This window comes from Dipteris shenzhenensis, chromosome 32 (assembly GCF_047967505.1).
Source record: "Dipteris shenzhenensis isolate YYH24624 ecotype China chromosome 32, Dip_SZ_1.0, whole genome shotgun sequence".
Lineage (NCBI taxonomy): Eukaryota > Viridiplantae > Streptophyta > Polypodiopsida > Gleicheniales > Dipteridaceae > Dipteris > Dipteris shenzhenensis.
Genome location: NC_141627.1, coordinates 11,733,104 through 11,805,192, shown reverse-complemented (window position 1 = coordinate 11,805,192; position 72,089 = coordinate 11,733,104). Strand labels below are relative to the sequence as shown.

The following is a 72,089-nucleotide window of genomic DNA, read 5'->3' as shown; positions in this document are numbered from 1 at the left end:
AGATGGAGCTTGGGGGAGGGTTTTAGGTCGGAAACCATTGTTGAAGCTGGTTCCATCAACCGACCGGACTGCAGCAGCGCGTCTCGAAAATCCCAACCACCAGCAGGGGGATCTCCACGCCTGCAAGCCCAGTTTTTTGTGACTAGATTGGTTTCGGTCATACGCCAAGAACTTGTGCGATTAAGAGGGCGAATGTCCACCCGTGTGGTCGGCGCGAGGCAATGAAGATATGCACAAGTTATGGATACATCATGGATGCACAAATGGATTCATAATGTATGGAGGTGATGTAAGATTAGAATGGCGAGGAATGCATTAAATTCCCAAAAAGGGGAAGGGGGAAAAAAAAGGCAATACTTTGAGAAAATTGGGGGGGGCAAATGGGAAGAGGACACTTGTCACGCAGTTCACGCGCAAAATGGTACGAGTATAAAAGCTGAAGGAGCACACTTAAAGCTGACGATCCTTGTTTGATTTGGCTTCTGTTCAATCAAGCATTTCTCTCCCCTCTCTTCGATACATCTCCAACATGGACATCCTTGCTGTTCGCTCTTCCCCTGTCGCCAAACGAGACGAGCATACCTACAAACAATGGTTCGATTACGCAGATTCAGGTTTGCCTCGTATATGCGCTTCACCAATTCTCTTGTATTTAAATGCATGCAGCAGCTGCCTCTCTTTGCCTCTCTTCTTTCTTTGCATCAATCCCACCGATTTAGCCCCGGATCTGGACTGTTGGCAATGTAGGCTCGACGGGATTTCTGTTTCCCGTCAGAGTTTATCTGCCCGTCTTAGGTGCTCTTGTACTCGAGCTTTGGCTATATTTTATAATGATTGAATCACGGTTTCCGGAGCCGGACACCTCTTTTTTAGCGAAAATATCATCCCTGATCTAGGATTGCACGTGAAGCGGCAGGCACAGTCTAAAGGTGAAAATCATGTGGTCCTTTATTAAAGCCTGAATGGATTTCCACAAATCCGTCATGGAATTGTCAAAAATTAGATTCCCCTCCTTTGATGGTAACGAGATGGCAAATATAGCCCGAAGTAAAGATGACGGGAGACTGGAACCTCAAGGTCGTCTTATTATCCTTTTAGTGAAGAAAAATATATGAGGAAAGTTGTTCCACTTTTGAGGATCTGCTGTCAGTGGATGCGATCCTTGTACAACCGACTCTCTAGTGCCGTGTAGCACCTCAGGACTTGCTCGGGCCGCCTCTGCCTGTAGGTCTGAACTCTTGAGCGTCACACGTCTCCCGAGTTCTTTGGTAACCATCAATCATTATTTCTCCCTGGTCAGCTTCGTATGTCCACCTGGTAACCATCAATCTTTTTCCCTGGTCAGCTTCATATCTATGTGGCTGCTTTTAGCGAATGCCCTAGGATTGCTAACCATATGCAACAATTGAGCATATTCCCTTGCAACCCCTCCCCTACAATGCCACTAACTCTTAAACCGATTGTCTTTTCATAGCATCAATATATAGCTACTGTCTCATCATCGTTGCCCCTGGGCTAGGAGCTGAAAGAAAAGCGTGCCTCTATCGTGAAGCACATTTATAATATTTTAATGTTCAATGAAAAGTGCATAAGGGAGACCACTTGCTGCTTTAGTATCTGCTGCCTAAATGTATCCTGTAAACTGCAAAGGCATTTTGTCTCTCTTGGTTCCTAGATGCAACAGCCTCCATCACATACCATGACTCTCAACTAGGTTAGAATAAATCCCCAGTTAGATTAAAGGGATTTAATTATTGGCTCACGGATTTTCAAACCTTTTGTAATGGTGGAAAGGAAGATGTATTGTTTGTCTTGGCAAGTCGCATTTAAAAAAAAATAAACAGAAAAAAGACTTCTATTAAGTATAAACAAATCCCGCGAGAGCAAAAGCTCAAGCTGGAAATACATCATGCGGTGCATGAGAAAACACTCCTCAGAAGGAGGTAGAAATGGTCGTAGATTGATCTCTGATTTTCCTTAGTGTATAACACTCGCCCCGTGTTATACACTAAGAATAGTCTCACTAGTAAGGGGATTCCAAAGTCTGTTACTCTCACTACTCTCACTAGTTTAGTTTGATCTCTGATTTTCCTTAGTGTATAACACTTACTCTGTCTAGCCTACACAACTCGAGGTAGATAGGATATGATTCGAATGACTCCTGTAGGAAGGATTTTTGTAATTACTGCTCATGGCTTCTCTAAAGCCAAGAGTTTGTCATGGTGCTTCAGTTTATGTTTTCCTCCTTGGCAGTCGAGCTTATTTTGGTATTCAGCCCTTGTTTTGCTTGGATCTAGTCTACTTTCACAGCCTGTTGTTATTGACTTCTTTCTGAAGGTGGTTTTAGCCATGAGTGGTTTATAGAACATGGTCTAACTGACCTTGAGAGTTCGAATTCTTTGCCCCCCCCCGGCACCCCGAGAAAAGAACTTTCTATAAATGCTTGAAACAAGATGAATGCTCATAAAGCATTCAAAAGGCCTGCCTCAAATGCGTAGCTTGGAAAAGAGAGAGAGAGAGAGAGACGACTTCAATGTGCATGAAGGAGAAGAGGGGGAGGGGGGGTGGGCTTGCCTTCAAATAGAAAGAGAGAGAAAGAGGGAGGAATAGGTGGAGATAATCAATCATAAAAAACAAAAAAACACACAAGTGGACCAATCAACAATTCACAATAAAAACTTTAAAAATTCTGTAACTTTGCCCATCTCCAAACTGAAGCCTTCACTAAGGCTACCTACGGCAGGCCAAAAACCAACTATGCAAACGAGTCATCCATGAGGTGCTGATTGTGGAAGAAGCGCTAGAAAAAAGGGCTGCTTGTCAACCAACGTGTTTTTAGAGAACCCATTTCACAGCGTAGGGAATTTCTAAAACAGGGGCTAGCAACCAGGGTGGAGGACTATGCATCCAGCGAATGCCTCACTCATAGATACATCAAGGACACTTGCAGGCCAAGCCTTACAGAAACGTGCCCACCTCTTTGTGGTTGTCAGAGATCTTGACGACCCACTCTGCTATATGGCCTGTAGGATGTAGATAATGTCTTGCTTGATGGCAACTAGGGTGGCTGCCAGGAGGTTATGATGGCCTCCCATCGCAGAAATGCAGCGGGCAACCTAGATGTTCCAAGCGGTGATGATGGACACCATCTCCCATAACCTGTCCTCTGGCAATGGCACAGGGCGCTGTTGGGAGCAGATTCTGCAGGGCAGCATAGTTCGAATTCTTATTTTGTGCATGATATTGGTTCTAATACCAAGTCTGATTTTGATTGTGAAGGTTGGGGAACTGGCCATCTATGCATGGGATGTTATTGTAGGATGCATACTGTTAATCTGGATGGATACCCACGGTGATTTCTTTCCTGAAAACTTTTCTTCGTAGGGCGAGAGGACTTTTTTCAATGCATGACATAGTGATCTTGAGTATTTAGCCTTGAGAGGGCCATTGCCCAAATTTTGTACGGGCACTTTCATTGGTTGCCTGATGTTTAATGTAGGATGCATACTGTTCAGCTGGACCCATGCCCACGTTAAATCTTGGTACTTGAAATGAAAGGTGATTTTTTTTGTTAAAATTTCTTCATAGGGTGAGAAGACTTTGATGGATTGATACCTCATTCAATTATGCATGCAATCAAACAATTGTAAACTCAAAGCTAAAGCTCATGAAGAAACTGTCAACCGAGAAATAAATTTGACGTATCAGTTAAATCAAGCAATTCAATTACTCTATCAAACTGATCGGGCTTGTTGCTCTTACAAGACTTGTCAATGGCCACTAAGGCTCTACCATCTACACACTCACTGCAAAAGGCTCTACCACAACCATCTACACACTCACTGCAAAAGACGGCAAGCTTCCATAGCTAAAAGAATCTTGTAATCGCTAAGAGAAACCACCTCATCACGTGCTTGCGAGCAGCTCACAAACCTTCAACCTCCAGCTCTGTGGAGATGCCAAAGGTCGTATGTCCTCCCTGAAAACGTGGAGATTGACTCTCATTGAACAGTCTAGAGAACAAGAATGAGGGCGGCTCATCCTCTTCTACAACTACATAGCCAGCTGCATGCAATGAAGTCACATGGACACTCACCACGTCTAATTTCACCATACAAAACACCATAACTATGTAAACGACCCCATGAGGATGAGCACTAACTCCAACAATCCCCCCCTCAGCCGAAATGAGGGAGAAAGTTGACTGTGTAAACAAGACAACTACTCCTGAAAACTTTTCAACTAGTGCTCACAAAGAGCATGACTCATCTTGAAAGCAAAATCCTGATCACGGAGATGATCGACCTCAGCCAACATAGTATCTTGTTCTTGTTCTGGTCTTCACTGCTAATGCCTTGTCTTTGGTCTGCTCAACTGTTCGTAGCATTGCTTAGTGTAGCCGTACTTCTCTATCTGCCCCTCCTTCCCACAGTACTTGCATTTTCGAGTATCACGTCCTATCTTCTTCTTTTTATCAGTGGCAGCATACACTCTGTTGTCATACAAGGAAATATTATTGCGCTTCTCTTCACTTAGCAGCATCCCTACACAGTCGAGAAAATCTATGTCATCATTAAGGCGCAATATACGAACTCTCTCTCCATCTTGCTCCGGGGTAATCTTCTTAACAATATTGCCTTCTTGTCTTCATCCTCGACTCGTGCTCCAAGATCACTTAGCTGCCTCAGTAAAGCTTGCCTCCGATTCAAGAATACTCCCAATGTCTCAGACTCCTTCATCTGAAGGTCAAATAGATCTTGCTTTAGGTTCGACTTCAAGTGCTTCATACAAACTTCGAATAGTGTTTCCAGTGTTTGCCATTCACTGCTGTTGTGACTTTCATGTCGAGATGGTTCAAGTACTTTGGTCCTAGAGCTCTCCCCATATAGCCAATCGCCTTCTCATCTTTTTGCTCCCACAAAGGTATCTTGTCTAGATGCCATGACGCAAAGTTTTTGCCAATATTGCACTGTGCTTGTCCTTCTTTGATTTGTCCATTGTTACAACCTTGTAGGATTTAGGAGAACTTGAAAACACGCCTCAGTAAGGACGTCGAGAGAGGGTCTCCTCTTGTGACCTCGATTGCCTCTCTGTCTTCTTACAACCGGGATGGTCGACCACGCCTTCTTTGATGTGTCCATTGTTACAACCTTGTAGGATTTAGGAGAACTTGAAAACATGCCTCAGCTAGGACATCAAGAGAGGATCTCCTCCTGTGACCTCGATTGTTCTCCGTCTTCTTATATCCGGGATGGTCGACCACCTTGGATAGGTTTCCTAGACATGCATGAACCACAGTGTTACTATCACGAGGGACCTCTGACAACAACTCACAAAACTTCCGACCTTGTGGCTTTGATACCACTGATGGCTAGATATCTCGTTCAATTATTCATGCTAGATATCTCGTTCAATTATTCATGCAATTAAACAATTGTAAATTCAAAGCTAAAGCTCATGAAGAAACTATGAACTGAGAAAGAAATTCGATGCATCAAACAAATTAAAACACTTCAATTACTCTATCAAACTGAGACCGGGGTTGTTACTATTACAAGACTCATCAATTGGCCACAAAGTCTCTACCACAACCATCTACACACCCACATTGCAAAAGACAACAAGCTTCCATACCTAAAAGCATCTCTTAACTGCCAAGAGAAACCACCTCATCATATGCTTGCCAGCGGCTCACAAACCTTCAACCTCCAGCTCTGTGGAGATGCCAAAGGTTGCATCTCCTCCTTGAAAACGTGGAGATCGACTCTCATGGAACTGCTTGGTCAACTACGTAGCCAACTGCATGCAATGAAGCTGTAAGAAAATAATACAACGTTTGTGCTCAACAGATAACAGGATCTCTTACGCAAGAGAGAAAACAAGATAGTATGGAGAATAAAAAATTTGATTACTGTAGAATTGATACAATAGATGGCGTTGCCTCCCAACCGTGCGCTCCTGTGAAAGAAGCTTTGATGGCGTGCTGGAAACAGTAGCAGACGGAGGCTGAATGCTAAGGAATCAAGGTTGTTGTAGCCAGTGATGAAATGGGCTTCACGGGCTTGCTCTTATATAGCCACCAGTCGTAGTCGGTTAGGCTCAATTGGGTGGTGGACCCAGTCCACCCAAAACGGTCGATTGGGGTCGGTCCCGAAATAGGCCACTGACCATACGATAGAACCGGTGCGCATAACATAGCCATTTGGGATCATCTGAGGTCCAAATGGACCTCGCAAGAGTGGGCTGCCTGTTAGAAAATACCCAACAGAGGGTACACGCAGCGGAAATAATGCCCAGGAGCTCACACAGTGTGCGGTGTGGGTGTGGAATCACAAACTTCTTTACTTATGTGCATTCAATAGGTGTGCAGACTCATCAATAGACAATGAACCAAACCAGATAGAGAAACCACCAAATAATATATTTCCGTCCACAACTATGGACACAATACAAAAGAGATAGATCCAGAGTCCCACCAATGGTGTGGTCCTCTGATCTTACCACAAAAGTCTTTCTCCTATCTGCTGGCTATCTCTAGACTAGAGTCCGCATGCTCCACCTCGAGCGTGAGTAGACTTTCCGTCTAGAATGATCTTCTCCACCTTGCTGTCTGGAAACCAGTTAGCTAAGTCTGCAGCACAAGATACTACTTTCTCCTCCTGACTGTAGGCCCAAAGATAGCCCTGCTGCTGCTCCTGCTGCTGGTGGAATTGCTGCTCCAGATGATGTGGAAATGAGGCCTGAATGGCCTCCTTATATAGGCCCCAAGGCCTGCACCAAAAAACCGACCAGTCTGTAAAAACCGACCTGCTGCTGCTCCTGCTGCTGGTGGAATTGCTGCTCCAGATGATGTGGAAATGAGGCCTGAATGGCCTCCTTATATAGGCCCCAAGGCCTGCACCAAAAAACCGACCAGTCTGTAAAAACCGACCCAGTCTGTAAAAAACCGCCCTTAAAGGGCTCACAAGTCAGGCCTTTTATGGCCCAAACTTCCAGGGCTTTTGGCCCTCCATTCAAGGCAAATATGCAGCCTATAAAAGGCCTGCCACCTGCCCACTGACAGTCACATTCCTTGCTGCAGATCTGAGCCTGCACTCCCTGCCATGTCTGCGCCTGTGCAAACAGTGCGCCTCGTCCGCAATCTGTCCCAGACTGTCTTGCTTCTGCTCCGTACTTTCCTGGCCCTCTGTCCTGCCCTTAACAGTTCTAGATGTGCTGCCCTCATGCCAGCCATGATGCTGTCTATGTGGCAGCCCCTTTCTCTCTTTTCCTGTTGGGCACTGCCCTAGGTCTCCCTCCCCCATGCTCTCCTCATATGGGGGCTTACAGATGGGGAGGTGACCTTTCCAACACCCCCTCTCACCGACACATCTCAGCCCAATGCCAATACGTCGATGAAGATGCTCCAGTAACGGTCGTAGTCCTCTGGAACCTTTCGGTGTCGAAATCTTTTCCTGGCTTTTCATCCAGTGGCTCCTGCTCCACTAGGTCCGGTTCCGCTTCCGCACACCATCCTGGTACATAGGTCCGTCTCTGGTAGCACCTCCTGGTACCACCTCCTTCAGTCACATTCCCGCCTCTGAACTTGAGCAACCCAGCCGTCACGATCTTCCAGTCATCCCTCTCATAATGAGTGAACAACCTGGAGTCTTCCAGGCACCATGCTCTGAGGGTCTGTTTCAACCCGTCCTTCCTTTGGCAAGGTCTGCAACCAATGAATTTATCCAGATAACCTGGACCATGAACTCTCGCTGAGTTCTCAAGCAGGTACTCTTTTGGCTTTAGTACTCTTTGTCCACAACCTTCTAGCAATCTGCGTCCGAGATTTGAAGAAGCACCCATACTTCCCCTTCTGCCTTCGAAGAAGGCCAATTCCTTCCAATCTCTTATCACCTGAGACAAATGAAGAGCAGAATCTTTCCACAGCATGCTTTAAAGGCTCAAATGCAGAATATCAAATACATACCAGACTATTGTACTGCCTGAATGTTCGCTCTGAAAGCAAACCCTCTACCTCAATGAGGCACCCGCCAAGATCCTGTGTAATCCTATACTGTCCCCTTCTGAAGTCCAGCATCCATCTGACCATGAGACCCCAGGGCTTTCTATGGAATCCATCCTCGTGTCAGTGTCAACAGCCACACACCTGGAAGGTACCAAGCGCTCCATAATGTCCTTCACCTTCACAAAGGTATCTGACTCCTCGTCGACCCAACTCTCTATGTCAGACATCCTTATTGTGATTTCGGGATCAACATACCTGACCTCGGTAACACTCGGTGATGTCACCAGGAACAATTCTTCGATTACCACATTAGCTTTGGCCTTTCCCTCTGAATCTGGGTCAGACTCCTGTTTGTTTTTCAGATCCGCCTTTTTCTTTCTGCAGTCCTTTGCAAAATGTCCGAGCGTATCACAATAGAAACACTTCTTCTTGTGCTTCCTCTTCGAAGTCCCCTCGTCATCAGAGTCATCTTTATTGGACTTGCCACTGTTAGGCTTGCCCTTTCCCTTACCTGCGGAATCCTTCACCAGCATCGCCTTGTCATCTTTGTCCTCGTTGTAGAGCTTCTCCCGAGCTTCCTCCTGTAGCAGTAATGGACACAACTCCTCAAATGTCAGAGGTTTGGTCCGTTGTCCTGCTGTCACAGCCGTAACAAAGCTCTTGAAACTCCGAGGCAATCTCCTCAGTACCATCAAGGCCAGATGGCATGAATCTGTCTTCTGACCAATCGCTGCTAACTGATCCCGCACCACCTTGACCTTCGTCAAATGGCTATGTACCGTATCGCCTTCTTCCATATCAAGATTGTAGAGTTGATGCTGAAGAAGCACGATCCGGGAGGTATTATCTGTCTCGTACAGATCCTTCAGGGTGGCCCACGCCTCTACTTACGTCTCGGCCAGCTGGATATGCGGAAGAACAGAGTCGGCCGTAGTCCCTATGATTATTGCCAGGGCATGGGCATCTCTTTCTTCCCAAGCTTCAAGCTCCTCTCTGTCTACTGCCATGAGTACCTTCCCTTTACTGTCCACCATGTCTGCCGGCTTTGACTCCTCTCCTGTGGTTAGCTTCCACAACTTCCGAGCCACTAAATGACTCCGGATCTTCACTTTCCAGATCGGGTAATTAGTCCCGTCTAGGTTCCCAGACTCTCCAAAGTTAGGGATAGTGAAAGAGAGAAAACTGGAGGAGGAGGAAGGGATAGCAGGGGCTGAAGAGGCTGTCGACATCTCTGCTGTATATACCACTCAGCAAAGTCAACCAAACTCAAATTCAGTAAACCAGAACTCTGAACGCACCTGACTGAACCTGAGTCACCCTCCTTCTCGCAAGGGCACAATCCTCCAGTCGTGGAAGTCGATTCCCTAGAGCTTCTGAATCAGGGTCGTCCTTCAGCAAGGTCCCTGCCTTCAGGCTCCCACACCTGTGAGCCTCCTACTTGGGCTCTGATACCATGTTAGAAAATACCCAACAGAGGGTACACGCAGCGGAAATAATGCCCAGGAGCTCACACAGTGTGCGGTGTGGGTGTGGAATCACAAACTTCTTTACTTATGTGCATTCAATAGGTGTGCAGACTCATCAATAGACAATGAACCAAACCAGATAGAGAAACCACCAAATAATATATTTCCGTCCACAACTATGGACACAATACAAAAGAGATAGATCCAGAGTCCCACCAATGGTGTGGTCCTCTGATCTTACCACAAAAGTCCTTCTCCTATCTGCTGGCTATCTCTAGACTAGAGTCCGCGTGCTCCACCTCGAGCGTGAGTAGACTTTCCGTCTAGAATGATCTTCTCCACCTTGCTGTCTGGAAACCAGTCTAGGTGGGCAGCTTCCTGTTAGCTAAGTCTGCAGCACAAGGTACTACTTTCTCCTCCTGACTGTAGGCCCAAAGATAGCCCTGCTGCTGCTCCTTCTGCTGGTGGAATTGCTGCTCCAGATGATGTGGAAATGAGGCCTGAATGGCCTCCTTATATAGGCCCCAAGGCCTGCACCAAAAAACCGACCAGTCTGTAAAAACCGACTCAGTCTGTAAAAACCGACTCAGTCTGTAAAAAACCGCCCTTAAAGGGCTCACAAGTCAGGCCTTTTATGGCCCAAAATTCCAGGGCTTTTGGCCCTCCATTCAAGGCAAATATGCAGCCTATAAAAGGCCTGCCACCTGCCCACTGACAGTCACATTCCTTGCTGCAGATCTGAGCCTGCACTCCCTGCCATGTCTGCGCCTGTGCAAACAGTGCGCCTCCTCTGCAATTTGTCCCAGACTGTCTTGCTTCTACTCCGTACTTTCCTGGCCCTCTGTCCTGCCCTTAACAGTTCTAGATGTGCTGCCCTCATGCCAGCCATGATGCTGTCTATGTGGCAGCCCCTTTCTCTCTTTTCCTGTTGGGCACTGCCCTAGGTCTCCCTCCCCCATGCTCTCCTCATATGGGGGCTTACAGATGGGGAGGTGACCTTTCCAACACTGCCCCGGGAAATGCTCCGTCTACCCTCAATGCGGTTAGTCAAGGGATGCCTTCCCGCACTTGCATGTAGCCTAGTTGGCGGTGTGCCAACTCTATCTGAAGCCGTCCAGCCATCAGGCCACACATGGCCCCCATCTGGTGTCCAAACCAGGACCCAGCGGATAACCAAGCTACTCAAATGCCTTCTTCTCATATGGGGGGCTTACAAGTAGAGTTAGCTGGTTCCCGCGTAGTTACATGAGAGTGGAGCATTGATATCTAACAGAAGCCACGTGGACACTCACCACATCTAATTTCACTGTAGAAAACACCCTAACTATGTAAACGACCCCATGAGGATGAGCAGTAACTCCAATAGACTTTTATCACTTGCATGATGGAGTGATCACCATGAGTATTTAGACTTGGAAGGTTATTGTCCCATTTTTGTAAGGCAATTTCATAGTTTTCCTTGGAAGTACATATGCCTTTATGAGCTTCACTTGGGAAAAATATTTATAAAGAGAGGCACAAGTTAAATAGTCATCATTTGTAGGAAGCTTGTTGTATGGCAGAGGAGCCCTGGTTTCAGTATGTGTTGTTATTTGTGAGAGCCAACATAAGGTGATTATTTAGTACATTTTGAATCTTGACTTTTGTGTTTCTTTAGTGCTTTGGATGGAAATGCTTCTTAAGAATTTGTAGCTTGGTATTTGTTCACTTCTTTACTCTGTTCCTCTAAGCAGTTTTTCAGCAAATTTATCTACAAGCATTGCAATGAACTGTGGGAATGCATTGGGATGTTGGACTACAAAAGTATGTGTATTGTTTTGGTTGCTCTTTTAGTGGACGTGTTGTGTATTGCAAATCTTGAAATAAAAGAAATGTGCTACCATGCTAGTGTTCTCGGTTTTCTGCGAGCCAAGAATCTAATGGATTACTTGTATCTAAGATGTCTTGCTTTTGTTGTTATCAATGTTTTGGCACTTTGTCGGCCTTTAGTATTGTGTCTGTGGATCATAATAGATTCTCTAGAAGGGTTCTTTTCTATGTGACTAATGATGAATTGATCCTATCTCGGTATAGATGGCGATGGAAGGATTACAGGTGTTGATGCTGTTAATTTTTTCTCTCTTTCAAAACTTTCAAGGCCAGAGCTTAAGCAGGTATCACGTGATGCAGTTTTTTTGGTGGGGGATATCTTTTTGATAAATTTGTTGAGTGTGGTGATTAAAATATGTATGATGCTCCTTAACTAGGCATGAAGGTCACTTTGGAAAAAGTTTCAAGCGTCGTTATGTTTGAAACTTTAGCTTCTTGGTGTCAATTTTTTATGTGCTACCACCAACTCTACAACACTTGACTTTTGCTGTAAAATAAACCTCTTTTTTTTGAAATTACAGCAAGACATTTTCTCTCTTGTATTAAGAATGGAAGGGGAAGGGACATATAACAATGAACTTATTCCTTTTCCTCCATTACCCCAAGGAGAGAGAGAAGAGTACCTTCACCCCCTCTTGAAGAGGATGGATTAGGTGAGAGTTATACACATCTTGAGTATGATAACCCACAAATAGATTTACAGCAGTCTCTCCTTCAAGAACCTCTTGATAGGGAGTTCTCCTTTCGTAATGAAAGAATAAATGAGACCAGCCAAGAATAAGGTGATGAGTTCACGCCTTCAACTCAAAACCCAGTACACATGGATTATAATCCAAGTGCAAGAATATGATAGCAGCATGCATATATGCAGCACGGCACTGATAAATTTGGGTGACAATTTATACAAGGGAATACCCACAATCACTTCTACATACTTGTATATGCATGCAGAACCTGTTGTCATAAGATCTTGAAAAATGCCATAACCCTCCCTACGCTGGTTTTCATAAAGTTACTGGCTATTGGCAACATACCAGCTCTTTACAAGCTTTTCCATTGACGAATCGTGAGGAAGGTATATATAGCTTGCATACTTTGTGAAAAGGCCAAATATGAAGATGCAAATCAACAATGCTTCAAGAGAGGTGGTGGAAGCCTATCACAACCGACTTTGTTACAGTGATTCCCAGCATTGGCAATGCCATGACATGGTTTGGCAATGCATGTGTTGCAAGACGATCAGGAGCAAGCCAAGCAAACTGAGGAAGGAGGCAGTGCCATCTTGAAAGGGAAGTGCAGGGATGTAAGTGCAAAAGCTACAACAGCGAGCTAGTCACATAAGGAATGCGACTTTTGTGACATTCATCACTGAGAAGGAGATCCATTGATGACATGATAAGGACTACAAGCTGAAAGGACAATGGGACCTTTCTTATTCAAAAATAGATCTGGAAATGTGCTTAATTCGTCAAAACTTATTATAGTCACCGCAATTGTAGACAGTCGAATCCAAAGGGCAAGTACTATGGCATGAAAAATCAGTATAAGCCTTGTAGGAGCCTTGCAAGAAAGCAAGGTTTGCATCATATAAGATGAAACATGAGATTTGCATGTCATGAGGGTGGACCGCAAGAAGAGAAAGCACAAAAGTTGATTAACGTCTAGGAAAGAATGAAGGGTCTATGTGTTGGAAATGTCACCTCCCTATCTGTAAGCTTCAAAGGAAGGTCAGCCAACAGTAAGGCTGGTTGGGGCTCGTTGAGCCAGCCAACCAGGCCTTGGTTAGGGCTGGTCAAGAGGGCTGGGTCCCTGCATGGAGGAGGGGCTGCAAATGGGGCAGCACCCTGCCCTTATATAGAGTCTAACAAAGCTGGTTGGCTGGCCAATTGAGTCGGCCAGCACACAGCCCAAAAAGGGCAGCCCACAGCCCCATTTATGGGGAGCTGTGGGCTCGGTTGGGGCCAGCCTGAGTCGGTCAGGAGCCCTATCATACTAGTTGTCTGGGCTGTAAGCTGTCATTATTTGTCATTTTACAAGCCTTTAGGGAGCTGGTTTTGGTCCTCTCTATGTATAAAGAGCAAAATGTTTTCACTGCAGGTGTGGGCAGTGTCGGATTCCAAACGTCAAGGATATCTTGGGTTTCAAGAGTTTGTCACTGCAATGCAGGTTATCTTTGCTTAATTTTTCGCTTTACTGGAAAGATAAAACCATATTTTTGTGGTCAATCTAGTTCATAGAACAAGGATTGTGGTTGGATTTAAAATGGGGACTTGCATAAACTACAGATCATCTCTCTTGCACAAACCGGTAATCCAGTATCAGCGGACATGCTGAAGGATTCAGGTAACTGCAGATGTATTGGATTTATTATGTCAGGGTATTGCATTCAGAATACAGTACTCTTTGTAAGGCGATGATCAAAAATCTTGCAAGTCACCTAACTTAGTGTGTGCTGTATTTATCAATTGATTTTAATGGAGAGATCTTCTGTGTTTATTTATTTTCTTTTACAGAGTTGGAAGACATTAGTCCTCCGGTGATGGAAGGCTTGGAGGAGTTATTGGCTGTATGTACTGGTTGTATATCTATGATCATAATCAACAATATTGAACATCTTTGTAACACATTTATTAGATGCTAGACTGTAATGTCAATGCTCCAAATATACTTATTTCTTCTTAATTTGTTCAGAAAAGCCGGCTACCACCGACAGAGGTTTTTGTAAACGGTCTGCAAACTTCTCTGTTGACATTTAAACTTTCTTATGTTTCCCAGAATTTCATTGCATGTCTACTTGATTTCAACACTTCATACGTATACAAATAATTTCCTCATGTACATTGTGTTGTACATATTGATTTGTTTTGGCTGATCTTTTTTATGTAGAGATAACCTTGTTTGGAACATTTTTAGGAACTTCACCACAACTACAAGCAACGACAGCTCAGTGGTTTTCTCAGAAGTCTAATAAGAAGGTAAAGACTGATATGACTACGCATCATCCTTTCAAAATGTCTAGATGTGAGAAGCAGATGGAAAACATTGCAGTGGACAGCAGTAGTCAGTTACTACGTTCATCTTTCGTTGTGAGCTGCTTTATTCATTTATTGGGATGACTATATCATAACAGTGTATGTCCTTGGTCCAGATTCCGATGTCAAATGTGACATCTGTTATTGATGGTCTTAAGAAGCTTTATGTGGAAAAGCTTAAGCCTTTGGAGGCCACCTACCTGTTCCACGATTTCGTTTCATCTTCGTTGGTAAGTTCTGTTTCATTCACGAAACTGCTTGTTGAGCTTTTATGGGTTCAAGATGACTATACACAATTAGCTGGCTTGGACATTTGAGGATACATGGTGACTTCTTATACTAACTGCTACATGTGTGCTATGAAGGTTCTTGGAATTTGGAGTTTGTGTTGGTTTTGGTGAAGATCGTAATCATAAGTTTGCTGGAGGAGGTTTCAATGCCTTGGAATAATAATTCTTGCTGGTTGCACTAAATATATTTTGTACAATGACACGAAATGTACATCAAGGTTACCTCACCAAAAAAGTGATTTCCACTTTCAAATAATCCAATTCATCAGATGCATATGAGGCCTCCGGTTGAGGGTTTAGGTAGTAGAATTTGCAGTTTGATTTATAACCATTGAGAAGTGCCTATTTTAGATTTCTTTTTAGATTCTTTCTTACCCACTACACTTGCCACTCACCTAGAATTGTTTAATGGAATAGACGATGCCAATAAGAATTGGAGCTTCACACCTGTTCTCTCTTTGGGTAGCTATTCTTGAATGCTTAATGGTAGAATAAGGAAATAAGAATTAAAGTTTCAGGCTTGTTCTTCAGCTGCCAGGACCCTGGGGTAAGAATCGAGATGCTAAAGACAAGCTTTTATACTGTTTGCTGTGCGTGTACTGCTTCATTAATTTGACTGCACCTCTCAAGATATTAGATTTACTGGTGATTTCGAGATAGGATATTGAGGTCAAATTGCACCCGAAGTAAAAGATCCAGTATGGAAGGAAGACTGCCAGTATTAATGATGAAACTGAATTGAGAAAGAGATTCTTGCTTTTTTGGCCATTTCTTGCTGCTTGCCATCTCTCACCCACACACTCTCATCTCTTTCACTCTCTCACATTCTCACACTCAATTACTCACCTATATTCACAGTCTCCTTACACTCACGTTTACACTCACACTCTCACACTCACGCTCAACCACTCAACACACACATCCACGCTCTCCTTACACTCACTTTCACAACCTCATGCTCAATCACTCACTTTTTCACACACAGGCACATACCCACATGCACGCATGCACACACTCATGCACACATGCACGTGCATGGACACTTGCTGCCCTTCCTCGGACCTCTTTCCACACCTCTCAGATATTCGTCTTCTAGGGAGAGGTTTCTTCCATGTGGGTTTTGAATCGTCTGGTGTCGTAGTTGTGGTGCTTTAGCTAGTCCTTTAGCCAGCTCCAAATTGCTCGCCCCCTCACCTTTTTCAATAGGTTTCGACTCAGTGGAGGAGGACAAGAGGGATACCGCTTTTTCATCAAGTCTTGATCTTCCTGAGGTTTATTGCCGGTTCTTGGCCACAATTGGAGCCTCCCTCAGCTTGGTCACAAGGTTCCCCCTCTCCTTGGTTTACTTTCTTCCGTAGCAGAGGCAGTTAGGGCTGATGGGGTCCTGAGGTTTATGATCGTTGTTACTGACCCTAACATCTCCAATGGCCGTCTTATGTTGAGAGACTAGATGCCTCTCTTTTTTGTGAGATTTCGGGATGTTGGGATCTGTCACAAGGATGTAAATTTTGAATTGAGAAATTGCGAAATTCCGTTTGAATACCTTTAGCCTGCATGTGGCAAGGCCTTGGATTGTTAGGTGGGCAAAGGACGCCTAGGAATTAAATGTGCCTCGGGGTGAATTAAATGTACCTGCAAGCTCATAGAGTGGTAAAAAGGAGGGCATGGCAAATATGCCACGTGGCAGGATTCCAATCAAGGAATTCACTACGTGCATTACTGGATTGGGAATGAGCATGGCAATTGGAAGCTTCACGTCGCATGGGTGGCGTTGCCTTGTTTGTGACGGAACATAGAGTCTTCATGTAGGTGGCTCTTAGCGTAGCTCTTGCGGTGGCTTTTGACGAAGTAGGGAGCAGGGGCTGGATTGCGCGGGTGTTGTCATTGGAACACACAATTGGAGGAGCACTCAGCGAGGCTCTAGAGTAGGAGCTCTATGGGGCATCGCACATGCGGTGGCTGAGGGTTGAGACTCCTTTCGTCGCTAGTCTTGGCTAACAGGTGAATAGTACGGACTATTCAACTCCTTTAGTTGCTAGCCTTGGTTGACGGGTGAATAGTACGGAGAATCCACGTCATGTGGGATTCCTTGGTCGTGTGCCTTGGCAGAGCAGAGAACATCTCCTTTTCCCTTCATGTAGTCGGCGGACCTGGTCTTAGAGTCTCTCTCTCTCTCTCTCTCTCTCTCTCTCTCTCTCTCTCTCTCGTATGACGCGATGGAAGAAGCGGGCTTTTCTCACATGCAGGATAGATGAGGTGAGCAGATCCTTTCGAGGAGGCGATCCCACTATCGGCTGTGGGCTTCTCGTAGAAGCAAAGGCGCCTATTCCTATCACAAACCCGGGTGTCTGGTACACATATGCATGCTCTCTTTATGATGTCCCAAGCCAGGCACTCCGAGATATGTTAAACATACCCAGGCCCACCAATTGCTGTTTGCTACATCTCTCGCTTTCCCATCACCTCTCCATTGCATTCTGTCTTTGTATCCAATACATCAATCACCCAAAATGCATTTTTTATCTGGGATTTCAGTGCATTTATTTGGCATTTAATTTGTATTTCTACCACCTTCTTTTGTTGCACATGGCCTTGCTTCAGGCCCTTCCCATCTCTTTCCAGCTCAGCCTTGTCGTCCACTTTTTTTTCTCCCTCAGAGAAAAGAAAGTCATATTTATAAACTCCTTAGTAACACGGACACCAAGGCAAATACAACTCCCCAAAAAACACAAGGATACCACTCTGGCTGATCACTCAACGGGGAATTACCTCGTACAAAGGGCTGAGCAAATAGCCACTCCAGTGGTAATGCCATATTATACCACCATTTTTGAGATGAACAAAAGGTCTTGGCTCCCATATACTGATAAAAGCTAGAGTCCATCTCATCTACCTCCAAGAGTGATATCTAGCCAAATCCTGGCCAGTGTCTCTGAGGCTCATGTGGTTCGCTGCTCTAAATACAAGAGACACAGATTGGCCCCAAACCTTGGTGCCCCTTTTGGTATTTCTTTATAGATTGGAAAATCCCTGAAACGAGGTCACACAAAGGTTACAATTCCTCCTGCATCATGGGCATTCCACCACCCAATAGGCATTCCGCGGCCCAAAGCATAACCTTTGCAGTCCTTTGCTCTGGCCAATCATGGTAGAAGGCATTCAATTCCAATGCATATAACCACCTTCAAGTGGTCCCAGCATCAACAAAGGAGCTCAAGGCACATCCCAAGCTGTCATAGCATCAATTCATTGGCATTTAAGGCTTGCACAGAGCCCGGAGCTGTTACTAGCAGCCACACTTGACCACACAGCTCTCCAAAGCTGTCCCTAGTGCTTTCCCTAGCTCCCTCTTGTGTATTTCAATGCTATGGATCCAAAACAGGTCCGCCTTCATGAACGGCAGCCCACAAAGAGAGAGAAAGAAAGAAAGAAAGAAAGAAAGGTGTATTAACGTCTTCGGGAGACCTCACGGGTCTATGAGACAAAGTACAAAATATATATGTAACCCATACAAGCCACTGTGGGCTGAAAGCAAAGGGCACACTAAGGCCCTTGCTGAGTACTAAGTGCTAAGAATGCAAAAAGCTAGTACAAAATAGTAGGAAAAAGAGCAAGCAAGTACTGCTCAGAGCCAGAGCTCCAAGTACATGTGCAGGCTCAATATAACCCAGCTCCCTGATGGCCCTCTGATGTGATGCAAAGAGCTCACGCATATGTGTCTGTTGGACTGTCTCCCGCGGTGGCAGGGGGTGCTCTCTCTTGGATTTCTGTATCCCATGGGCTACATCGAGAGTAATGCCTCATTTTGGCAGTCCCCTCTGAGGAGGGCTGAGATAGGTCGGACCTCAATTGTGCGTGCTCTGGTCGCCCCATGTGTCGTGTGTGATCTCCGCGTCTCGTCCAGTCGTATCCTAGTGACGGATCTCACTGCTGATCCATAGTGCTCTCGTCTCCTCAAGCTCCTCCCCCTCGATCTCATCTGGCGCTGGCTTGGATGCGTAAAAATCAATGACGTGTGTCTGTGCACAGTCTAGCTCGGTGTCCTGAGGCATCAACTGTAGCTGATCTGTGGCCTGCCGCACAAGGGAATCCCTATGTCTCCGCATCTCAATCAGGTAGAGCCCAACGCAAACCTGGTCGGGGAAATGTATCAGTCGTGTGAGTGGTTCAAAGCTGAGCCCCTCCTGAAAGAGACAATGGTATCATCCTCGGATCTCATAATAGGCCGGACAGACACAGAGAAAATGTTCCTCTATCTCGACCTCCCCCATCGTGCATAGTCTACAGACCCGCTGCTCTCTAGGTATGCCAACCGCTCTCCCAGCCTCAATCTGCAACTGGTGGGAGGAGACTCGTATCTGTCCGCCGATAGCAATCCCCAAGGCATGTGAGACTCTCCTATCCTCGAGGTACTAGGGCCCGATGATGAAGCCTTGCTCCGATATCCTCAGAAAAGGTCATGGTAGAACTGGGTCTTGGTGGGGAACTCCTGATCCCCCCCTCCCCCCCCAAGCCTGAGATGTGTGGAGCTGGAGAAGGTCATGTGGAAGGAGCTCCGGTGGTGCATCTACTGAAAGGGGGGGAGCCTATCCATCTGGATACCGTGGCTATCAAACCATGTGGACACCCGCGCATACCATGTTGTATCAAAGCCTCTCTCTGCCAGTCGTCGGGATGACTCCAGTGCCAATCTCGGTAATCTCCACTGAGGTAGGGCCCAAACTCTGTGGAGAAAGGTCATGGTCTGGAAGAGGGCGTCCACCTGAAGAGGTGTCATGGCGAACTCTACCTATATGATATAATGGGGAACTGAAGGCTTACTCCGAATCATCCTAGATCCCATGATCACCTGTAGCCTCTCAAATCCCTTCCAGTCAGTAACTGAAAGGTCACTCCCCCAGCATACATGGCAGTCGGTCTTACGAGAGTGTCAAAGAGCCATCCCTTGTCGGTGGATCTTGGAAATACACCTGGAAGCACTGTCTCTCTAATCAGGCCAAGGCACCCTTCCCACGTGTGAGTCGTGCTCTGGCGGCATGGGTCATCGTGAAGCCTGGTCCCGTGAATACTGCCCCTATGTATGTGTAGGACTGCACTATCTCCACTGGCTGCCCTCAATAAGTGAAACTAGGTCGACGTTGATGTTGATGAAGCACTGCTTGGGATGTGTTGAAGATCATAACCTTGGTTTTCCCAAGATTGACTGTCAGGTCCCTCTTTCTGCAAAACATCTCCAAGGCCTCCAAGTGTTTCTGCAATCCCTCGACTGAGGACGAAATGAGGACTATGTCATCTGCGTATAGTAGTATCTGTACCATCAGATCAGCTAAGAGGGAGCCCTCTCCTCCTAGGCGATCAACAAAGGATGTGATCTCATCAATGTATAGCCCGAAGAGAGTCGGTGAGAGGGGGTAACCCTGCTTCACCCCTATGGTGCTCTCAACCCAATCTGACAGCCCCCCAGGAGCGCAGACTCGCCCTCTAACGAACTCATATAGACTCATCACTCCCCAGATCATCACCTCTGGGAGATGCAACTCCTGTAGTCCCCTGATCAAGCGAGAGCGAGGGACTATGTCGAAAGCCTTCCGAAAGTCCACAAATTCATACTCTGGAGTGGTGAGAGTTCAAAACCCTCCTACCACATCTTGATTCTGCCCAAAGCAAGGAAGCCAAAAGCATCCCTACCTATTTGATACCTCCCACCTGCGCATCTCGGTTTCTCCCTATCTCCTATCTACTGCAGGTTGTGCACGCCCTCGTATCTCTCAGCTGTCTTGGGAGCATGTTTTCAAATTCCCTCGTTCACAACCTCCCTGCTCGACTGCTGCTCCTCCCTGCAGCCCACCCTGCTACTCCCTGCTGCCACTTGTTGCCTCCTAGCCTTGGTCCCTCTGCACGTCTCTTCCCCTCTAGACTCCCCCTGCCTATTCTTCTTCTTAGATGCTTCCCTCTCTTGCTTCCCCCTGCCCCCTCACTGGCATCGCTGCTCTTTCGCTCCTCCCCCTGTGGCCTGCTCTTTGCAGCCCCAGCAGCCCAATGGCTCCCTCTCCACAGATCTATCTCTCCCCCTATTTTTCCTTCCTACTCTCCACTTCTTGGCTCCTAGTGTGCAGAAGATCACCCAAAGTATTGAAGAGACATGATGGTAGGGAGAGCACTAATCTAGCACTAGAAACTAGGAACGGAATGGAAAGATGGAAAGCATGATGGAAAAGGCAAGAAAGTACAAGTGCAAGGCAATAACCAAAATACTCACATGTAGATGAAGCTTGATGTTGACTGATATTTAAAGACTCAAGACAAGTACAACAATTTATAGTGTGCCACTAGACTCTAGAAAGTCTACAACTTCGCTTCCTCGATGATGGCTCTCAAGGTAAAAATATGATCCAATGTGGAGTGTTGTCTCCAAAAGCTTGCCTACCCAAGGGCCCGCTATCCATGATCCTCTGTATGGCTACTGATCGCCCTGTCCAATACTGATCCATAAATCTTAGCTAGAGTGTGGCCAATCATGAGAGTGCAGTATTTCCCAGTATCCATGGGGTCCCCTGCCTTATGTATCGGTACAATGGTGGTGGTGTTCCAAGTAGATGGGAATCCATGGCATACGGCATGGTTGAACATCTGCGCTAGGACTGGGGCTAGGACCTCGTACCCATGTGCAAAAGTGCTCAGTGCGTAGTCCCTCATGATCTGGTGATCTCCGGTTATGGAGTCGCCTAGTACAGCCCATGGCACCGGGACCTGCGGCATGTATCAGGTTCAATGTGAAAGTTCTAACAGCACACGTCCTATCCTTCTTTATCCGAATGAACACATCATGCTTTACAAAGAGGTTTCTGCTGCAGATTCCTTATTCAGTTGTCCACTTTTAGGTGATTGCCTCTGTATCAGCCTGCCTAAGCCTGGACCGTCAATCGCTAGAACCTTGAATACAAATAAATGTATCTCTTGATATCAAACAAGGAAATCTGAGTTAGTGAGGACACGTGATTCACCTACAATTTTCTTCCAAAGCTGACACATTTCAAAAGACACTGGTATTTGAAGAATTTAAACTGCTGAACTATTTATAAAGCATACTTCTTTTAACATACTATCAATGATTCTGTGACAATTAAATAACTAAGCTGTGTAGCTATGCAGTATCTGCATGGTATTGGAAGCTTACAGTTCTGTCTTCAAACTTATCCATGGGTTAGGATGGAATAGTATGATTTTATATTGTCTATATGATTGCCTTGCAGACTGAAAGTGAATTTGATGCGAAGCCTATGATCATGCTGCTTGGTCAGTACTCTACTGGGAAAACCACTTTTATCAAGCATTTGTTGAAAGGAAATTATCCAGGTGAGTTGGAGAAGCAGTTACTATTTTAACTTTGCCCCCTCGTAGCTTTTTCTTACTGCAGTTTTGTTCAGCGGGAAATTATAATGGGTTTGGTTGGTGCAGGAGCTCACATTGGACCAGAACCTACGACAGACCGTTTCGTTGTCGTGATGGTATGTGATCAAATTCCATTCAGGGCCTTATGGATAAGTTTTGTAGTCTGAGCAGTTTTGTTGGATAGTTTTTATTTTCTGATTATGATTTTGCCCGATGTTGTTTTGGTTAAGTTGTATTGTTTTAGTGGTATAGTTGAAACAAGCTTTTTCCTTATTGGAACCCATAAGAAGCATATCGTTAATTCCACTCAAACACTCTTTTTGGCACATGAGTTCCGTTTGCAATTCTCTTCTGTATACGACTGGCAGAGCCAGTCCAAGTGGCTCACTTTTACCTAGAGTGCATTTTGCAATTTGGATTCCTGCCCCACTGTGTATCCACATCGGCTCATCTAGCTCTGTCCGTTAATAGGCCAAGTGAGGTTGAGGAGAGAGGCATCTTTGTCTGACTGATGTTGGTGGTTATTGTGACCGTATCATCCGATGGGCATGTGGAAGAGGGAGAAAAAGAAAGAGTGAGAGGTTCTGGACTTATTTTGGATTCTGTTTTCATCCTTTTTACATTATTGATGTTTCTGAATTGGGGTTATTTTTTTTGTATAGGGAGGTACAGACAGCAGAAGTGTACCAGGAAATACCATTGCTGTACAGGCTGATATGCCCTTCAGTGGGCTCACAAAGTTTGGTACTGCATTTCTTTCTAAATTTGAGTGCTCACAGATGCCACACCCTGTAAGTGATCTCTGATATTGATTGCAGATACTTAATGTTTGCCTTGCAAGAGGATTTTTTCTGCAACATGGCATCTAAACTTTGACTTGTTTACCATGCTATTAGCTTTTGGAACACATTACATTTGTAGACACACCTGGAGTGCTTTCTGGGGAAAAGCAACGTACACAACGCAGCTATGATTTTACAGGAGTGACTGAATGGTTTGCTGCTAAATGTGATCTTATCTTGCTATTATTTGATCCACACAAGTTGGATATCAGTGATGAGTTCAAACGTGTCATAAATTCTCTTCATGGACATGATGATAAAATAAGAGTTGTTCTCAATAAGGCTGATCAAGTTGATACACAACAGGTACGATAGACTTTTCTCTCTGTTCCATAGTTTCTTTCACAAGTAGAATATCTGGGTGGTTGAATAATAAATTACTTAATATGGTTTTGTGAAGATTTCAAATTGTTGCGAGCTCTTCTGGACCTCATACTATTCTTAATTGTATCTGTAGTTAATGAGAGTCTATGGGGCATTGATGTGGTCTCTTGGCAAAGTTTTGAACACTCCGGAGGTGATGCGAGTGTATATTGGGTGGGCAACTCTGCAGCCCTCACTTTGGCAGTATTTTCATTGTTGGACTTGCTTATGCATCTGCCAGGGAAGCTCTGCTGTTAAATGCCAAGATGGAATTGCCATTTTTTAACAGCACGGTAGATGCTTAATTGATTAATGTACCTATTAGATAGTGGATGCATGGCCCACCAGCCTAGCAGAACATTTTTGCAAGATGTCTTCTGTTATGCAGTTATGTAGGCCTGGAAGCAGGCCTGTCAATCAATCAATCAAATCTTGACTGAAGTCTCATTTCTTGAAATATGTGCGCACAGATCATTCAATGATAAACCGATAAATGAAAGGGCTATAGGTCCAATTGGCAAAGAACTTTTTGAGAGGGAGCAAGAAGACCTGCTTGTAGATTTGAAGGACATACCTAGGAAATCCTGTGATCGACGGGTAAGCTCTTATTCTTCTGCAATTTGTTTAAAAAAAATATGAAATGTGCCACGGATGCCAAAGACTCCTCTCCTCGGTGGTGCAGATAAATGAGTTTGTCAAGCGTGCACGAGCAGCAAAAATTCATGCATACATAATCAGTCATTTGAAGAGGGAAATGCCCGCCATGATGGGCAAAGTGAAAACACAGCAACGTCTCATTGACAATTTAGAAGAAGAGTTTGCAAAGGTCTGTACACTACTTGTTTAGGAATTATTTAAGGGTTAACGTTACATTGTTTCAACAATACCAAATGACGTAGAAATGAAGGTTCTCTATTTCTTTTGCAGCTAGGTTCTCTATTTCTTTTGCAGCTAGGGGTAACGTCATGTCTTACTGATCATGCTGGTTGTTTGTTTGTCTTGCTGAAGGTCCAAAGGGAGCATCACTTACCAGCTGGAGATTTCCCAAATGTCGATCACTTCAGGGAGGTCCTATCTGGGTACAATTTTGACAGGTTTGAGAAGCTAAAACCCAAGATGATTCAGGCTGTTGATGATATGCTTGGCCATGACATTCCAAATCTCCTGAAGAAGTTCCGCAATCCATATGACTGAAGCACAGCCATCATTGAGAATTGTCAAGTGAAGATATCTTCGGAGTATCAGTCCACCTTATATGGGGTATGGAATGTCTTCGACACACACGGTCAATTGTGGCTGGCAAATGGTGGAGCTCTTGTATTTAGCTCTTGCTCAATGCCAAAGCTTCTAAATAAGCTTAGTCTAATTCATTCCATTCTTTGACTTCCATCATGTAAATTCATCCTACAAAATGGAGTGGTGAACTGAACCTTCTGAGTCTGAGGGGAATCCTTGTTTTCTCTTACCATAGTACTAGCGATATATTCATCTGTTCTGGTGGAGATCTCCACTGAATGCTAGATTGGTGTTTCATTTTCCCTTTTCTATGAGGAATTACAGAGGCAGGTATGGAGGGTTAATTCAAGAGTTAACATTTCATCAGTCATCTCAGCTGAGTGAGTTACATTGATGTATACTGCGACCAATGTATTAAAAATTTATCTTTAATTGTGTAAATGAAATTATTTGGATTTGAAGCATAATTGCAAGAAAAGTTTTGTACGTTTTGTCGTTTCGACAAGTTTCGTTTTGTTTCGACTTTTCGGATGAAATGGATAGGTTTCGAATTGATACTTGATATATACCCTTATAGGAGCGAATAAGATACGTCAAATTTATGTGAATTCATCTCCTTTCTCAGGTTCGGATAGGTTTCGAAATGATATATATACAAGGATAGGGGAAAAAAGGATAGTAGCTAGTCCTTGCTATGCGTGATGGAGTTATGGTTTTCAATCTTATGAGTGACTATCATGAGATTGAACCTACACTATGTTGTTTTTTTAGAGGATGAGTTTGGGAATATTCTTGGATTCATCTAGGTATATGTTATATTCAAGTTTAGAGTGAACTAAGAGAAATACAAGTCAAGAACCTAAAAAGGAAATTCAAAACACAAACGTATTCTTCAAATGTCTTTAAATTCAAGTGTTAAATCTCCTTTCTCAAGTTTCAACTTTAGACCATTTAATATTTATGGAGCCAAAACTTAAAAGCATAAGGATTCTAGAAAAAACGGCAAAAACGTTTATTTTGATTTGGGCGAAACAAAGGTTTCATTGAGAGTGTTTTGTCCTATTTCGAAATGTTTCGTCCGTTTTGTGTTTTGAGGTTTTGAACAAGATGAAACAGGTTTTCATGTGACTATGATTTGAAGTTTGCTCCCTTTGATCGCCCCTCCCACCATTCACAGACACACATGCACACAGGTGCACGGATGCAAGTTTCAACAATTTCTAAGGTCTTAGATGGGAGGTGTAAGAGATGTGTGGGGTTCACTAGAAGTTGTTTTTCATGTTTGAGTATTTGTCTTTGCTCCTTGAGTCCATCATTGGTTATGTACTTCATGTACTGTGGCCTAGATCTTCGCGTGATTTATACTTTCTTCATGTTTAAACGTTCATTTCAGCTCTCTGAGTCCATATTCCAATCTAAATGACCTTGCAAAGGCTGTGTTATTCATGTTTATGATATTTGTGTAAACTTTGTAAGTCCATCATTGGGTATGTTTGCAAAGTCATGTTTTCTCCATCTTAAAGGAGCACACAAATACATCATGCATAGCATGAGAAACAAGTGGTGATGTCCTATTTGAAACTATGTGTTTTGTTTTAGCTCAATGAATCCATCTTTTGGTGGGTGCTCTTCATGTTTATAATATTTGCTATAGTATTTGTTTTATCTAAGTCCATCATCGAGTGGTTGTCACATTTATTTTTCAATCTCCGAGTCCGATGTTCATTATCTATTGCTCGAAAAGGTTGGCCTAGATAACCTCGCAATGGATGTCTTCTTTATGCTTATGATGTTCATTATCTACCTCTCTCCATGCCTTGCTATTGCTATTGTCTTCCTTGGCTCCCTTTGAGAGGAATGTTGGGTAAAACGATGATGTTGACATGAAATGCATGTTGAGCCAGTGGGAGAACAAGTGTGGTTCATTTGTTGTGGAGTTGTTGAGAGTCAAGATGTATGTGAAAGAAAAAGATAGAAGGGGCTCGTTTGGGTAAACGACTCATTATGCTCTTAGGGAATCAAGATAGTTTGACCTAAATATGTGAACTCTCTAACTAATTATCATGGTGTGGCATTATATGCCAATTGGAGCACTTCGAATCAAGCAAACGAGGATATATGGAGCGCATGGTTCATAGCCAATGGTTACATTGCAAAAATGTAGCCACAATGGTCAAAGGGTTGTGAGGTTTTTGTTGTAACTAATAGACTATAGTAGGAGAGTGAAATTTTTATGGGTATTGTGCCCTTTTTGTACAGACTATTACCACTATAAACAACTATGGAGCACCATCTCCTTTCTACAAATTTATTAGTTTTGCCATAAAACCCATAACTTCATATTGTTTTGAATAGCAAGGATATTGTGGACAACCAAGCAAAAGCTCCTGGACTCAAACCTTGATCCCCAAGTCACTCTTTCGCACCAACATATGAATTTTTCTTTACAAAACGCCTATGATATCTTTCTGTCGCGCAAGGTGACAAGACCCTCTCTCAATCAATATAGCTCTTGGATACTTACCTTTGCTTTTCTGAAACACCAGCATCTAGTTTCTCGGGATTTTTTTTTTTTGAGCGTAAAAAAATTGTATTAATAATTGAAAAAAGGAAATTACAGCATATGCGAATCAAGTTTGGGGGGTGATCCAGAGTCAAAATCAAGTTTGAGGGGAAACGAGTACCGAGTACGTTGCAAAACAACAGAATTCCTGGTGATCCAGAGTCTGTGAATGATGATAGCGCGGAGAAGATTCCACAGAAGCACTTGCAGCTCAACAAGCCGACCTCTATCACCCAGTAATGTTGTGACTCGAAAGCCAACTGACAAAAGGGGCAAAGTGGAGAGATATCAGCGCCCAGGATTGATTTTCTAGGACTTCAACACATGCATATGCTTTACACGCTTTCACTTGGTTTTGGTAGTCTGATTCGATACACCCTTCTGTACAGCCTTATGTCCTAGGTAGGATTTTGTTGAAAATCGTCCAACTATTCCCATGCATACGCAGAAATGAATGCCAGATTTTAAACAAGAAGTCACACCAAACCGATTGCACACAGCCAACAAGGAGCTTCAATGCTTTTGACCCAACTATGCAGTAAAGGTGTGGATCCTATTTGCCTCCTTAAAGGACTTCAATGGGCTCCTGTGTGCTCGTTCAGGCTCAACTTTGCAAGGGCTCTCATAGTCCCAACTTCTGCATGCCGCTCCTATGTCTGTCCTCTTCCATCAGTAAAGCGACTTCTTCACGCTGCTTTTGTTTCTTGGCTCTGGACTTGAACTTGTGACCTCTCCACACTGCTAAGCCTTGTCTTTCTAGCCTCAGCTCATCGTTACCAGCTGTGTTCTTGATACCGAGTAGATTGAGTCCCTTTCCCATCATAATACACATGGCTATGGCGTCAAATCCATGATGGTTGACACCTTAATTCAATCCGATGATCACGGAAGCTAGCTCATAATTTCCATCCGGTGAAGTCAACCCTCGTATCAATTTTCATCTAGGATGTCAGGAGGGTTTCATGTGTTTCAAACCCTGAATTTCTGCCCCGTGTTCACGAAAAACTTTTTTCTCCAACTTTTTTCTCCGTAGGTTATAAAACCTGCAACTGCATAATTTTATAGGTTTTTTTCAAAATTTTATAGATTTTTACAGGTTTTCATAACAAACTCCTTGATTTTTACAATTTTTAAAAACTGAAAAAATAAAATTTACAGGTAAAAATGAAAATCTTATAGGTCCATCGTATATAGTTTGCAAGTTCTCTGTGAACACTCTTTCTGCCTACCCCAATGCTATACATCCTTATTTATTGCTTAGGATTAAAAGTGGTGACATCTCTTAAAATGTGGGTGTGCATAGGTCTAAGTAGGAACAAAATTGGAAGGATGTTGGGTCCCATTGTGTTCTTGATTGCCACCAAGCTAAGTCCTACATAGGCAAATGCATGGGAGCCACGCAAATTTCATAGAGTCTACAAATAAGTTTATTAGTATGTATATATAAGTTTAAAGTTGAATGTATTTTAATGTTGTTTGCTTTTACAGGTTTCTTTTCTTGTATATGCTATAAGGAGAGCCTTGAGAAGTTTCAAGTTAATGTTTTGTGTTATGTGATCGTATAATCATAGTAATGCTTGAAATAGGAGCAAGAACATATATGTTTTACCCATAGTAACTCCACTTGTAAAAAACAAATATGTTTTCTTCTCAAGACTAATTCTCTAGTTTTTCTTATTAATGCTTTCTTTTCAAAATGAATGCCCAATTTTCTTTCGCACTAGTATTAAGAATTCTCTTGATGAATGATACAATGATAAAGATACCACAATGAAACGTGCTTATTATACACTTAGTTTGCTAAGTATTCAAGAAAGAGCGCCCTTTTTTTTAATGTCTTGGGTGGAAGAATTCGTATCCTTTTTTCTTATGTATGAAATGTGGTAGTATGTTGTTGCAACATTTACCATCTTTTCACACACACACACACACACACACACACACACACACACACACACACACACACACACGTGTGCAAGTGCATGCATACATGTGCGTGTGTGTGCACGCGCACGCGCGCGCACTAAATTCACATCCCAATCCGTGCGCACAAGGCTGAGACACAAGATAGCAAAACCAAAGACTTAGAGAGGGCCGTGAAAAACTAGAACTCAAACTTCTATACCTAGGAGCCAGATAATGAACGGATACAGTAGTGGACACAGATATCTCGACCTAGACTTTGGACATCAAAACATAGGATCCAAACTTTGGAACATGGAATCCAAGACTTGGACACCAAATCCTGGAAATCAAACTTAGTTACACTTTTGCTGGAACGTGGAATATGGAAGCTTGATTGAGGTGGACATTGATGTCTTTAATGGGAGCGAGATTCGCTTCTAGGATACCTCACAAGTATTCGAATTTGCAAAAATAATACCCAGACATGAAATTTATCTCATCCTTGTTGGAGAAGTGAACCAGTTCATCTACTACCATCTAAAGGAAGCAAGTTAGAACTTAGTGATTCTAGAGGGGTAGAGAGGTTTTTGATTTAGTTTGTCATGACATTAATTATGATTTGAAATGGTCATTCAGTCTACATATAGAAAGGCATAATTATTTTAATACATCATTCGCCATGAGTTTTTTAAGAAAGCAAAGGCTTGGAAGCAATTCGACAATATATTTTGAGGGCTAGCCTAATGCGCACTATCCTCATATTTATCAAAATAATATTTGGCTATAACTCAAGTCAATTAAAGAAATAATGCAAGAGTTTTGACCTCTTTGCATATGCTTCTTTTGATTAGGTGATATAGTAGTAAGTAGTTAATAGAGCAACATAAAAGTAGGTGATGAAGTTGTCAGCTAAGGGATATCACTAGATTGGGCAATACTAATTTTTATAAACTAGCTTACCTTATATCACTTCATTATTTCAAGGCAAGTGAAGGTGGAATACTCTATCAAGGATTGTAATTAGGCATAGGGAGCATGATAGAATAGATAAATCTATGGCATTGTTTAAAGTGAACTACCTTCCCCTCTTCTCATTTAGGATCATTTGCAAGCTTGGCTTGTGTGATTTGTGATCATTACACAGAAAGCACATTGCATGAGAACTAACTAATGGCATCTATGTCATCACTCAAAGAATTAGAAAATAAAATCTATGTTAGGAACTAACCTAAGTTGCAAGTAAATTGCTCCTTATCAACAACTTGTGCATAGGTGCACATATGTCAAGCAAAAAATGTCTTTGACTAGTTGATTCTAGGTGGCTACATGTGTTTAAGTAAGGGTTCTCACGTGAATGCTGATGTGAATATCCACATTCTTGACTCATAAGGGTCATAATTCATAAAACCAGGATGCTATATCAATAAATCCCAAAGATTGTCACTTCATTTGGATATGGAGGGAAAGATCTCCAACATGTCCTCCCCATGGTAGGGGGATCACCAAAGCACTTCAAAACTTCTCCCATACTTTTGCATGTACATCTACCATAAAACACTATGCTCACAAGAAAATCATACCATGAATATCATCATCAACAATCATCTCTCCATTGGCAATGTGACTTAGAGCACGGATTGGGAAGCATCACTACGAGTTCCAAAATCACTAGTAAGGACAAGCTCCTTGCATACTTTTGCATGTGCCATTAAAATATTTGGACTAGCATCTTACAATACGCTCTCAAGCAAATCATACCATGAATATTGTTATCAGTAGTCATCTCTCTGTTGTCAAATGTGATGTTGTGCTGGGATTAGGAAGTAGTACTACTAGTTTCAAATTATCACTCACACAATGAAGAGCACTTCCATCTCATTAACACTTCTTCAGGCGCAAACAAGTCTTTTAGAGATTTTGCATTTTTATTTTCCAAAGGAGTAGAAAAGAAATAGGCAACATTACCCATGCATGGTAGCGATGGACCATATAAGTCATTAAATGCCTCCCCCAATTTGAAGATATATTGGTTGCATAGGGGGAGAAATGTACCCTTCCAAGTGAGAGGAGTTTAAAAGATGTCATCTCAACATCTGACACTTCTGTCTGAGTGTTTGATTTCTCGAGATTCACATAGGAAAGGGATAGGGTACTCTAAATAGTAATGCCCTTTTTGGTTGCAACTATGATAGATGTCAGGGATTTGCCTTAGGGTGCTCGTACAGCCTTGGTCTTGAAATCCATCAACTCTGATTGAAGCTCATGGATCAAATGGTTGGGGAAAGGAAACATATTGTGGGATAGAGTAGATCCAGGGGGAGAAGAGCTTGTGCCATGGTTGGAGTAGATTGGGGGGAAGACGTTGTGACATGGGGTAGGAGTAAACTAGGGGGAAGAGGTTGTGCCATGGTAGATCTAAACTATGCCACCTTGCCTTCCAATACACATGGGGAAGGGTGGGGAAGTCTAAATGCATGATCTTCTGAGATCCTATTAAACTTCATGGCAATTACACTTGCCTACTCCATGTTGGTAGATGCCTTCCACTTCAACTTTAGTCTAAAACTATAACTAGTTTGATTGATCATATGATTGAACATGTATTGAGCCATTCGAAAGTCATCTAGAAGAACAACAACTCAATATAGATAGCGATGCACTTTCTCTCCTACCTCCTGCCTTAAATACCCCCCTATAGATACACACGTAGGTCTTGTTTTTGGCCAAAATGGTCCACAAAGGCTGCCATTAGGAATAACTAGCTTTGATTTGAATTGTTTCTCAAACCAAAATTGGCAATTCCACTAGGTATATCACCATTATCATTGTATCCTTTATTAATAAATTAAGTGCAAACTCGAATAATACAAGATATTCTTCTACGAATTTATTTGTCCAACCACCAAAAGGATAGGAATCTCTATCATTTTCTCCCTCTATTTCAAATGCAAAAAGAAAATTAAGGTATAGCATGATTTCATAAAATATAAAACTTCTCCAATAAACACCAAGCAACATCAATTCCCATATGGAAAGTGCCTAAAATTCTCCAAGTGGCATCACCTTGTGCCTTTTAAGAAACCAATTTCATAGTCAAATAGAGCTTGAAAAAACACACTTCCTTTTTATAGCTCTAAAAGCTCTTAAATGTGGTACTCCCATCAGTAGTTATAAAATTTTAAAATGTGGAGTAGACCCATAAAATGCCATTAAGGACTCACTTTATAATTTCCACTACTTCACATATTTCTCAATCACAAGATCTAATCCTGATCTAGTCCCACAAACACGAAGACCATGGGAAATTAGCCATTTTTACTTTTGACAGCATTCTTCATTAATTTTGGATAAAAAGTTATGGTCGACTCAACGTTGAGCCCTAAAGAAGCTTAAAATATTGGTTTTTAAATATGTTTTTTTACAGGTGAACTTATGCCATATGGCCTTTGTAGAGACCACCACGTACCTTGTGGAGAGGTAAAGGGTGAAGGAGAGAGTGAAGAATGACCATGGGACCACCGATGACAGGGCATGAGGGGATGAAAATGTTGTGCAAGGGTGTGAGGGGTGGAGTAGGGGTGTCATGGGGGAATGTCACCAAGGGAGGGAGATGCCAAGAGGAAGCCAGGAGGTGTTGCCATGGAGGGAGAGGCTCTGCGGATGCATCAATTTACGAGCAAAAACCTATGAGCAACTTTATCTGAGCGTGTTTTTCCAGAGATTTAAAAAATTTTATTTCTTTAGAAAACATGGTTTTTACACTTTTATTTTCACTAGAACTAGATCCCTTTATCATAAAAATATACAGACTAGTCACTCATTCATTTTTACATAACATAAATTATCTTATTCATAGACATCCCTTTGTACCCCTCTTATTACCTTTAAAAAAGTGTTGAAAAATAATTCCTTTAAGAAACATCCCTCATAATCACTCTCAATGTAATAATATTATACATATATAATTACATATTAAACACATTTATATCATATGACACCTTTCTCAAAGAGAGAGAGAGAGAGAGAGAGAGAGAGAGAGAGAGAGAGACAAAACTCAGATGTATTCTTCCACTATCTGTGGGATGACAAAAGCTCAAAAGGTGAGCAGAGAAAACATCAAAGAGATGCTCATACAATAGGACTAAGTGTTCTCCTCTCCCAGCACGCTTGCCCAGGTGCAAGGCCTTCAGTGCTTATGATGAGAAATGAAGGGGATAGGGAGGGCTATATATAGGCCCAGTGCTGGGTTCAAAAAACCGACCAGACGGGGTTAGCCCCGTGATGCAGCACCGACCTCTAGGGCTCCACCACCGACCAGGATGGTCAGCCACTTGCTAGCTGATCTGACCAGCTTGGGCTAGGCCTATATAAAGGCCCATGTGCCCAGCACATGGGCTACTGATGCAGTCTGTATACCCTACCTATATGCTGCTCCAAGAGGTACCTCCATATATTTCTAGTGTTTTTATAGCGTAAATAACAAGATATTTATGGGCATGTTTATAAAGAAGTTTAAATTACTATAAATAAGTATGAACTTCGGCTTATATATGACTCTTATAAAATACATGCAATATTTGATACTATATATGCAAGATTTTCAAAAATATAACCCAATAGATGTGCTCAAATGGGGTTTTTCGATCAATTTGAGTGGTTGAATGACTATATTTGGACATTGGATGTGAAAGTTATGTTACTTTTAAAAGTGTTGTCCAAGGTAGTTTCACTAGCGAAACTACCTTGGAAGGCCTACTTCAAAGGGGTTTCGCTGGGCGAAACTACCTGGATGGCTTGCCTCAATGAGTTTTTTTTGGAGAAACCCTTCATGAAGATAGGTTGAGAGAGGTTTTTCAATGTCACCCCCTATTACGTAAAAGTTGTAAGAAGGATCATAAGGGAATTTTCATAGAGAAGTCTACTCTACATATGGGTTTCTTCAAAAGCCATCCCATTATCTTACTCACCATTCCCAAAGATTCACATAAGGATTTGTATATAAAATAGGCATTTCTGTAATACTTTGCATATTTCTAAGTGAAACTATGTTTTCTTCCGATCCAATTTTGCCATATTTTTACATAGTTCGAAGCTTTTTTTTTCCCTTCACTCGAACACTCAGAAGATGTTGCTCAAAAAACGCTCGTCCCCGAGGCCCTAAAGGGGGATGGGGGCCTATGAAGAGGCTGAGAGGGGATTGGGGTTTCCCACCAAGGAATGAGAGTTGAAGAGGGGGCTAGGGTGCTCACCAGGGAGGGGGAGGCTATGAAAGAGAGGGGATTGTGTGAGAGAGTGTGAAGGGTGTAGTTGGGGTGTTCTAAGGAGGGAGATACTGAAGGGGACTATGGAGTTGTGGAGAGGTAGAGAGGGAGCTAGGGGGTGTCCCTAGGGACGATATGATAGATATAGAGGGAGGGAGAGGCCAAGAGGGGGCTTGAGATAGGGGGCTATGGAGAGTAGCCACACGAGGAGATAATGAAGAGATAGAGAGCAAGTGGCAAGCCATAATGAGGGGCACAATGAATAAGAGGGAAGGAAGGGGTAGGCAGAGAGAGAGAGAGAGAGAGAGAGAGAGAGAGAGAGAGAGAGAGAGAGAGAGAGAGAGAGAGAGTTTATTAAAGTCTTTGAAAGACCAAAGGCTCTACGAGTCTAAAAAGACCAGATATAATGAAAAGAAGTCTGAGTGGAACCACTAAGGGGGGCATCATGGGAAAGAGAGAAAGGTAGGGAGAGGTCAAGATGAGGCTTGAGAGATGTGAGAGGAATGAGAGGAGGTGGGGAGAGGGAGAATGGGGTGGATAAAAGAGGGAGTGGAGCAAAATGACAATGAGAGATAGGATGAGTGAAGAGAGGAGTTTTGTGAGGGAAAAAATATTAAAGGAAACTTAAGGCAAGTAAAGTACTCGATGGAATATAAGGGAAATTTTATTAATCAAAAGGGGTAAGAGCTAGTTCACTTAAACTAGCTCCTTTAAAAGATAACCAAGAGAAATTAGCAAGCACCAAGCAATAGATTAAATAAGGTTGAATGAGGGCAAGCTGTAGAGTGACTAGACAATGAACAACAGAAAGGATGAACAATAAGTGCTGAGTAGTAATGGAATGAGATGAGAAAACCAATGAACATCGAGCATGAGAAGATAAAATCACTTATAGATGGAGTTGACTTCATTCATTGATAATTCCAAAGAGCTATGTTAGTGAGTAGAATGTTAATAAGGCCTCCCTAACCATTTAAGCTCCTTACCACATCATCAAAATAATGATTTATACAAAATTTTCAAGTTGAGGGGAGCTTGGAGTTATGTTGAGTTTGAATTTCTTACATATCCAAGGCTAAAGCTGTTGAGTTTGAATTTCTTACATATCCAAGGCTAAAGCAGCATTGTCTACTTATGCATTGAACATACATGATTGCTTGATGAACAAATAAAAAAGTTGCTAATGGGTATGAATATCCCAAATCTATCATCTCATCATCCAATAACTAGCCAATGAAAGACAACATGCAAACCCACACTATACAAGATATCCATCATCTTAATGGGAGAAAAGGGTTTGTTTAGACTATATAAACTCAAGTAAACCTAGACAAGTGTCGACTTCAATATAGTAGGCTAATGAATGGCATGATGTAAGAAGTAAAGCCTCTCTCGGTAGAGATTGAAATTCAAGGATATTTGTAGCATTAATTATGAAGTCATAGCAACATAAAGACAATTGCACACTAAATATTTTGGAATTCTCTCATTAAAAGTCTATAGCTAAATATTTGTATCTTCCCAATAATCAAAACTACCATTTGACCATGTTGGGTACTTTCCTTACATGATTCAAGATTTATTTATTTTTTCAAAGGTTCTTATACTTTATAAAATAGAAATTGGAAATATAATCACACATTATTGATGAAATTTTATAGCTAAAGATTATTTAAAAGCTAAGATGTTAAATGTAACTTTCACAACTTGTACATCAAATGATTAAGGCTAGCTAGCTTGTGATGATAAAGCTAGAAGTACTATTTTTGTGTGAGTAGTGCAAAAGGTTTCATAGTATATGTTAGCTTCTTGGTACCAAAAAATAAACTTTATATTGCACACTTGTTTGGAGAAGCAAACCATCTCACGTGCCGCCTCTCACATGCTACCATCTCTAAAAGAAAGCAAATTAAAACTTGTGAATTCTAGATATGTAGACAACTATGATTTCTATAAGGTTTATGATTGTTGTTGTGGGGTTAAAGGCCCCTGTGCCATACTAACCCTGGTTATGTACTGAACTACACACATACTCTTATACATATGAAAGACATAGAAGATAAGGGTGACTTTGCACATCACACATCTCTCTCTCTCTCTCTCTCTCTCTCTGTGTGTGGAAAATGTTGTCTCTCTCGCTCTCCATTATGTAGACTTCCCCATAACTAGTATCAGATCTTTGGGGTTCTCTGTCTCCTTCTTGAGCATGGTGAAGAGATCGTGTGAGCTTTCCAATCAGGCATTAGTGAGGCAATGAGCTAGGAGCAGCTTTTGAAGCGACATTGATATCTAGAGTTTGAGGCAAAATTTCGACCTAAAGCCTTCAGTAATTTTGTAGAGGACTTCAAGAGCTACATTTTTGCTTTTATTTTGTCTCGATCCAAGCTCTCTATCAAAAGCTATAGCTTCAGCATAAACAAGCGCTGGAGAGGAGAAACACCTACGCCTTTTTTCTCTGAGGGTTGGGATCCGGAGCTTGAGACCACCATTTGCAATGTCAAGAGTCCCATTGCATCTCGATGGTCTCAAACCTCTACATGCAAAGTTGCTCGCCATTCCGAGGTGGATTGAAAGAGTTTTGAATCTTTGTGTCGATGGCCATTTCCTTCTCTGTTTTGCCATTTCCACCGTGTATCAGATCTCCCACTATGGGCATCCATTTGTGGTTCCGTTTGTTCCATTAGATCCGAGACAGTACAAAATGTTTACTTGCAAATTCTCTTCTAATTCCATGAAGGTTTGAAGGTGTGGTGAATCTCAATTTCATCACATTTCTCTGCTATAGGAAATTTCTCCAAAGTTCCAAGACCTTTCAAATGGATGCCACGTGGTAGAGAAAGGTGACCCCCTTAAGTCAATTTTCCTAAGGTTCATTTTTCAAAGTCTTAAATGCATAGTTGACTGGCTATTTCTCCATCACTAGATGGGATTTTGGAGTTGCAGCACAAGAGAGAAATGTATAGTTTGCACCACTGATTTTGGATTTGCATTGACGCCCATGTTTTGAGGCATCTCAGTTTTTGCTTTGCAATATCAGCCATTGTCTTGAGACCGTGGTTTTGGGCATAACTTATCAGATCACTCTGTTGCAATTTGAGCCATGTGCACTCATTTGTGGTTTGCATTGGGTCACAGTGGATGCTTTACAGGACACTATTTATGCCAAGGGACAGCTTTGACACATTGCAATTAATGCATTAATAGTGCTATGCTGTTTTGGATGAGATATTTTTTATGCATGTGCCCATGGATGGTGTTTATGCTTGAGGCATTTGGTACTTATTGGCATTTTAATTGCCATTGTAGTTGGCATTTTCTTTTGGGCCAGATTTGCTCATATGGATGCATAGTATATGCATATGAGTCAAGTGCATTTTGATGCTTTGAGCTTTGATTTTTGGTGATATTGCACTCTATTGTGGCATACACATTTGGGTGCACTTGGTATTTAGTGTGATTCTTTCTTGCAAGGACCAGCATTTGGGATTTTTCTTTATTTACTGTTGGAATATGAAGCCAAAGTGAGTCAAAAATGAGTGTACTAGGTGTCTAGTAAGTGTTTTATAGTCTAGTGAGTCCTATGGATGCCACTTGTCATATTGGGAGTTATCCCATATGCATAGGTGTTGATATGTGTGTGTGTGTGCTCTTATATAAGAGCTGTACTTGTCTAGTGTCAAATCAATCAAGTATCAAGCTATAAGCTCTTTGGTCTACACATGAGTACTTTCATTTTGGTTCATTGCTATAGTCATTTCATTTCCATTTCATTATGTCTCTTTGAGTATCACCTCCTCTCTCCCTAGTCTACTCTCTCTCTCTCTCTCTCTCTCTCTCCACCATGTTTCTTCATATGGTATCAGAGCCTCCCTTCCTACCTTCCCCTTCTTCTTGCTCTCTCTAGAGGATGAGAGAAGCCTGCAAATGGAAGCTCCCCTCTCCTCTAAGGTAGAGCCTCCCTTCCCTTAGCCTCACCATGGTTCCTCGCCACCATCAAGTACTCCAGTGTCTTAGTGATTGCTCCTGGTCCTTGTTTGTGAGTTCAGCTCACTCCCGCATTAGTTCGTGGTTCTCCCTCAGCATTGGCGGACATTCCTCGTCAGTTGGTCGCCAAAAACTTGTTTTGGAGCAGCCCAACGATTGTTTTTGACCTTTTGAGGACCGATTTTGACGTTTTTTGACATTTTGGCACTGCCCAAACATAAACTACCCTATCCTGCACCATTTTGAGAGAATTTTTTTTCAACTTTTTGTCCGTACAACTGTACGGAACTCTGCAAGCAAGTGTGCAACATTGCTAGGAGTCTGTACAACTTGTCAGAAGGTGATTCCGAGCAGTTTTAGGCTACTTTTTGGCATTTTTTGCTCAAATTTGCACTCCCACGACCTCCACCAGTGATTTGAGCTTCCCAAGCTTACCCACAAGTCATTTGGACTATATCGACACTCCGGTACATTGACTTTTGGCTTCCGACAGTAAGGAATACTCTTTTCACACCTTGTCATCTCCTACAATATATATTTGCTCATTTTTTTGAGCACTTTCGCTCATTTTTTAAAGCCTCTTCTGTGCATTCGGTGACTCTCTGATCAGCACATTGAGAGTCATGATGTGATCTCCCTTGGTAGCTACTCCTATGGTCTTCATCAACACATCTTCCGAGGCATCCTCGACATGAGCCTCTTCAACACATCAGCGACGAGCAGGGTGTGCACACTTTTGTGCGGCAGCTACTTCGGGCACATGGGTTCTCTGCCCTTGCTATGCATAAAATGAATGAAATATATCTTTACTACTTTCTTGTTTGAGTCAATGGTATTCTCTGCCCTAGGTTGTCCCCCAAAATGAATGCAAATAAATCATGTGTGTTGAGTCAAAGGTTCTCTGCCTTGGATAGTCCTCCTAAAAATATGTATTTTCCTATTTTGTTTTGGTGTGTGGCTCCATGTCTCTCATTAGCCCTTGGAGCCAAGAGGGGATGTACTGTGGGAGCCATGTATTGGCTTTGATAGGTTTAGAGGGGGATGTATTGTGGGAGCCATGTATCGGCTTTGATAGGTCTCGTTATCAGGTCTAGCCGAGTTCCAAGATGTTGGTGTATTCCTAGACCTATGAGTTGGTCATGTAGCCATGCTAAACATGAGCCTCTGAGCATGTTGTCTCAAGCCATGAGAGTGCTTGGATCAACCTATGAACATGCTTAGACTTAGCCTCTGAGTTACATAGGGTGCACAGTTTGATGACCGTCATTGTCATGTTCTATTCTTGGTTCCATTCCAATAGTCCCTCACCTTAGACTATCATTATCATGTTCTATTCTTGGTGCCATTCTAGTAGTCTCACCTTGCCTTCATGGGGGGGTGTTGGAGTATGAAGCCAAAGTGAGTCAAAAATGAGTGTACCAAGTGTCTCATAGGTGTTTTATAGTCTAGTGAGTCCTATGGATGCCACATGTCATATTGGGAGGTATCCCATATGCATAGGTGTTCATATGTGTGTGTGTGTGCTCTTATATAAGAGTTGCACTTATCTAGTGTCAAATCAATCAAGTATCAAGCTACAAGCTCTTTGGTCTACACGTGAGTACTTTCATTTTGGTTCATTGCTATAGTCATTTCATTTCCATTTCATTATGTCTCTCTTTGAGTATCACTTCCTCTCTCCCTAGTCTACTCTCTGTCTCTCTCCACCATGTTCCTTTATTTGCATCATGGCATCCTCTTCCATGTTTGAAAAGGAGTATTTTAGCATATAAAAGTTTGATGGGAAAAACTTTTGTTTATGGAAAGAACAGATAAGGGATGTGCTTATTCAAAAGAAGCTGATTAAACCCTTGGAAGTTATTGCAACTAAGCCTGCAACTATGTCTGTGGCAGATGATTGGAATGAGTTGGACGCATTAGCAAAGTCTACAGTTAGACTTCATCTTGCAAAGTCAATTTATTTCACAGTAGTAATGAGAAGACTATGGAAGATTTGTGGAAGAAATTATGTGCCACTTATGAGAAGGAAACTGCCTCTAATAAAGTTTACCTCATGAAGAGGTTGTTTGAGCTGTAGATGAAGGAAGGGGTCTCCATTGCTTCTCACTTGAATGAATTCAATATTATTTTCAGCCAGCTTTAGGCTTAGAAGTTGAATTTCGAGACAGAGACAAACCAATATTCCTCTTATGTTCATTGCCATCCTCTTGGGATACCGTTCGTACAACTATCAATAACTTTGCACCTCATGGAGTACTGAAGTTGATGATGTTGTGGGTAGCTTGTTGATTGAGGAGATTAGATAGAATTCTATGGAAGGCAACAAGCAAGATGTAGCCTTAAATGTGCAAAGGGGAAAATCATAGTCTAAGGGGAAGTCCCAAGAAAGATGAAAGTCTCGTAGCAAATCCAGGGCACGGAACATTGAGTGTTACCATTGTGGCAAGAAGGGCCATAGGAAAAAGGATTGCTACAAGATTAAAAGAGGGCAGAAGGATAAGAAAAGGAATGCAAATTGGGGTGCAAATAAGAAGGAAGAGAGTCCAAGGGAGGACAAAGGAAAAGTGAAGATCGAAGAGATCACTGCAGTCACTGATGATAGTGATAATGACATTCTCTTCATGTCTAGTCTATTTACAGAATTGGTTATCACTTCAGAGGATGCATATTCCCAAGATTTGATTTTGGATTCTGGTGCTTCATTCCATGCTTCATTCCATGTTACTCTATGACAGTGGAAAGACAGGTTGTGTGCATCTTGTAAATAATTATGCGTGTGACATAAAGTTTTCTTTTGCAAATGGGTTTGCATTTGTGTTGAAAAATGTGAGACATGTGCCTAAGCGGACCAAGTGTCTCATTTCAGTGGGTCAACTAGATGATGCTGGTTTTCAGACCTTTACTTTTGGGAGTTGGAAATTTTCAAAAGGGCTCTATGCTTTTAGCCAGGAGTGCCAAGTGTGGGACTCTGTATCCCTTACATGTATCAGGGGTGACTGATCATGTTGTTGCAACAACCAAGTACTTCTTTGTGGCATTACCGGTGGGGCCATATGAGCCAAAATGGAATGAAACTCTTATGCTATTTGGGTTATGTATCGCATTTAAGTTTTGTTGACTTAAAATTTTGTGAGCACTATCTCTATGGGAAGCAGACTAAATCATTCCATGAAAGAAGGGAAAAGAAAGAGCTAGAAAAGCTAGACTTAGTACATTCAAACATATGTAGTCCCATAGGGGTCCCATGCCTACACGGTCATTAGGCCGGGTTGAATACTATGTGACATTTATTGATTATGCAACTAGGAAAGTGTGGGCTTATGCTATGGCTCGAAAGAGTGATATGTTCTAGAGGTATTTCAGAAATGACTAAATCAGTCAGGTAGAACGCTTAAATGCCTACGGACTGATAATGGTGGAGAGTATATCTCTCATGACTCTCAGTATTTCTATGATACACATGGGATCAAGAGGGAGCTCATGTCCCCTCATACTCTAGATAAAAATCCAATTGTAGAAAAGATAAACCACACCATTCAGGAAAGGATGCAGTGTATGCTTTCCAATGCAAGTCTTGCCGGTGGTTTTTGGGCTGAGGCAGTGAAGACTATAGTGCATGTGATCAATAGATCACCTAGTAAGAGTTTGGATGGTGGTATTCCTCAAGAGGCATGGAGTGGCAAGAAGCCCTCATACAATCGTTTGCGGATATTTGGGTGTGAGGCATATGCACATGTGCCAAAGGAGCTTCGGAAGGAGGTAGATCCTAAGTCTAGAAAATGCATCTTTCTAAGTTATGTTGAAAAGGGAGAGATGGGTTATCATCTCTAGGTTCCAGAAGCAAAGAAGATCAAACACAGCCATGATGTGGAATTGACGAGAGTCACTTTCTAGGATGTGAGGGATGTGGAAATGAAGAGAATCACTTTCTAGGATGTGAATCAACCTGCATATGTTGATAGACAACAAGCTTTCCTTGCACTGAATGTGCAAGAAATCCCACCAGGTACTACCATAGGTACACAATCAAGCACAGATGATGGATCATCTATTGGTGGAAATGATGAGCCAAATGTGGCTGATATGTAGGCGGGACAGCAAGCTGAAATGCCCTTCAGAAGATCAGCTAGAGTGTCTAGACTACCTGATAGGTTTGTTCCAGGGGCAGAGTATGTGATGTTTATTGAGATTGCAGGGAGACTTCCTGCTATAGAGAGGCTATGATGCACGAGGATGAGCTCAAGTGGGACTATGCTATGCAATCAGAGGTGAGTTCACTCATGAAGAATAAGACTTGGGACTTGGTTTCTTTGCCATGGAAATGGGTCTACAAGATGGTCACAGGTGATGATGTGCCTAAGTATAAGGCCCGCTTGGTTGTTGCTAAAGGGTTCATGCAAGAGAAGGGTGTGAACTTTAATGACATCTTCTCTTCGGTTGTGAAGATGACCACACTTAGATGCATACCTGGACTTGTGGCAACAGCAGAGGATATGGAGCTTATGCAGATGGATGTTAAGACATATTTCTTGCATGGGGATCTGCATGAGGAAATTTACATGGTGCAGCCAGAAGGCGAGGCAAACAACATTTGCTTTTCAAGCTAGAAAAGAGTCTCTATGGACATAAGCAACCTCCTAGAGAATGGTGTCAAAAGTTTGATGCTTTCATTCACTCCCAGGGTTTCAGAAGGAGTGAAATCAATTAATGCCTTTACACTAAACGGGCTAAGGATAATAGTTTGATACTCTTGGCACTTTATGTGGATGATATGGTATTGGCTAGCAAGAATAGTTATGAGCTTGATGCATTAAAGGCCAAGTTGCATGAGGCCTTTGACATGAAGGATTTGGGACTTGTAGTTCATATTCTTGGTATGCACATCACGCGTGATCGGAGTAGGAAACTCCTTTCGCTTTCATAGAAGGAGTACGTTACAAAAGTATTGCAGCAATTCAATATGGAGGGGGGGAAGGTAGTAAGTACTCCATTGCCTCCATATGTGAAACTGAGTCAGGTAGATAGTCCCGAATCAAATGAGGAGAGGGCCATTATGACCAAGGCTCCTTATGCATCAACGGTTGGGAGTCTTACATATGCTATGATAGCTACTAGACCGAACATTGCATTTGCAGTGAGAGTTGTTGCGGTTTCAATATTGTCATGCATTGGATAGTATGTCCATTGGTTGTTCTCTCTTAAAGGTACATTGCCCTTTAAAGTGGGAGGTTGTGGGGTTAAAGGCCCCTGTGCCTGACTAACCCCGGTTATGTACTAAACTACACACATACTCATATATCTATATATATATATGAAAGTCATAGAAGATAAGGGTGACTTTGCACCCATCACATCTTGGTCCTCCTCCTGTGTGTGTGTGTGTGGCTAACTTTGGCTCTCTCACTCTCCATTGCGTAGCCTTCCCCACAGTTATCTTATCACCCCAATAAAAGTGCAAGTATATATCTAGAATTATGTGACCTTCATTATGATTAAAATGTCAAGTATAGTTAAATATGACATGTAGAGGGGCATACAAATCGTGCCTCCAATTGTTAGCATCTTAGGAGTATCATAATAAAAGGAAAACTTTTATTATCACAACATTATGAGCCTTGTTGCACTTCATACGTTAATATAGTGTGATGATAGACTCCTAGAAGTTTATATGTAATGCTGTTTTGTTTGAAAGTAGAGAAAGAAAAGTTTTAAAGAAACCAAACAAGCAATGGCTTCACCATAGGCCATGCAAAATATTGGATGTTTAAGGTAGTGAAAGTAGTGACGGCTTCATCAGAGGCCTTGCCAAAAGATTGGATGGTTACAATAGTGAAGTTATTGAAGGAAGCAACAATTAAGTTTTAAAATCCCATTGATGTGAGGGCTAAAGAGTGTTGGTGGGGTGGTGAGTGCTTAAAGCTCCCTTGCCTTGGGATATGTGCATGCTAGTGGCTAGTCCTCATGACCATGGGAAGTCAGGCAACACTCTATAGGTTCCCTCGTATATTGAGGCTTTGGCACACAAGCTTTCACGTGGTTTTCCTCCTCTACAAGACATTGAGGCCCTACAAATGTTCCAGGTAGAAGTGCAATGGTGAACAAAGAGGCTGATTGTAAAGGTTGGCTAAACGCACATAAAACACATGCTCTTATCTGCAGCATCCTTATGGATGTGGTTAAATCTGAGCATGAATGACTGACAAGGGGATGCCTTTTTTATTGGATGGATTCTGATGTTGGTGGAGTTGGGTGAGTTTTGGTTGTAAGAGTGTGATGTGCCTTTTGGTGCGTATGCTAAAAAGTTTATGGGAAAGGGATTCTTCCTCTTGTGCTATGTCTTTGAAGCCATTCGAAATGAGATTGTTGGGAGGATTACACTATTTTTTGGTGCTATTATGCTACCTATTTCATGGAGTTCGTCCTTTAGAACGGATGAATTCTTCTTTAAGGAATGCCTCGTGGGTGGACTTCCCATTCTTCTAGTCTTGGCTTACTAGGGGCTTGGACTGGGTGGCATCAGCTTTGGGGAGGGTCTTGCATGTACCTCCATGTCCTTGGATTGAGTTTGGCCATAAACACGCTTGGTTTTTGTGGGATTGCTCTCCTAAATCTGATGGATCAGGATCCCTAATGGATTTTGTTGCCTATCAAAGTCAGATTTGGCCCTTTCTCTGATTCTTGTTATATCTACAAGGAAACATCTTATTTAACCTATGGCTAACCATCACACCATGAGAATACCAAGTTGGCTCGAGGTGATAAAGATTAGGTGGCTCATGAGGAGCCTCTAGCTATGGCTAAGCTAGTTGATAAGATTACATGTAACATGCAATACTTGGGACATCCTAAGGAGGTGCAAGGGTAGAATGATATGATAAGACAAATGAGAGGATGGAACGAACCTCCAAGGATAACTCATGGAAGATTATGGGGAAGAAATGTCAAGTACATTAGATGTAGATGGAGGTCCTCACCCCTCAAACCTTCATGATGGTCGGGGCCTGGAGTAAGCTGAGAATCGAGGGCAGATGGTAGATCGAGCTCTTAGGAGAATGTGCTTGAGCAAAATTCAAAAGAAGTGGTTATCCAATCGAGCAACGATGAAGACCTACTCAAAGCCAATTTTGACAAACAGATCTTGGAAAAAAGGAATTCGAATCAAGATCTTACAGAGGGGGCTGGTGCTAAACATGTGTAGGCCACCACAAGCAAAGGGGGTCTCTAAGTGGATGAAGGACATGGCTTGCAATGCAAGGGCAAGGAAGGAAAATTGCTTCCACTCCTTTAGAGATGCCTATCACACCGTTGCACAGTAACGGGGTGCTGCAATAGGCTCAAGAAGCTGGTAGCATGAAAGTAATTTGTGGTAAGAGGCGGGATGTGATCCTACTACAAGAGCTCAAATGTAGTGAGAATGATAGTTTTGGTTCTTGTTTAGACAAATTGGCTTCAAGGTCTTTGTAAATTGTCTAATTCGAGGCAAAGGCGGTTTTGTTATGCTAGTAAAGTCATTCTAGCCTACGAAGGAACTATTTGGACATGGTGATGGTTTCTTTATGGGGGCGAAAGTCTTTATCGACTCTTTTGTCTCCAATATATTAAGTGTTTATGCCCCTAATAGTATAGCTGAGAGATGTGAGTGCTGGAGAGAATTAAATTCAGCAATGTTAGGTACGTAGTGGATTTTGAGGGGGGATCGAAACATGACATAGTGGTTAGGAGATAGATCTCATCAAGGGCGTTTTCTCATAGGATCTTAGCACGAAGATTAGGAGGGTCTTGCTTTGACTTGGAGTTTCTTGATTGTGCTGAATTGGATGCGGAGAGGTCATGGAGCAACATATCTCAGGGATTTGAGTTTCATGCTCATTTGAGGAGGGGTGGTGGCTCTGTGCCCCTTTTAGAGGGTTGTATGTCCTTTCCTTGGGGCTATCTAATCACTTGCCCATTATCTTGAGGTTTTCCCTACCTATTGGGTCACTGGATATCCCTTATAAATTTGATAATGGTTTCTTCAATGTAGAGCTTTTGTAGGACTATTAGAAAGATGTGGTAGGAAGCGATGTGGGGTTTGTGGACCCATGTGCCAGGTGGGATACTATTGTCAGAGCAGTTCTTAAAGTGGCTCGTGTGACTGGAGTAGAGACTGTTGTGGGCGAGTGCGCCAAGAGGAGGAACTACTGATGAACATTCGAACTTCTTAGAAGGGTGACTTGGATTAAACTCCTTGAGATGCCATTCTAGGCACCCTTCTAGTTAAAGTTGAGGTTGCATTGGCGGGCTAGGGGAGTAGAGGCTACATGATTGGCTTGCTTAAAGAGATAGTAGCTCTAGTTATCAGTGGGGGATTGTCCATCCAAAGTCTTCTTTCAGTCAGTAAAGAGGAAACATATTTGAGAGGGAGCCAACTGTGTGCAGGATAAGCAAGGTAACTTACTGACAGAATTTTGGCATGATGTAGAGGTTTTTCGGTTGGAGCTTGGCTCCATTGTGGGGGATGTAAGACCCTAGGATTCATAGTGGAAGGATAATTTGTCAATGGTGTTGTTTGGAGTTCAGTTGAGGCTCTCAGATGTTACAACTCATGGCAGTGCTCAAGTGGAAGAGGATAGCTCACACAAGGACTCAATGGAGTGCTCAAGTGAAAGAGGATAGCTCACACAACGTGGGAAGGAGAGCGATAGAGGAGACACAAGATAAGAGCCACAGCATCAAGTTTTTGCATTAGCTATCAACCTCACAATACAAGGCTCCGATCCACAAGGTACCACCTATCTTATAGGCTCCCAAGCCTTTATCACCCAATCCAAATCCTATCCATGATCTACACCAACCAATCAAGCTGATGTAGATTTATACCCCTCTAGTCATCTAGATTTACTAATCTCAACACTCCCCCTCAACACGAAGGTAGAGTATTACACTAATGTCAAGTGGTAAAAGATGGAAAAAAGCCTTTACTAGTAATAGGCCTTACTACAAGGTTCTGGAAATGACGCCATGGTGTTTTAACTTCTTGACATCCCTATACATTTCACCTTGGTCATTCTCACACAAGTTTGTCACTCTCACTGAAGTGATGTGTATATGGATATGATCGGCTACTACAAACATGCATGAGATCTCTACATATGCAACTTCCACTAATGAAAATGATAGCAACACCTTGTTGGATCTGCCAAGAGCCTGAGGATTACACCGGAAAGGGATTCAGTCGTGATCCACACTTGGGACCCCAGAAAGGCTGACTGGCTTCCCTTGGACACAGTGAGGGAAATATATGCCTTGGACACCCAAGAAATGCAATTGCTGGCTAGGGTCTATAGCCTGATGCCGAAGATTGTCACTCGAATGTGATTTGCTCAAAAAATTGGCTGACAATAAGTGGACTCATGGTAGAACAAGTCTTAGTAAAATCTCCTCTAAGTTGGCCTATAGGAAGTTGTTTACTATTCCTGCTTTGTTAGATGAGCTCAACAAGAAGTGGAGGATTAAAAGGGGTCCCAAGTGGTTGGTTGGATTGAGGGGGATTTGGAAGGAGTGCAAGATTGGTTTTGTGAGTTTCTTGCTATGGAAGGCGACCCATTTGTGGCTTTCACTTCGTGCAAGATTATCAAGGTGGGTGCCAGTGAATCCTCTCTCTGTCCGCTTTGTGGCCAAGCCGTAAAATCGATGAAGCATCTCTTTTGGTCTTGCATGGTGGTTCGGGGTGTGTGTGTGAAGCTTGAGGTAGCTGTGAGGCAGTCCGTCTTGATGTTTAGGCAATTCTTGTGTGGTGGTTTGGGGTGTGTGTGTGAAGCTTGAGGTAGCTGTGAGGTAGTCCGGCTTGATGTTTAGGTTGAAGTAGCTATGAGGTAGTCCGGCTTGATGTTTAAATTTACATTGAATCAAGGTGAAGGATGGTGTTGGTGGGTGAGACGATGGTCCTCCAGTCGACTTTAGTTGCTTGTTGGCCAACTTACGTGCTATGGTCAAGTTGTTTGTATGGAGTATATGCAATCATAGGGTGTTTGGATCACTAGGATGTGGGGAGTCTGGAGTATACGAAATCATAAGGTGTTTGGATCGCTAGGATGTGGGGAGTCCACTTAGCGTGAGATAATTGCTGGGGTTGATGTGGATCTGTAGGATTTTGGTGCCTTGTTGCTCACGATTGATGATTTTGCAGGTTTTCACTTGAAAGACTTAGGGTCCGGTCCTTCTTAGAGTTTAAACGGGGGGTCTGGCCCCCTGTTTTGCCAAATTAATAAAAGCCGATTGTTAAAAAAAAAAAAACCATTGACCATAGAGGATTAAGCAAAGAGAAAATAAACAACAAGGCAAGTATGGTTAAAAACACACAATAAGCAACATCCAAGTATCTCTTGTAGAGCAATAAAATGCTACAAATAAAGAAAGAAGTGAAAATTCGTGTGAAGCCACTTTCAACTCCGAGCTAAGCACTCCCAGGAGATTGAAAACCGTAGGCTCAAAACCACGAGCAATTGTATGCCTCAAGTTTAATATGAGTGTAAGGTCAAAATGCAAATCAAATTGGACTAGTAGGGAGATGCTTGGTAACAAGGTGGAAACGACTAGAGGGAACCCTAAGGGTGAGTTCAAAGAGCCAGGGTTTAAGTAGGGTTTTACTCACAAAGCTTGAGCTGTCTATTACAAGTAAGTGTCTTCTCTCTATCAGGTTGCTCGCTGCATTGTTGCCTCAAGCTCCTGTCTCACAATCACAATGAGGCCTCCTATGAGCCGCGGTGGGGGCGGTCGAGGTACTCTTCTTCCCTTCTCACGTTCTTGCTTTCTTTGCCTCATGCAATTCTAGTAGGATTTCAATTCGGGGCTAAACGGGAGATGGAGCTGTGGCTTGGGGCTTGTTTTCTTTCGTTTTTGGCCGGAAACATATTGTAGTAGCTGTTTCACAGGAAAGCCAACGAGTGGGTCCCTTGCTTACAATGTTTGCACGGTGCTCTTTTTTTAGGAGGTCGTGGTGGCAGAGGTGATGGCGGAGGAAGGGGCCGTGGCAGGGGTGGAGGAGGCCGGGGCTTCGGAGGCGGTCGAGGCGGCGGAAGAGGGGGAGGTCGAGGAGGCGGAAGAGGGGGAGGAAGAGGAGGTATGAGAGGGGGTGCGAAAGTCATTATCGAACCGCACAGGCACGAAGGCATCTTTATTGCCAAAGCAAAGGAAGATGCCCTTGTCACCTTGAACATGGTCCCCGGGGAGAGTGTCTATGGAGAAAAGAGAATTACGGTCGAGGTACTGTTATTTTCCTTTTAACTTACAGCTTTGTTCGCTCATGTTTGGCAGGTTTCTTGGTGTAAGGATCGACAAAATCGTAATAATTTCGAGGAAGAGGTTAAACCTATGTATGTACTGACAGTTGCAAAAATGGTCAATGTGCAGGTCGAGGAGGGAAAGAAGGTGGAGTACAGGGTTTGGAACCCTTTCCGCTCAAAGCTGGCTGCAGCTGTCTTGGGTGGTGTGGACAATATCTGGATCGTGAGTGCCCATTTTCTGGAAAGATGAACTGTTTAAATGCAAGTAGGTGTTTTTCATACGTCTAGCTTCTAAGTAACCTCAGGGCTTCTTTGATCACTATTATTGCCTCATCCAATCCTGTCCTAACCTAAGAAGTCTTTAAGAAATTCTTGGTTTAGTGCTGTATTCCGTTTATTTTCTCACATTTCTAGACCCGGTTTTATATTGCCCTTACCAACATGTCTTCCTAGGGCATAATTCAGTCTATTAAGTTTTAATAGACCTGTGATGCTTGAGATTTTAATTTTGATGGTCTTGAGTTGCAATGCATTGTTATTCTTCCCCTTAGGACCTTTTAGTGGTGCCTCTGCTTCAGGAGTTTGAGTTTTGACATTGTCCTGTAACTTCACGATGATGTATCTGGGATGATTACCTTTCTTCCCCACCTTGAGGCTCTGATATGTGCACTGGAGAAAGTTTGAGGTTCTGATATTTTTTGTTTTCTTTTCTATCCCTTCAATTTTGAAGTTGAGAGTCTTTCCTTTCCTTGTGAGGTATCTTTTGAGATCTTTTTTGTTTTCTTTTCTTGCCCCTCAATTCTGAGTCTGAGAGATCTTTCCTTTCCTTGTGTGTGTGGAGAGAGAGAGAGAGAGAGAGAGAGAGAGAGGTAATATATCTTCTCTTCCTTTCATGTTTCAGAAACCAGGCTCTCATGTGCTGTACCTAGGGGCAGCCTCTGGGACAACAGTGTCTCATGTATCAGATATTGTTGGGCCGGTAAGGTTTGGTGATCTTCCGTTGTTGTGGTTCTCAGAACCAAGATAACCTCTTTTGCCTTGTGGCATACGAGTGTAATTGTATGTGTGGTCGATGGTGGCTCTGTCTGTGCAGACTGGGATTGTTTATGCTGTGGAGTTCTCTCACAGAAGTGGGCGAGATCTGGTCAACATGGCAAAAAAGAGAACAAATGTGATACCCATAATTGAAGATGCCCGACACCCTCAGCGGTACCGTATGCTGGTTGGGATGGTTGACGTCATGTTTGCTGATGTTGCTCAGCCTGATCAGGTAGTTTATAATTTTACAGTGGGTTTATGAATATGTTTTTCTTTTATATCGGGTTTATACAGCATTCATATGCAGGCATATGCATAAATGCTACCTTGAATTAAGTAATTAGTGGATTGTGCTTCAGATTTGACTTTAGATACCACACATGCATGCACATAGTTGAGACTGGACGTGTATGGTTACCCCTTTCCATACGCATATGGAAGATATTTGACTTTTTGTGGTTTATAAAAATTGGGTCCCGGACCTTTTTAAAAAAAAGTTTTTGCAATTTCATGACTTTAAAATTAATACTAGTTTGAAGTTGAAAGCTCTGTACTCTCTGACAGTTAAATGCGTGCAATGCATATTTTCTTGTTTTTCGCTTTATAAAATTAGGGTCAAGTATGATTCAGCCCCAGTGGCTGAACCTTACTTCACTCATACTTTCGTACTCATATGTGTTTGTCATATGGAAACTTATGGAAAAAACTATGTGTATGCATGAATGCTACCTCGAATTGAGTCAGTAGTGGATTGTAGGTTTGATTTGACTTAAGATGAAAGAGTTTAAGATTGTGATCTAGGCCATTGCCTGACCATCCACAAATTTGTCTTACTCATGTTGCTTGTTAGGAAGGGAACACTGTTTAGGTGGAAGTACCACACTCGGTTTTTGGGGTAATCCTGTGTCTGAAGATATCTTGCATGGTCAGTTTAGCCTCTACAGCAGTGATGAATCGAAACTTGCAAGCTTGATTAGTATAGTTGAATAGTTTCTTCCTCACGGGGGTTTCAAGATGGCTGCATTATCAACATAGTGCTCAAACGTTTTGTATGCAACAATTAGTCAATCAAAGAATTGAATTAATTTAAAAAATAAGAAAATATTAAAATTTATACACGTGCTTTTAGCATGTAGAGTACTTGAACGAAAATCTTAAGTGGTTTTTTCCTCATATATCTGAGCTTATTTTCCAGCTCAGGTCATGGCTTTTGACTTCTCTTTATTTTTTGGTATCTTTAAGTAGCTCTATGTTCGTGCCTTTGATTTCCTAGTCTATTTTTATGTCAATCTTATTAAGAAGGTTTGTATTCTGCAACTTGTTTCTAGTTTGAAAGAGCTGAAGCCTACAGCAGAAGCTTTGTTTGTTATCATTTGCAGATATCTTTAGTTTGTTTCCTGTCAGCTTTATGCTTAAGTTCATAGCAAGTGTGACTAGGGAATGCACATTGCACTTCATCAGTTTTTTCTGAATGATAGTTTCTAACATTTTTCTAATCTGGCCTTTATGTTGGAGTAATGGCAGACCAACTGACATGTTAGCGTGTCTATCAGAGTATTGTAGAAAGTTGTCAGCTATCAACTTTTTTTTATTGTGCACTTGAAGTTTTGCATATGTGTAGGAGGTTGAGAGTTATCATAGTTTTGTGCAGTTAAGACCGTTGCACCTCTCTCTTTTAGTTGCAGCTAATTCTTCTCTTATATCTTCAAACACTGGCTCATATCTTAATTATTAGCCTCATATAGTTGATGTTTGTCGTCCAAACTTGCATGATGACAAAACATCCTTGTAATCATCATGTGGCTTAGCCTTAAGTTCTTGACAAATGTCAGGCACCAATGAAGAACTGGCTACTAAGCAGATGATGTGTTTGGATTCCCCTTCATGATTTTGTGACTGAAGACATCCACAGGCTGATGCTTTCTTCCACTGTGTGACGTGTCCTTTAGCTGATGTTTTTCCACTGTGTGACGTGTCCTTTAGCTGATGTTTTTCATTTCCAAATAAAGATTTGGTAATTTGTGGTTCTGAGTGCTAGTGTCACTGAAAATGCTGTCAAAACAGTATTTGTCTCAACAAGTCAATCCGATGTGACATAGATTAACTATTATATAAAAATGTGTGAGGTATGGATGTAGAAGCAGATGATGATCGATCTGGATTCCCCTTCATGATTCTGTGACTGAAGAAATCCACTTACTGATGCTTTCATGAAAACCCTTTTATGCTTCCCAGAGATAATGCCTTTGGTATTGGTTGAAAAAGCTTGCCAAAAAGGTCATTTTCTTAAGAACTAGTTTTCAGGCCATATAATTCCTAAGTATCAGGTCTGATGTGGAACTTGTGATCAAGCAGACGATGACATATCTGGATTCCCCTTCATGATCCTATGATTGCAGAAATGTATGGGCTTTGCTACATATATTTTGTTGTTCATATTATCCTGGTGTGCAAGTATAATTTTAGCTGTGAGAGTTCGTTATTATTGGAGACATACTTTGATAATTGCTGTTTTATTTCATGTTTGGAAGATGCAAAAACAAGCTAAAGGAATGCATGTTTTATTTATCAGCTTTATTATTTATCAATTGTTCTCCAAGTATCAATAAATGGCTTTGCCTTCATGTTTGTTTCTTGGATGCTTTTGAGTATGTCATATGTATGCATGCTAGCCATATAAGCTAGTGGGCTAGGACATTGTTATGCTTGAAGGATATTTCGTATACGTAACTGACATTTGGATGTGTGCGTGCGCACGTAAACCTTGTTATTTGCCTTTTGTTTTTGACCTTCAGCAATATTTGTACGGTGGTACAGGCACGCATATTGGCTTTGAATGCTCATTACTTTCTGAAGAATGGAGGACATTTTGTCATATCCATCAAGGTATGTTTTCTTTGGCATCTACATCGTGGGTGTTTGATTTTTGCATATGTGAAGGCATGTGGAATGTTTAAATGTTGCCTTTTAGGTTCCACTACAACAGCTTAAAAAACCTGTCTGTGAGAAAAACTAAGGTAACACTTCTCATGATATTGCAGTGGATGAACTATACTGAGTATTGTAGGAGTCAAAACTTTTCCTTCATGTAGGAAAAATGAGTACTAGTAGTTCTTGGCTCATTAAGTGCTCTTGGGCTAGGTGTCACGCAAGTTCTTCAATAATCTTGGCAAATCTGTTAATTCCTGCTCTCAAAAACTCCAGCTGTCAATCATAGTTAGGAGATGAGAACACACGATAGTTGTGTGGGTTGGAATATTAGAGTCACCTTCCCACTTGTGAGCCCCCATATGAGGACAGATGACTTACAGACTGAGCGTATGTTTAGTGCTTCCCATGTGGGCAGCAGATTGGCTGCCACATGGTCAGTATACAGACTTCTTTGTTGAATTAGTTTTAGGGCAGCCTCAAGGGCCACCCTGGCCAGGAAAAGTGGCTAGCAGAGACCCTGGAGTAGGGGATGTGGAGGCTGGTGCAGTCTTTAGCATGGGCATTTATTGCGTCATCAGCAGGACATTGCATAGGCAGCTGGTCAGCCAAGTGGAGCTGTAGGTTTAGGTTGGTTGGTTTGTTACAGACAGCAGACAAGCAGGTACGCCTCAGAGCAGAAGACAGGCCTCAAACCTGTTGGCATGCCACGTGCCAGGTCAGCAGTGGGCCCAGTCTGGGATAGTTAAGAACTACATAGCTGCACAATGGTGTGTAGAAAAAGTAGAGAAAGACTTACTCAGGAAACAGTTCACATCACACTGGGCATGGATAACTCAGAATAAACAGTGCTCAGAACTGTAGATGTATTGCAGCACTAGAATAGTGAACCTGTGAACAAGGATCCAGTGTAACTCTCTCTCTGAACATTGCATCCAAGCCTTAAGCTATGTTGAAATAGAGGATCCCAAACATATATCACATTCAAAACAAGAGGATACTCTTCAAATACTCCGTCAATTAAGGCAACTAAGGGGCACAGCTGAGAATCTTGAGGATCTAGCTTCAGTGCAGTTGAAGCAAAAAGCCAAAATGTGAGAACCACAAGGAAAGCTCGAAAATGGGCATATACAAGGGCAAAGCATTCCATAAAGACAAGAAACGCTGCTACCATAAAGCCCCCCTCTCTCTCTCTCTCTCACTCACTCTCACACACACACACACACACACACACAGAGTAAGGAAAGCTGGAAAATGGGGATCACTTGGAACATTGCATGCAAGCCTTAGAGAATCCCAAGCATGTATCAAATTCAAGAGGAGAGGATACGCTTCAAATAATCCGTTAATCGAGGGAACTAAGGGGCATAGCTGAAGATCTAACTCTATTGCAGTTGAAGCAAAAAGCAAAAAAGGTGAGAACCGCAAGGAAAGCTGGAAAATGGGCTTATACTAGGGAAAATAATTCCATAAAGACAAGCCTTAAGCTATGTTGAAAATAGAGGATCCCAAGCATGTATCAAATTCAAGAGAAGAGGATATGCTTCAAATAATCCGTCAATCAAGGCAACTAAGGGGCATAGCTTTGCAGTTGAAGCAAAAAGCAAAAAAGGTGAGAACCGCAAGGAAAGCTGGAAAATGGGCTTATACGAGGGAAAATAATTCCATAAACACAAGAAATGCAGCATTCCATAAAGACAAGAAAAGTCTCTCTCTCTCTCTCACACACACACACACACACACACAAAACACACAATGGGCCTCTCTACACCAGCAGTCCCCCCTTGTAACCCCCTGCGATTGTATTCCTGCCTACCTAAGCATCTCCTACAGGCACCTGGAGTGTTCTGGTGCACCCATATGTCCTTCAGTCTGTGAGAGAGAGAGAGAGAGAGAGAGAGAGAGAGAGAGAGAGTCTGAACTGTGCTCTTTATGCTTTGTAAACAGGCGAATTGTATAGATTCAACTGTCCCAGCAGAGGCAGTGTTTGCCCAGGAAGTCAAAAAGCTGCAAAAAGAGCAGTTCAAACCAGCTGAGCAAGTAACATTGGAACCTTTTGAAAGGGATCATGCTTGTGTTGTGGGTGGTTACCGAGTTCCCAAAAAGCAGAAGGGAGCAGGGGCCTAAATTATTTTTTGTACTTGGTTGTATCTTCTTATCATTACGTCTTTTAAAAAGTTTTTTTTGACACGTGAGCAAAGTGAAGCTGTCTCCTAACAATGAGAGATACCAGAAAGTTTGTTTTGGCATATGGGTTGGAAGTAGATGGTAGGAAATGTAGATTGTTATCTAGGTACACAGGATTGCCCTTGCTTTCAAAGAGGAGTTTCATTTGGACTTCTGCTTCTAACAAACACTCGGTAGATTTGTCTGTTGTGCAATGTCTCACAAAGTTACATTGTTTTTAAAACAGCAATTCTATGCTGGCATGTAGATAGAAAGAATTAGAGCTGAAATTACAGGATGGAACAAAGGGAACGAGACTTTAGTAACCATGACAATGCAGGGGACCACAGATTGCTGCCTTACTGGCATTTCCATATTCAGAAAAAAGGAATACTAAGGATGCAATTTGGTTTCTCTTTGCTCTCATTTGCTACTTAAACTTGCTCTAGATTTTGGGAACCTAGTAATTGTTTAATGTTCATCACATTCCTGTAATGTAGTTTGCAAATTTAAAGTGGAAGATCCTGGCTTTTTTCTGAAATGTACCTAAGAAGTTTTATGACTTTCTAATGTTAATTAAATAATAAATTTAAAAAAAATAATAAGAACATTTGAGCTTGTTAGAGAGTTCCTCCTTTTAGCTAAGACTCCTTTTAGCTAAGACGTCTTAGAAACAAGTATCTCAAGAGTTCTGTTCCTGTTAGTCCTAGTCATGCCACACAAGTAATTTATGCCGTCTATAACGTACACAGTAGTAATATTCTCTATGTAGGACAAACCTACATATTAATAAACTAAGATGTTTTAGAAACAAACATCTGAAGACCTCTGTTCCTAAGAGTCCTATTCATGCTACACAAGTAATTTATGTTGTCTATAGCATACATAGTAGTAATATGCTTTATGTAGGACAAACCTATAGGACGGTGTGTATTAGTTTTCAAGAACATGATCTAGAATTCAAAACCCTTATATGTGGCAATTGCAAAGTTTGGTTTTGAAACTTTTAGTTGCTTTCCTATCGAGCATATAGAGGTTCCAAGGATTTTTACAAGGTTGCTCAACCTCTTGAATTGTTTTGGATGAGAACATTACACATTTTCTTCCCAAGAGGTTTTTATTTGTAAGGAAAATCAGCTCATTATAAGAATAATAGAACGTCTAAAAAGAACTGAATGATGTGGAGAACTCAAATCAAGCCCTTTAATATTCCCCTTTACCAACATGGTCATATTCCTACCCTTGTACGAAAACCTATAGTTACGTTGCGCTTTCAGTTAACTTAGTTCCAAGAGTTTTTGCCCCTCAAAACTATAAAAAAGATTTCTTTATCTAGATAGACTAATGTCTTGGGTCTTTTATTCAACAAAAGTTTTTGAAAAATATAATGTCAAGTTCTTTTCAAATGTCTAAACACCTTCAAAAACAATTTGAATCTAAGCTCCATTATATGTTAACTTTTTTGTATCGTTAGCAAAAGCTTTCTTTCAAAGCAAAGAACTCTAACTGAATAATAAACATTTGATTTCTATTTTAACTTCTCCCTATGTTGACAAGGTAGGCTTGAACTCAATTTTGAAGTCTCTTGAAGTAGTGCATTCTCTCCATTTTTATATGTGAAGAATTTGGAAGCATCTAGTAGTAGCTTGTAAGTATGCAAAAGGATTTATGGACAAGGATTTATGGAGAGAGATGTAAAAGGCTTTCAGAGCATTCAAAATCTTCTATCCTTAGAGATCCTTGTTGTAAAAGTAAGAGTCCAAAGCTTTATTGATGCTAATTTAGGACATGTTGTCATAGTTGATACATAAATTTTTCTTTCTAGTAGCTTAACAAACCTTTTCATGAAAGGCACGAAATTTTGTTTGTACTCTTTTAAAGAGTTCTGCCTTATAAAAGCTATTGGTAAGGGAATCTTAGTTTGTTTTGCAAATAGAAGAAAGTGGTGGAGTTCAAAATCTTATTAGAATGGAAAGGGAGGATTTGGAGTTGCAAGTCACTTACGTTAATTGCTTGAAGCAAGTAACTATCTTTTTATAGAAGATGAAACTTTGTCTTGAAAAATTCCATAGGAAATTTGACATTTCTTATATGGATAAATGTTTTGATAACTTTGTTTTTCTTTGCAAAAAGTTTTACTTAGGATGCCTTGTGAGAGATGTGAACTCGTTTGCCAAAATTTACGCCCCTGTTTCTATAAAGGATTTAATCTCAAAATACTAGAGTTTTTGAGAGTCTTCTAGATTTGTATGCAATCCAAGTATCCCTTTTCTTGGTGCTGCTTGGAAGTTTCACGTTTTATTGTAGCTTTGACGGATGTCTCTAAATGGCTAAGCTATTGCTTCAAAGCCATGTTAACCTAGTGTCCATGAACTTTGGAGGGACTTATTAAAGGAAGGCAAATGTCCCCTCGCATTCAAGTTGGATTTTAAATGACTTTGTAGGAGTGATTCCTATTGCAAAATTTTTTAATTCCTCCTAAAGCATTTAGGAAAAAGAGTCTTCTATTCTCCTTCAAACCTATGATTTACGCCTTACACAACGATCAAGCTAGAAGGCTTGAAGTTTAGAATCAATAAGCTGGAAGCTGAAGTTTTCAAGTTGAGATTTGACAAAGATGGATGCAAAGTGCTAAAGTTGAGGATATAGCTTTATGTTTTGACTTTTCTTAGCAAACTTTTATCTTTTCACTTATGAATTTGAGTTTATGCAATGTCTTATTTCTATCAATAACTTCCTTTTCATTTTACCTAATCTTAGCTAAGTCAGGCATTGCACTTCAAGAGGGGATTCTTGTGTTTTCTTAGATCTTAGACTTTCTCAATCTTGCTCTTCACCTCCGGAGAGTGCCGACAGAAACTCAGTACGAAGATTTTGTATAAATGGATGCTCAAGTATGTGTGGGTGTGTGGATTTATGTGTGAGAGCATATTTTTATACTATGGTCTACACCCACTGTTGGGCGCTGATGACGTCAGTGGGGATGTCATAGTAGCTAGTCCCTGCTATGCATGATGGAGTTTATGGTTTTCAACCTTATGAGTGACTATCATGAGATTGAAAGTGCACTATGTTGTGTTTTTAGAGGATGAGTTTGGAAATGTTCCTGGATTCATCTAGGTATATACCATAGGATTAGAGGTTGATATATATGGTAAACGTGAACAACATGAATATAGTGGTTTACACATTATAAAAATGCCTCACATTGACTCAAACATTTCTGATTTGGCAAAATATGGAGCCATTTCTTCCCAATTCGATAGATTTTCCACCTTTGTGCAACTAAGGAGTCTTTTATCACTTAATGTAGTAATTTGATCACTTTACTAATACACAAGAGGTATAATCTAATAAAAAAATGGAAAAGTATGCACAATCCTAGATATGAAGTCTTTTATCTATGGTGTATCACCCTTAGGCATGTTTAGAATGATTGAACATAAATTGAAAAACAAAAAGCGGGGAGTTGAATAGCTCGTTTTTCTTTTAGTTTCAAAAGTTTCATTGAGTATGCATGTGCTTCCTAAGTTAGGAATGTACTTTTCCATCTTTGTAGGAAGCATCACATAAGTGTAAGAGGTCCATTTAGTTTTATGTTTATATATATATATATATATATATATATATATAGAGAGAGAGAGAGAGAGAGAGAGAGAGAGAGAGAGAGAGAGAGAGAGAGAGAGAGAGAGAGACTTATTTCTATTTTTTGGAAGATTTTGTTTCTTGATCATTCGAGTGAGAGAGTTCTGAGGATGGGAGTTTTTATGGCTCTCTACAAGTGAAAGTGAGAATTTAATCTAAAAATGGCTCTTACCCCTCTATATATATCAAAAATTTAAAAATTAAAACAGATCATAAAATCCCCAAATTTTTTGGAAAAGATTTACCATGAATGCACAAGACATAACACTTCAGTTTGAATGTCCATCATTTTTTAAACAAGAACTAGGATTTGGCAAAAAATTTAATGCTACACTATCAAACACATTGTTAACAATCTTCAAAATTGCAGGAGGAATGAAATTGGCACTATGCATGCACTTCTCCACACATCGGCCGATCTTTTCATAATTTATGGTAAAGTTGAAGGACTCTAACATGCCATCCTCCATAACCAATAGGTGTTCTCGCATATCCCTTATCCAGTGTGTGACTACATTTTATACAAAGGTTTGTGATTTTCAGCAATACACTCACTACATACATCAGTTAGCCCACACAAGCTTTGCTAGGGAACACACACATGCACACACACACACGTACTCTCTCTCTCTCTCTCTCTCTCTCTCTCTCTCTCCATCCAAGGCAAGATCAGTTTCCTTGTCTTGGCTTGTCCTTCATAAACTGGGGTATCCTCAATATTCTCTATTTCTTTGAGCTCTGATTCCCTAATTGGCCTAGGCATTGCTATTGTTGCTTCTCCTCTAGTGTAGTTTTTGAAGTAATCGAGAACTTTCCTTAGGCCTTCATGGCACTTTGAGGTGCTTACTTGGCTGCTAGCTCCACTAGAAGATATTTGGTCCAACTCACCTATGTTCCCTTGTTCTTCTTTTATGTTACTATTCACCATTTCACTCTTCATTCTCACATTGGGTTTGAACTTTCTAAGCTTTTTGCTTTGTGAGACCAATGATGGATTATCAATAGGAGTCGCACTCCCAAGGAGTGGTTATTTGGCCATACAAACACCTTCAAGCCCTTTAGGATCCCATTTTAAAGTTGGGGACTCAGGTGCTTTTGTGGACTTAGTTAAGTTCAATTCAACCACTCTAGTCTGCATTCTTTCGAATTGGTCGAAGTGCTCTATCTTGGCCTTTTAGCGTTGTACACCTCCCTTTTTTTTCGTGGACTAATTGCTATTAGATTGTGCTGGAGGGTTGATCTTGGGGTATTCAATGGCCCTGCGTGCCTGTAGGATTGCCAAGTCATTGTCAAATACTTGGCCTTCCAAGGTTGCATTATCAGCTTCTGTTTCCATATCCCACTCTATGTTGGCACCGTAGCCTTCTATTATGGACTCTTTAGGGTCACTATCCCATTCGACGCCTATCATGAAGACTGGCATTTCCACTACTTCTAATTCATCATCCCGGATTGGTGCTTCTAGTTGTATCATTTGGGCATCCACATCTGGCAACATTAGATGTGTTGTTTTACAATTATTTATTGTAGCCTACGTCTGTATCCAATTATTGATGTCACTTTGTGTATCCCCTTCTATGGGCTTTAGTGCATTGGTAGCTACAGAGGATGTTGGCTATACTGGAAGAAGTGTCTTCAAGATTTATAGGAATAGTGGGTTTGATTTCCCCTATTCCCAAATTTATCTTGAGATAGCGGTTTCTCTATTTTGGATGGTGATCCTATCGGTGCCCCAATCATGGAGTACCGACACTTCCCGAAGCCATGGTCTTCCCAACAATATCTAGTATGCTGTGGCGCCCTTGGGAAGATCCAAGATAGTAAATTGGAGCATGAATCTTACTCTACCGATTTTTGTTGACACATTGTCAATGATATCCAATGGCTTCATTTTCGTGTGGTCAGTTAGGCGGATGTTAAATGTGGCCTTCTGCATTGGAGGTAGGCCCCATTCTTCATATAGCTCTCTTGCCAGAATGTTTACTCCTACTCCGCTATCCACTATTGATGGGTATTGACCAAAGGCTTTATGCTCTAGCAGGATGGTTACATTTTTTATGTCATCCCTAGCACCGAATTTTACTGAAATTACCTTTTTCTCTTCTTCAGGTGGGGGGAAGTATTGTGAAGATTCAATCCATCCCTTGAAACTTTCCCACATTGTAGGGCAATTTCTTAGTAAGGTCCCAATTGGCATTGTAATGGGATAGCTTATCAAGCTTACTAGTGCAGTGCCATCCAATTGGCGATTGTTTTGCATGTTGCTCTATTATCTGTTGGAAGTTGTTGGGATCAATCACCTTGTCAATGCTGGGTGCTGATGCTCTGACCTCTGCTGCTGCCATCTTATCTGCATCAAATTTTTCTTGTTCTTGTCGAACCCATTGCTTCAAGGCTTGGTAACGTGTCTTTTCAATTTCAGCATTGGGGTATGCTTCCTTGGCTCCTTAGGTGGCCCTAGAGCGCAAGGGTAAGGGCATGCTAGAACACGGTAGTGTGAGAAAGCATGGATGCAATGGAGATAAATCGCATGAACACAATACTGAGCTTGAACACTGAACCCCAAAGAGTGGGAGCTTCATTCCATTGAAAGATATTTATTCATTTTGGTCTCTACACAATCCGTAAGCTACCCCCGTGTTGGGACCTCTCTTGTAGGATACCTTTTGGACAAGAGTCCCTCCACTTTTGGGGGGGACCTTTTGGATCTCTACACAAAGTGGGGGGACCTTTTGGGTCTCTACACAAAGCGAGGGGACCTTTTGGGTCTCTACACAAAGCGGAGGGACCTTTTGGGTCTCTACACAAAGTGGAAGGACCTCCGAAAGTGTAGGCTTTTAGTCTTTCTCTCTCTCTGAAAGTGTAGGCTTTGTCTTTCTCTCTCTAGATTTAGTATTTCTCTCTCTAGATCCTGATTTTGCAAGTATGATTGGATCTTTTCTAGAGAGGATTTTGGCTATCCTCATGCTTTAAGATTTATCATACCATCTTTCAGGCTCAAGATATTACAAGCGGAGATTTGCCCGCTACTCTACACACACAATGCTTTCATAGTTGTTGTCCTAGACTACACTTTTGGCCCTTGTTGCCATAGGGTTAACAACTCCCGTGGACCAATTTGATTACCTGTCCTAGGGTTATGGTTGGGTCTATAGACGATGTTGTGCTGCGGTTGTCTTTACCCAATGAGTATGGTAAAGATGGTGGTGGTGATAGATGGAGCGAGCTTCTTGTCTTTCTTTTGCTTGTAATCCATGAACACTGTAGATTGCTTGCTTAGTTTAACAAACACACATAATGCCCTTGAAGAGATATGGCCCTTTAAAAGAGGCGATTTGTTGTTCGAGCATCTATCTATTGATTTGGATTGAAGGTGAGGTTGGGCAAATGGTCATCAATGGTGAGGGACATCTCCAGGATGATTGCCTCACTGTATCTTGCACTTTCCTTAAGTGTTTTGTCATAACTGCTTTGCACAATTGATGCATGTTTGTCCAAGGCTCTGATCAGTGTTTCCTGGCTTGTCCATTTGATTTTAGAGTTTCTATTGATTATTGGCCAATTACGAAGTGCATCTTCATTATCTGAATCATGATGATTGGCATCCTATTGGTAGCGATGGGGTACTGCATCAAATGTGGGATGCGTGTGAATGGAAGATGGAGCCAGTCAAGGAAGTACTTTTCATTGAGTAGCTTTAGTCTATGCCAAGCAAGCTATGGCTCCAATTTCATGTTGATGTTTGGAGTGATTTGTGCTTGGTGGATACTCATTGAAATTCTAGAGAGGTCCCATCCTCCTCTTGACTGCATGTTTGGGTATTACCTCTAAGAATCACCAATGGGATTATCGGGCATGGGAATCCTATTTGTATCTTGTTGCAACTCCCTTATGGGTGTGCAAATTGGATTATCCAATTCTTGAAGCTGATTGATGGAATCATCAATGGTGTATTCCATTGAAAACTCAAGTGAGATTGGAGGAAAATGTGGTCTTGGGGGAGAGAAAGAGGTTATAGGGGAAAAGCCTGAGATAGAAGCAAGTAGTTAATTTGAGAAGGTAGAAGTAGGGATGTTGGGGGAAAGTGGAGGGAGAGTAGGGCAAATTGATTTAGCAACTTGATAATCCTCAAGGGATGGATTGTCAAGTGTTGGAAAAAAGTTGGGTGTAACTGGATGATAGGAGTTAGATTCTTGGATTAGGCGATAGTGTTGAGAGGCATGGGCAAAGAGGCATGGCAAGGAATATGGATTAGTGTGGATTTTTGGAAAGGTATGGAGAATAGTACTAGAGTTATGTAGGGATGTGAGTAGATCATAATAGAGAGTGGCAAGATAGGGGAGATTAGATTGAAGGTAGACCACATATTCCTTTGGCAGATCCATGTCGCTTTCGGTAGGCATTTTTTAGGAGTTATATCCCACGGAAGTTGCTCGTGATTTTTGAAGTAATGGTAGGAGTCCAGCTATTACCTGAAGAGGGGGGCTTCCCATCAAACATTCATATAGTAGTATTGCATCATCTTTTAACAGTATGAGATTTGCATGCACTGAGAGACAGAACACATTCTTCTCATCTTCATCAATATGCTGGCATAGACCTCGGAGAGTCTTGGTGTTTACTTGTTTGGTCCAATCAAGACTAGATACTGCATGTAACATTTTGATTTGCAAGTGTTTCCAAAGTATGCATATTCTTCCTTCAAGGTGATCCTCTTGCTGGAGGATTGCAACAAGTTCTTGGTATAATGTAGTGATGCCTTGTAGTAGAAGATCTTGTGTTGACCCCTCCGCATCATCATCGGCTTGACCTAGTAGTTGAATTTCCAACTTGGAAATTATTGCCTTTTGATTTTGCTAGTCCATGCACTTGTCTTTATACTTACCCAATGTGGAAGTGTATGCAAGCTTTAGACTATTGAATTGTTGAGCTGCTTTTGTATGCCCTAAAAATTAACTATTAAGCACGTGGAGTTGGAGTATCTCTTGCTCTTGAGTGTCCAATTCTGCTTTTGTGTGCACAAGTATCTCTCTTGATGCCATGCATTCCTTCTCTAGTGCTTGAATTTGATGTTTACCTTCTTTGAGGCTGTTCTGCAACTCATTGTTTGTGTCTAATGTGGCATGGAGCTGATCCTTGTTAAGTAGTAATCTTTCATTTAAGTGCACGAATTCCTTCTTAATATCATCACAAGTGGCTTGCATATGGGAGAGGGATAAATCGACCTTTTCCTTTTGGTTCAAGGCATCAAATAGCTATAGGTGTTTTTCTTGGAGAGAAACCGTGGCTTGTAGGGCATCCTTTCTACTTTCTCCTAGAGCATTTTGTGCAAGGAGATGTTGCTGCATTTGTTCTGCCATGCTTTCCTTGAGCTTCATAATTTTAGTCTTGGCACTTTGCAACTTGGATTGGAGTGATGGGAGCATCTATCTTTCCATTTTTCTTTCTTGCTCATCTAACGCCATGGTAGCAAATAATTGAGACCATTGTTGTAACTGTTGGCTGTGATGTTGTATGATCTGGAATGTGCTATGGCCTTGCTTGTATTGGACATACAGTTGACTCCCATGTGCCCATGTGGAATTTTGATCTATTTCTTGAGGAACATCAGTCTGTTGTATGGTGCCACTAGAGACATTTGGGGGTTGTGACTCTGGAGTTGTGGAGTCGTCAACATTGGTGACTTGTGATTCTTGGAGAGGCATGCTATCTGGCTCTCTTGCAAAGTCATTATGTGGCATGGTATCCTCTTGGATTTCCATGCTCGAGTCCTTCTCTGTTGCGGAAGCAAGACTGAACTAAGTTGCAATATTCTTTGGCAGAGTTCCACATTGTCATCTCTGGAATCTGTTCGAATTGTTGCTCTTCCATGTTATCCACATTGAGAGTAGGTGGAGGGTCTAATTCCCATTCTGGCAATAATATCAATGTTTCAAAGTCCTCTATATCTTGTGTTGAGAGGGGTGTGGAGTCATCCTCTTGCTCTATTGCAAACCTAATTATTATGGCCAATAGATGGGCAATGTAGCTTTTCCCATTATGTGTAGTGGATATATAATTGGTTAGCAGCAAGGATATATATGTATTGAGCCCAATCTTGTAGTTTTGTTCTACCAAGGAGTGTAAGAGTTTTTACTAACATATAATTTTTTCTCACTCCTGTATGATTGAAAATGTCAGCCAAAAACTTAGCCGCCTCTTTGCATATGGGATCCAAAATCATATCATGGCATATTCCCCTGCTTTGTTACTTTGTGTTAGGTGGGAATAAATCCTAAATTTCAGAGAATCTTGCATCCAAATGTTTCTTTGGATATTCTTCTTATGCCTCTAGAAATGAGAAAGCCTCCTACATAGTGGATCTACTGAGGTAGATCTGTAAGGGTTTTTCTTTATATGTTACTGTGCCATACTTATCTTTCTCCCCAACTCTCTACTTTTATATGACGTTATGAATTGATAAATGTATTTTGTCATAGTAGGTGTTGGGTAAAAAGGATTTTAGCTTCTCAAAAAGACTACCTAGTCCCTTTGACTACAAGAAGTTGTAAGCCTTGGGTGACATGGCAAACGTTGAGACTTGTGGCCATACAAGTTGTATCGTTCCATCTGTTGCTAGCTCTCTGTTGGTCTAGTCATCAAGGTGTTCTATGCCTGCATCCTCAATAGTCAATTGCTCTGCCTCAATTTATCCTACCTCTAGGATCCTTTGGTTCTATGGCATTTCTTCTTGGCATGTTGCATTTATTTGCTCATCAGTATGACTGTCCAAGACCATAAGCCTTGGCCATTTTGGTGTTGACCTTTGGGTCGGTGCTTCTAGACCGTGTCTTTCTTCAGGTTAGTGATTTGAGGAGGGCTGTTGAGGTTGAGGCTTGGGTTGTTTGGCATGGTGTCACTTTGTTGATGGCATTGTAGGCCTTTTTCCCATCTTATTGGACTATCTTCACCTTGGCATTGCACACATGAATCAAGTTCTAGTTTGATAGTTGCCAATATAGTTCCATGTGCTAAGAGTGCTAGTTTCTTTTGTAAGTGGATAATGCATTTTACTCTTTTTGTGATGAGTATGCCGTGTGTGTGAATCGAAACAACTATCTCTAGGGGCTTTTATTTGTGCAATTTATTCGTGGTGCTTGAAACATGTGGTGCGCTATGCATGATTAGTGACATGGGCATTCCTCCTATATGCTTAATTTGCTTAGGGAATCATAGGGCAGCTAGGACTCAGTCATCACCTCTGAGCCCTAGGTTGAAATCAATTGAAACTACCTATATGTGCAAAGGCGTACATATGCTTAGTGAGTGCTCATGATACAATCTAATCCCAACTATGGAAGACTTAGGGCTCACAAATCTTCATTATTGTCGGTGACAGACTACTAATTGCCAAGTCAGAACTAGGCATGGTTCCCACACAACTTGCATGTTGATGTAGTAGCGCTTCAGTTGGCTCCCATTTATTGTTGTTGTGAACTGGACTCCATCCAGTGTTTCTAGCACATAGCTCTGATGGGATTCATTTTTTTGACTCTATAAGGTCCTTGACCTAGAAATTTGAGCTTGTTCTTATGGACTTTGGTATTGTACAACAGGACCAAGTCACCTTCCTTGATGTCTTTGTCTTTGAGGTTTCTATCAAACCATGCTTCTTTCTTCATTTTTCTATTGTCATGGCATGGTAAGCAACTAATCTAGTCTCTGTATGCTTCTCTAATTGGCAGAGTCTTTCTTTCAGTGATGCATGATCTCCCATATGTTCTTGTACTACTATGTGTAGACTAGATATTACAAATTCTAGTGGGACCACAACTTCAAGGCCGTATAGCAATTGAAAAGGTGTATTTCCTATATTGACCTTGAGTGTGGTTCTGTATGCCCCATAAGGTTGCATTTAGTTTCTCTGCCCAATCACAACGCTTTGGTTCTACTACCTTGGTGAGGACAATACATAAAATTTTGTTGGTGGATTTAGCTTGTCCATTCCCTTGGGGGTAGTAAGGCGTGCTCTTTCTATGGATCACCATAAAGCCAAACAAGAGTTCTTGGATGACCTCATTGACAAAATGTGTGCCTCTATCTAACACAACTTTCAATAGGACATCCAAATCAGGTGATCACATTCTCGTACAAGGACCTTGCTGTGCTTCTGGCATTTGCCTTTCTGATGACTTTAGCTTTAGCCCATTTGGTAAAGTAATCAGTGGCCACAATGATGTAGCGTGCTTGTGTTCCTTTTGTTGTTGGATGGATGGGACCCCACAAAATCAATCCCCCATTTTTCAAAGGGTTTTTGTGCAATGACTATTGTTAGGGGACTGAAGTCTTTGTGTTGTGGTTTAGGAGTTTGTTGGCATACATCACGGCTTTTGACATATTCATAGGCATCTGACCAAAGTGTTGGCCACTAGTATCCTGCAAGAAGGACTTTTCTTACCGTTTCTTCCCCTTAGAAATGTCCACTTGCAATGCCTTCATGTGCTTCACTAAGGATTGGCATGATCTCATGTGGCATCACACATCTCCTTAAAACCTAGTCCTTGACCATCTTGTATAGCTGTATTGCAATGAGTTGATAGGGTGCAGGTTTTAGAATTAGTTTCCCAGCATCCATTGCTTTCATTTTAGGGGATGGTCTTCCTGCCATTAAGTACCCAATGATGTTTGCACACCAATCACGCACAACATCTGTTTGAAATAATGCGGCATCTGGTAGGTCATATTTTATTCCTTTTGGCTCTTCTCTTGTCCTCAATCGTGACATGTGATCGGCAACAAAATGTTGAGCTCCTTTTCTTACCATGATTTTGAAATTGAATTCTTGTAGCAGTAGAAGCCATCGCGTGATCCCGACTTGTGGTACATGGCCAATTCACAAGATATAATAAGGCTTGATGATTTGTGTAGAAGATAAAGTCAGTAGCCAATAGATAGTGTCGAAATTTCTTCATGTTGTAGATCATTGCCAAGGCTTCTCTTTCTGTTGTGGTGCAATTCACCTCCGCATCATTTAGCCATCTGCTTGTAAAGTATACTAGGTAGTTTTTGTTGTGTTTGCCAGGTTGACATAACACACTCCCTATTGCATAATTGGAACCTCAGTATGTACATGAAAGTCTATGTGCCAATTTGGTGCCATTAGAACAAGGGCTATGATCGAGATCTCCACTTGAGGGTTTCGAATGCTTGTTCGCATTTGTCTATCCAAAAGAAGTTGACTAGGAGCTTATATAGGGGCCTTGCAATCATGGCATACCTCAGTATGAATCTTCTATAGTATCTAGCATGCCCCATGAAGACTTGAATTCGCTTGGCATTTAGCAAGGGGGGAAGTTCCATGATGATCTTTATTTTGTCCATGTTAGTTTTGCAATCCCATGTCTAGAGATTATGTGTCCCAAGACTACTCCATGTGTGGCCAAGAATTGGCATTTTAGAGGATTCAAAGAGATTCCATACTCCCTGCATTTTTTAAGGACTTCTTCAAGGCATTTCAAAAAATATTAGGCCCCACCTACAACAATATCCCACTTGGAGACTAATCATAGTAAGTCCACCCATTCACTGAAATTCTTTGGATCTGGCTATCTCTCATGTCATTCCTCATTCTTGAAGACTTTTTTGAGCACGAGATCAACTTCTCCTTGGTTACCACATTAGTCAACATGTATGTAGGATTTTGGATAGTGTGTATCTTTTTCAGCTTCAACTATCCATCCACCAAAAAATATTAGATGAAATGATACCTGAGTTGTATATGTTTCGTTCCCGAATGGAAGGCTAAATTCTTTGTGAGATGAACAACACTTTGGCTATCACTATACAAGCTATAATTTTCTTGCTTCTTCCTAAGTTTTTCCATAAACCTCTATAACTTTACTTGCCTCTATAACTACAACATATTCTACTTCTGTTGTAGAAAGTGCAAAAACCTTTTGCAACTTGGAAACCCAACTTACTGTGAAGATAGTGGGAGAGAGGGAAGGAGTGTCACTTGCAGCTTTCTCACATGCACAATGGGGGAATACACACAAAGGTGGAGGCTGAAAATAGTTTTCCTCTTCTTAGTTGTGAAAGCCAAAAGAACTCAAGTACAAAGAAAATAGAAGAACCCTATATGTGGGTCTCAAACCAAACTCAACTAACTAAGGTGGCATACTAACTGAACCACGAACTAGTGTAGATAAGGATAGCTATCATCCAGCTATTATTCGTGGGCGGTGTACCAACCGCATCTCCAGCTAACAAGTCGGTGACATAAATACACAACGGTCACCCTGGCATATCGCGAGAGCTCGATATCTCAACACTCCCCCTCGAAATCCCAATTCCTGCACACCAAGCAGGTCTCTGAACTTGCGCAGCTTCTCTGCGCCCAATGCTTTCGTAAATATGTCAGCTACCTGATCCTCTATGCTGACATAAACTAGATCAATAAGACCTAGTAAAACCTTCTCCCGCACATAGTGATAATGCACCTCAATGTGCTTTGTTCTAGCATGAAAGACTGGGTTCTTTGCCAAGTGTATGCTGCTCATGTTGTCACAATAAATGACAACTGGCCCATCTGTAGACTGATGCATATCATAGAGTAGCTTATGCAACCAAGCTACCTCACATGCAGCCATTGCTGCACCCCTGTACTCAGCCTCTGTGCTCAACAAGGCAACTGTAGGCTGTTTCTTGCTGCTCCAAGTGACTGCAGCACTCCCAAATGAGAACACATATCCACTGGTAGATCGTCTATCAGAAATACTACTAGCCCAATCAGCATCAGTGTATCCATGCAACTGTATCTGAACCCGAGCCTCATAAAATAGTCCATACTGCAATGTGGACTTCACATACCTGAGTATGCATCTAGCCGCATCCAAATGCAGTTTCCTTGGAGCCTGCATAAACTGACTTACCAACCCAACAGCATAGCTCAAATCTGGCCTGGTAATAGTCATGTAAATCAAACTTCCTACTATGCGTCTGTACATAGTAGGGTCTTCCAGAAGCTCATCTGCATCTGCGCTCAGCTTCACATTCTGCTCCAAAGGAATTGAAATAGGCTTACAACCTGTCATCCCATATTTGGACAGCATGTCCAGTCCATACTGCCTCTGCAAGAGCTGTATCCCACTTGGTGATCTAATCACCTCAATGCCCAAGAAAGAACGCAGCTCTCCCAAATCCTTCATCTCAAACTTCTGCCTCAATAGCATTTTCACATGAAGGATATCTTCATCACTATCACCTGTGATGATCAAATCATCAACATAAATGACAAGTAGCATAATCCCTTTCTCTGTTTTTCTCACATAGAGTGAGAAATCTACCTTGGAAATCTGAAAGCCAATAGTGACAAGATACTATCCTATCCTGTCAGACCATGCTCTAGGTGCTTGCTTCAAGCCATACAAGGCTTTCTTTAACCTGCAAACAAACTCAGGATGAATAGCATGAACATAACCTGCTGGTTGCTCCATAAAGACCTCTTCTTGCAAATCACCATGCAAGAAGGCATTCTTTACATCCATCTGATATAAAGACCATCCCTTTGATGCAGCCATAGCAATGGCTACTCTTACGGTTGCCATCCTTGCAACCGGGCTGAAAGTTTCTTCATAATCAATGCCATATGTCTGTGCATACCCCTTGACAACTAATCTTGCCTTGTATCTATTCACAGAACCATGTGCATTGTGCTTGATCTTATAAACCCACTTACAGCCAATTGCATTCTTGTCTTTAGGCAAAGGCACCAATTCCCATGTAGAGCATCCAAGGCATCCATTTCTTCATCCATGGCTTTCTCCCATTTTTCATTTCCCATGGCTTGCTCAAAAGAAGTGGGTTCTGGTTCCTGTATCACTTTGACCATATAGGCATAGTGAATGGCTGTAAATCCATCATATTTCAGCCTATCCACAGGATACCTAACCCTGGTAGACCTGTGCAAAATAGGCTCACTTCCAGGTGCTCTCAAAACATCCCTGGTCTTCCTTACTCTAGGTGTAACAACAGAAGGAATACCCAACTCATCATCAATGCTCTGCTCTGAGCCACTGGATTCACCATCCACATAAGAGTGACCAGCATTCACATCAAACATGGGCTGATCTACCTTCTCTTTTCCTTTTCGTGATACCTGCATACCACTCTCTGCATTGCTTTGAGGAGATTCTCCTGATCTCAATCTGCCTGTCCATGGCGAAGTATGTGAACCACTACTAGATGACACTATAGGTCCACTGATATTTTGTGATTGCTGCTGTGAATTCTGTGCAGCATTACCATTTTGTGCATCTACATCAATCATCACATTTACTGGTTTATACCAGCTGCTCATCTCATAAAAAACAACATCTCTGCTCACTGTAAACTTACGAGTAGAAGGGTTATAGCATCTATACCCTTTCGGCTGCAGAGAATAACCAATAAAGACACACTTCTCAGCTTTTGGATCCAACTTGGATCTCAACTCATCTGGCACATGGACATAGGCAATGCAACCAAAAATTTTCAAATGAGAAATATCTGGTTTCCTACCAGTATACATCTCCTCTGGTGTCATGCCATGTATTGCTGCAGTGGGAGTCCTGTTCATTATATAAACTGTTGTAGCAACTGCTTCAGCCCAATAATAATCTGGTAGATCTTTTTCATTTAGCATAGCCCGAGATACCTCTCCAATATGCCTGTTTTTCCTTTCTGCAATTCCATTTTGCTGTGGGGTATGACTGCATGAATATTGCTGCTTTATACCATGCTCCTACAAGAACCTTGCAAACTCATTTGAGAGGTACTCTCCCCCTCCATCTGACCTTAGGCATTTTATTTGCAGGCCTGTTT

At 41.9% G+C, this 72,089-nt stretch overlaps 2 protein-coding genes and 1 non-coding gene across 3 annotated transcripts; all 3 read left to right on the top strand.

Annotated features, from left to right (window-relative positions):
* The first annotated feature begins 464 nt into the window (after positions 1 to 464).
* On the top strand, positions 465 to 24,898 carry LOC147880303 (EH domain-containing protein 1-like). Its single transcript, XM_087370686.1, has 16 exons — positions 465 to 614; positions 11,545 to 11,624; positions 13,438 to 13,506; positions 13,626 to 13,683; positions 13,854 to 13,906; positions 14,032 to 14,068; positions 14,254 to 14,315; positions 14,489 to 14,602; positions 21,916 to 22,018; positions 22,121 to 22,170; positions 22,717 to 22,845; positions 22,951 to 23,202; positions 23,354 to 23,433; positions 23,730 to 23,856; positions 23,942 to 24,085; positions 24,268 to 24,898. Exons 1-16 carry the CDS (start codon positions 530 to 532, stop codon positions 24,451 to 24,453), a joined length of 1,629 nt encoding a protein of 542 aa, XP_087226812.1. The 5' UTR covers positions 465 to 529; the 3' UTR covers positions 24,454 to 24,898.
* A 23,884-nt stretch (positions 24,899 to 48,782) lies between these two features.
* LOC147880301 (rRNA 2'-O-methyltransferase fibrillarin 2-like) lies at positions 48,783 to 55,863 on the top strand. The gene is made up of 8 exons (XM_087370764.1): positions 48,783 to 48,800; positions 48,887 to 48,968; positions 49,178 to 49,452; positions 49,600 to 49,695; positions 50,374 to 50,451; positions 50,566 to 50,742; positions 53,328 to 53,396; positions 55,386 to 55,863. Exons 2-8 carry the CDS (start codon positions 48,932 to 48,934, stop codon positions 55,563 to 55,565), a joined length of 912 nt encoding a protein of 303 aa, XP_087226890.1. The 5' UTR covers positions 48,783 to 48,800; positions 48,887 to 48,931; the 3' UTR covers positions 55,566 to 55,863.
* On the top strand, positions 52,649 to 52,717 carry LOC147880302 (small nucleolar RNA snoR60). The gene has a single exon (XR_015540617.1). It is a non-coding gene; the product is annotated as a small nucleolar RNA snoR60 (small nucleolar RNA).
* Positions 55,864 to 72,089: the final 16,226 nt, after the last annotated feature.

Excerpts from the sequence above, each read along its gene's own strand:
- LOC147880303 (XM_087370686.1), top strand. The coding sequence starts at position 530 with ATGGACATCCTTGCTGTTCGCTCTTCCCCTGTCGCCAAACGAGACGAG. Across the intron at positions 14,316-14,488 it reads CTCAGAAGTCTAATAAGAAG|ATTCCGATGTCAAATGTGAC; the intron begins GTAAAGACTGAT and ends TCCTTGGTCCAG. Across the intron at positions 22,846-22,950 it reads GCTCACAGATGCCACACCCT|CTTTTGGAACACATTACATT; the intron begins GTAAGTGATCTC and ends CCATGCTATTAG.
- LOC147880301 (XM_087370764.1), top strand. The coding sequence starts at position 48,932 with ATGAGGCCTCCTATGAGCCGCGGTGGGGGCGGTCGAG. Across the intron at positions 50,452-50,565 it reads TATCAGATATTGTTGGGCCG|ACTGGGATTGTTTATGCTGT; the intron begins GTAAGGTTTGGT and ends CTGTCTGTGCAG. Across the intron at positions 53,397-55,385 it reads ATTTTGTCATATCCATCAAG|GCGAATTGTATAGATTCAAC; the intron begins GTATGTTTTCTT and ends CTTTGTAAACAG.